This window comes from Pelobates fuscus, chromosome 13 (assembly GCF_036172605.1).
Source record: "Pelobates fuscus isolate aPelFus1 chromosome 13, aPelFus1.pri, whole genome shotgun sequence".
Taxonomy (NCBI): Eukaryota; Metazoa; Chordata; class Amphibia; order Anura; family Pelobatidae; genus Pelobates; species Pelobates fuscus.
The window spans coordinates 14,814,524-14,886,612 of NC_086329.1; positions in this window are offsets into that span (position 1 = coordinate 14,814,524).

The window sequence follows — 72,089 nt, forward strand, 5'->3', positions numbered from 1 at the left end:
TTGTATGGTAAAAGCTGGCGGGCTAAGAGTTCAGACAAGCCAGCTGTCAGATGCCGGGCAAGGGGGTGACTTTGACCAGGAGGAGGATGGCGGCTTTGAGTTTGTGTGCTGCTTGTACTCATGTGTTGATCCCATAGGTGTTTGTGATGTGCCATCATGTGCCTTCGCAAAACAGTTGTACCTAGGTGGGTGTTGGACTTCCCACGACTCAGTTTCTTTTGGCACAGGTTGCAAATGGCATCGCTGTTGTCAGAGGCAGACACACACAAAAAATGCCACACTGCTGAGCTCTGCAATGACGGCATTCTGGTGGTGGACACAGCATGCGTTGATTGGCGTGCTGTCTGGCTGACCCCGGGTGCAGATGCATGCTGTCTGACTGTGCCACTAGCTCCTTGCGACGACCTCCCCCTGCTTCCAACTCGTCTCCTCCTCCTCTCTGTCTCCCCATCTGAACTTTCCCCCTGTTCTTCTTCTCTTCTAGCGGGCACTCACGTGACATCCACGGACGCATCGTCATCATCAACCGCTTCACTTGTATCTGACAACTCAGCAAAGGAAGCAGCAGCGGGTACAACATCATCATCATCACACCGTACGTCCATGTGTGTAATGCTGCCTGACTGAGACATATCCCTGTTATCTACATCCTCTGGCAATAATGGTTGCGCATCACTCATTTCTTCCAACTGATGTGTAAATAACTCCTCTGACAGATCAAGTGAAGCGGCTGTGGTGCTAGTGTTGGTGGTGGCAGCAGGCGGGCGAGTGGTAACTTGAGAGGTGCCCGAAGCTAAGCTGGAGGAGGATGGTGCGTCAAGGTTCCAAGCGGAAGCTGTAGAAGATTGGGTGTCCTATGTTAGCCAGTCAACTATGTCCTCAGAACTTTTAGAGTTCAGGGTACGTGGCCTCTCAACAATGGCCATTATTCTAGGGCCAAAGGGAATCACAGCACCACGACCACGACGGCCCCTGCGGGGTGGCCTGCCTCTGCCTGTAATTTTTTTTCGATTAGTGGTACTATGCGTGCAAGCTACTGTGACAACAGATATGAGTGGCACTGTGCACTGGCAGAAGTTAGCAGAGTAGACGCTGTAGGCCTGACGCACACGCTTACAGGCAACTAACTGCTATTGAATCTATTACAGTCAAAAATGTTTTTATTTTTTTTAAATGTACACTACTGTTACACCAGATATGAGTTGCACTGGTGTGACACTGTGCCCTGGCAGGCCCTGAAACGCACACGTGTGAAGGAAACTGACTGCTATTATTTCACAGTCAAAAAAGTGTTTTTTTTTTTTTAAATGTACACTACTGTTACACCAGATATGAGTTGCACTGGTGTGACACTGTGCCCTGGCAGGCCCTAAAACGCACACGTGTGCAAGCTATTGTGAAACCAGATATGAGTGGTGGCACTGGGCAAGTGGCCACAGTATACGCTGTGAGCCTGACACACATGCTGGCAGACAGGCAACTGCAATTAGATTACACAGGGGAAAAAAAAAGCAGATTGATGTTCTAGCCCTAAAAAGGGCTTTTTGGGGTGCTGTCCTTACAGCAGAGATCAGATGAGTCTTTCAGGACTGTAGTGGACACTGAATACACTAGCCTAGCTATCGATTTCCCTATTAAATCAGCAGCAGCTACACTGTCCCTCCTCTCACTAAGAATGCAGCTTCCGGGGGACGGGGCCTAGCTCTCCTTCGCGTGAGCTCCCTCAATATTTCACTTTAAGCAGCTATCAACAAGCGAATTTCACCCCAGAAAGGGATGACCCAGCAATGTTGCTCCTACCTGACCGACCCAACATGCTTAATAGTGGTCAGCAACTCGACAGAGTCTTACTTACCTCCACGTGGCAAGTGTGGCCTGGTGCTCACCGGGCGGGAGAGGCGGCCGATCTCCCGATCCTGGGATGCCCAGGAGCAGCTACTTCCGGCAGGAGCTCCGTTACCCCCCCCCCCCCCCTCGGACCAGTGGGGGTTATCCCGGTCCAGTCCTTAGAGGCTGTCTGGAGCTAATGGACGCACAGAGCACAGCCGCCCAGGCTGACATACTCACCTGCGACTCTCCCAATATGGCGGCAGCCGCGTGTCCTCCTGGTACCAGCAAAGCATGGCAGGATATTGAGCCTAAGCTGGACAGACTCTTTAATCAATTTTGGAAGCAAATAACAAGCAGGAAGCCCCAACAAGCTCCACCACAGCCCCAACAAGCTCCACCACAGCTAAGCGAAGCAGTCCCCATTAAAATCCACCAACGCAAAAGGCGTCGAAGACGGGACCGGAGGCACAAACAGAAATGCAGACCCTGCCCCACGTCAAGCACTCACCTCCACCTTAAGCCACCACAATCCCGCACCGGATGTGCAGCACCACCGGGACAGATCCGACCACCCGCAAAAACAAGCTTCCACCACCTCAAGCCGCGAACCCGGCACTCAGCCAGAGACTTGCCTTTGTTGTTCCAGGTATCAGGGACTCTCAAGGTCTGCACCTGGCGCCCAGAAGGGATCGGATGAGCACAAGCAGTAAACAGCAGCCTGCCAAGCATGTCCCACTATAGCCGATCCTCCACACCATGCCTTTGATCACATGAACTGCTCTCTGCACATTAACTAATCGTAAAGTAGCAAGCGTTTAAACATGTCATTATTTCACTTCCTAAAGAGTTTATTGTCGTAGTTCCTTACATGCCTTTACCTTAACCGTTCATGTATTACGTTATTCACTAGTCTCATCTCATGGGGCGTCTCACAGTTGATTTATAACTAGTGGTGGAGCTGCTGATATAAATACACAGTTGATAACGTGCAAGCTACACCCTAAACATGACAGCCATCTTTCACAACAATGTACTGCTATATACTCATACCCTCAGTGCAACTAGCATGATATACGCACGTTCAGCCTAGCATGCTTAAATATAAGACACTTCTGTCTAAAAAAAAAAAAGAATGCAGCTTCCGAATGAATCTAAAATGGATGCTGTCCAGGAGGCGGGAGGGTCTGGGAGGGAGGGTCTGCTGCTGATTGGCTGGAATGTGTCTGCTGACTGTTAGGTACAGGGTCAAAGTATAATCGATGATGACGAATAGGGGGCGGACCGAACATCACATATGTTCGTCCGCCGTGGCGAACGCGAACAAGCTTTGTTCGCCAGGAACTATTCAGGACATCTCTACTGCTAATACCTCTCCCTATACAACCAAGCATTCTGCTAGCATTTCCTGCTGCTCTATTACATTGTCTGCCTACCTTTAAGTCATCTGAAGTAGTCGACCCTAATAATTGGCTATTGACTAAAAATTTAAATCAGTATGCAAGACAAATCCTAGCACATTTTTCGGATATTGCTAATGAATGCAATATAACAATAAACTTTAGCTAGCGTTAGCCTGTCCAGCCAGCACCTGTTTGTGTGCGGTAATGATTAATCACAATGCGTTTTGTTAACAAATAGTGCTAAAGAAAGACAATCTGTGATCTGTCAGTGACTTTCATATATGTCATCATTGTGGACACAAAATACCAGACTAAGAGGTTCTGCTAGTCGAAAAAGATCAAGTTGTCTTTAAGGCAAAACAGAAACTAGAAGCTATTACATGACATACATGTGGCAGGAGTGAAATCTGAACGGTTGATCTCAAGAAAACCACCTGTGTAGCATTTTGAAAACACCGAAAGATCTGCATAAAAAATGCCTCTTTCACAGGTGTCCTCACTATAAATAATTAATCGATCCGTTCAAACATGATCTCTAACCTGCTGTTACATTTGTTAAATAAACAAGTAAAATAAGTGGCCATGTGCTTTAATGATAGGGCACTTTAGTGCAAAGCTAAAAGACAGGTTGGAAAATCTGAGTAAGCAACGTCTGTATTATACAGGCTACACTATTTGCCTACAATAAAATATGACCAAAACACGGTCACAAATGTAACTTCGTGACGGTTTTAGTGTCATGGTGCCTGTTAGGTCTGTGTGTCATTCTCAGTGAGTCATTTGGGGTATTGTTTTGGATGTTCGAACTCCTCGCATCATTTCAAACTCATTCCTACTTGTGTTTGGCGGTGCAGGAATGACGCAGAGACGCAGCTCTCCTAGGCCTGTTTAAGCCTTCTCTGTATTCTCTACCTTGCACTATTCTGGTTTCCCTTGTGGTGATCCTAGAGTGTGTTCTTTTTTAGTAGTGGTTCCTAGTATTCTGACTTCAGCATCTTGACCATGATCCTTTTCATAATCCATCACCCTGGCTTCTTAAAAATCTATTCTTGTTACCTTCTGTGATCCCAGACCGTGGCTAGTTCTCAACTTTGCTTTGACCTGTTCCTCAGGTTACAATTTTTAATTCACAGTGTCAAGCATGGGGAAGTCTAAGTACACCTCTGTCCATTCCTATTTCCTACCTTTGCTAGCCGTGATCTAAGGAACATTAAGATATTTTCCAGCACTGGGGAATCTTTATAATGTTTCCACTGCTGTTAATATTATAAGCTGCATACATCTTTTATACTAGCTGCATCTGTTTTTTTCCGTTTGTCAAATCGCTCACCTCTTCAAGTACAGATCTGGAGCCTTCCTCACCTCCCATCTTCTGTAGTTCTGCAAGAGGAGAACCCAGTGAAGGAAAACCACCACCGCTTGCAATCCTGGTTAGTACTGCCATGCCATGCCATTCGTCTGATAAAGTGGCGGATATGGAAGGGCGCAAGGCCTACTTTGTTTAGGATCCTCATGGAGAAGTACCTATGCAAACTCCACCAGAAATTGCAAATGTATCTGCTCCACCAGGGTCCAGAGCAGTGACAACACCTGCCACAAAGCAGGATATTCAAAATTTACCAATAGATATACAGAAGTTGTTGCAGGCAGACATGGAATTAATAAAGGCAGACTAGCTGCAAACCACAGAGGAAGACATCATCGACCTCCACCAGGATATGTCCTCTGTCAAAGTATTCATACAACAATTACAATCTATACAGAAAACATTTACATTTAGAGTAGTCATGGTGGAGGAATGAAGTTGACCGAAGAACATAAAACTTAGAGGCATTCTGGATGACATTAACATGGAAGCGCTCCCACAGTACATGATGCGCCTCATAGCATCTATCCTTTTTCCCAATTTTGCCAGAAAATTTTCTCTAGATGGAGTATATCTCATCAGCAAGTCTCCAAATGCACCTACAACAGCCCCATTTAGACGTTACTCTGTTGTCAAACATTCCAAGACAAGCAACGTATTATGACAGCAGTACAAGGAAAGACACTGTGTGTCTTCGAAGACCGCATTCTTACCTTCTATCATGGCCTGCCAAGATCAACTATGCAGTGGAGAAGATCCTTGAGTGTCGTCACAAAGCAATTCAGAGAAGCTGGCATAGACTACCAATGGACAGCTCCACAGTCTTTGTCAGTGTCAAGGGATGGGACTATTCATGCAATCACATCTCCATAAGAGTGGCAAGCCTTTCTCGCAGCCCTGGGTCTGTTATTTGTGGAACTGTATTAGAGTAGTACCATTTGTTCCACACTCGAGAGAAGGCTCTAATTTAACAACCTGATCCGTGTCCAATGCATGTTTGTTTTTCTTTCATATATGTTATTTTTAAGTTTTATAGCTTTGTTATTCTTGAACTGTAACCACACTGGGAATTGTTCATACATTATCCCCCATAGCCAGTAACCTGTGTTTATTATACATTATCCTCCCATAACCAGTAACCTGTGTTTATTATACATTATCCTCCCATAGCCAGTAACCTGTGTTTATTATACATTATCCTCCCATGGTCAGTAACCTGTGTTTATTATACATTATCCCTCCCATAGCTAGTAACCTGTGTTTATTATACATTATACATGGTGTAACAGTAGTGTACATTTAAAAAAAAAAAATACAGGGGGCTTGTTGTCACCTTTCGGGGACCCTTGGTGTTGTACGTGGCTGGGTGGAGGAAGAGACCTTCAATGACATCAGTGAGGACAAGGAACGGGACATGGCTAGCTTGGTATCCAACCTTGTGCAAATGGGGAGTTTGCGGTTGTGCAAATGGACTGTTTGCAGTTGTTTGCGGTGCGTCAAATGGGGAGTTTGGTCTGTCACTGTGAAGCGGGCGTAACCCTTACACTACCTGATCGATACAACATCATACCTGATGTTTTAAAGCACGTTATTCCAAACAATTTAGGAATGTTAGGTGAAAATGGAAAATTTCATGTTCGCGACATCACTACCACCCATATAAAGAATTAAAAAAAAAATAGTAATAAAATATCTCACATCTATACAATTGTTTGGAGGATACACACAGCGTCAATAAGAACATTTAAAATCCAGTACAAGCTGCGAGCATGCGGTGATATGAAACCTGATCTCGAACAAGTCCTTTCAGTTTAAAAATAAATATAATATTTCGCAATGTGCCCTACATGTAGATAGAAAAATCTTAATGCAAACGCTGTGAGCAGGCCTAAGCAGGAAGCAACTAGAATGGACAGAGGATGCAAATTGACTTTTTTTTTTTTTTTGTGGAAGATAAAGATGAATGCAATTATATAATTGCCTTTGGTTGAAAAATAGGAGTTGGTGCAGGCTCCAGGGTTACTGAACATATCCAGTGGAAGGTATTTAGTTTCAGACGGCAAACGGTCTGCTTGTACTTGTAAAAGTCTAGCAGCTACAAGATTTCAATAAGTGTCGAGAGGCTGCCCTCTAATGGATACAAAAGTAATTCAGGTAATTTCTTATTTTTTCACGGTTATGTTTGATACAAACCGTGACTTGTTTTAGATATGTTTCTTTGTTTAGTTATTATCAGGAATTTTATCCAAAGGCATTTATTTGTCCTCGTGCCATGGTGAGGAGGGGGTTCCGTGTGCATTTAGAATATTTTTTTTAAAGAACCCGTATTGAATTAGGCATGTTACCTCTATTGGATCGATCCAGAAATGTCTGCTTTGCTTCCGATTTTTAAATAAAATGGTGTGAAAAAAGCTGAATGAGGTCTGTTTAAGCCAGCCCGTGTTCTCCATAAAGGGCCAAATACTGCAATCTAAACTAAATCAAACCAAATTTATATTGCATTTAAAAAGGTAAAATTCAGACACGTTGAACTGGTCCTTACAGTGTAGTTAATATGCGTTGATGCTATGTATTTCTTCTTGTCACGTGATTTTTTTTTAAGTTTTCAGCACTCGGAACAGAATGTGTAGAATGTCTTCAGAGAAAACCAAAAGAATTGTCTGAGGTGCTTCCTGGTTTGGTGAGAGCGCATAAATGGAGTATGTTTTGTATGGGGCATTTTTTGCATAATACATTAAAAATGGAGACTCACTGCTCTTTATTCAACACCCACTCAACTATTACATCTCCTCTTTTGCTAGGACATGGTGATATGGATACCCTGGAATGAAAGCTTTTCAGGATTCCAAATATAGGGATCTGATAGAGGCATTGGGAATTCGGTTCTCTCCATTATCTTTTTAGTAGGGATGTGCATGGGCAAAAAATTTGGTTCGGCATTCCGAAATTCGTCACTTCGGCAATTCGGTTTGGTACTTTGGAAATCCGGACATTCAAAAGCATCCGAATGTCCGAAATTCGTCCGAATTTTGATTCGGGAACCAACCGAATTGCACATATCTACTTTTTAGTTTTTGTAATATTATTCTTCTTTACCTCATCCTCCTCTCTAAGCTGGTACCTATCCATTTCCACATTTTAAATTAATGTGTGAACTGCTTGTTTCTGATTAGGTCGCATACAACACTCTAGAACTCTCAGTTACAGTTAGTTACCTCTGCAATGCCTACTTTATTTTTTTCATTTTCTGTAATAATTTTTTTGGGCTTCTGTGTTTTACCCAAATATATAAAAAAAACATTTTAAATAAAGAATGTAAAAAAAGAATAATTAAAAAAAATCTGTATTTACAAAATAAAATTTCAAAATATATAATTCAGAAGTCTGATAGATTAAAGAGACACCGTAGTCACCGGAACCACTACAGCTTAATGTAGTTGTTCTGGTGGCTACAGCCTGTCCCTGACGGCTGTGCAATGTAAATGCTGCCTTTTCAACGAAAAGGCAGTGTTTACATCGCTGTCTAGTAACACTTCTAGTGGCAATAACTTAGATGACCACAGTGTACAGCACCTAGGTTTAGTGGCTCCATGCAGATGTTCCCCATATAGATGCATTTATTTAATGCATCTCTATGAGAAGATGCCAGTTGGCACAGGGCAGTATTTTTCAGCGCTTGCACAATAGCCTCCAAATGCTTTCCTATAGGAAAGCATTAGATTGGCTGAGATCATCAAGATTGATGATCTCAGCCATGGAAATAGGGCCAGCGCAGCAAGAGAGAAAAGGTAAGTTTAAAACCTTATTTTTCCACTCTGAAGGGGACCGGGAATCAGAATAGGTAGTTCAAAACTATAGTGTTAGGGATACATGTTTGTTTCCTTTAATAATCCCCCTAACCTCATTGATGTCTATTCAGACATATGGAAAAGCTCTCTTTTGGGTTTATAGTTAGCACCAGGCAGGGCCGGACTGGCCCACCGGGATGCCGTCGGCACCTGGGGCCAGGCAGGCAGCTGGCTGACCTGCAGCCGCATGGGGGAGCTCTTTTGGCGGCCGTAGGGGGAGCTGGGTGTTCAGTCTCTGCTCCCCCGCCCCAGCGGGCAGCTTAATGAGACCAGGGCCGGAATATGACATCATATTCCGGCCCTGGTCTCTTTCTAGCGCGCGAGGGTGGGGAGCAGAGACAGCTCCCGCTGTGGCCGCCAAAAGAGCTCCCCCATGCGGCCGCCAGAAGAGCCAGCTCCCCCATGCGGCCAACATCAAACTGAGCTCCCCATGGGGCCGCCAGCACAAAGGTAAAAATGATGTGTGTCAGTGTGAGTGTATGTGTGTGTATCTGTGTCATGGTGTGTGTGTCTGTCTGTGTCATTGTGTCTGTGTCATTGTGTGTGTGTGTCTCTGTCATTGTGTGAGTCTGTCTGTGTCATGGTGTGTGTGTGTCTCTGTGTCATGGTGTGTGTGTGTGTGTGTCTCTTTGTGTCATGGTGTGTGTGTGTGTGTCTCTTTGTGTCATGGTGTGTGTGTATGTCTGTGTCATGGTGTGTGTGTGTCTGTCTGCCATGGTGTGTGTGTGTCTGTCTGTGTCATGCAATGTGTGTCTGTGTCATTGTGTGTGTGTGTCTAACATGTAATGTGTGTCTGTGTCATTGTGTGTGTGTCTGTCATGTAATGTGTGTCTGTCTGTGTCACGATCTCTCTGTGTCGTGGTGTGTGTGTGTCTGCATGTGTCATGTAATGTGAGTCTGTGTCACAGTGTGTGTGTCTTTGTGTCACGGTCTGTCTGTGTTATGGTGTGTGTGTGTCTGTCATGGTATGTGTGTGTCTCTGTCATGGTGTGTGTCTGTCTGTGTCATGGTGTGTCTGTCTGTGTCACGGTGTGTGTGTGTTTCTGTCTGTGTCATGGTGTGTGTCTGTCATGCTATGTGTGTGTGTGTGTGTGTATGTGTGTTTTTACTCACCTTTTTTTTCCCCCACGTCGTGCTGGTCTCCCTTCGACTGGCCCTGCCTCTATGGCTGAGATCATCAAGCTTGATGATGTCAGCCAATCCGCACTGACACAGGAAGGACCAATATTTTATATTGGAAAAAAAAAAAATATATATATATATATATATATATAATCAATCATCTAGGGTGGCAAGACATAGCCTTACATATTACATGCGACAATATATGGCGCAATGACTTATGAGGCTGGCATAGATTTTTTTCCAGGGCTGCTTTGCAATCTCCAGTCCGGCCCTGGCACCAGGGCTGTCTTTAACAGTGATTGGACCCTAGGCAAGCATTTGATTGGGCCCCCGGGACCCAGACTGAGCCCCCCCACTACCTCCCTCCACTCACTCACAAATGCATTGCGAAACTAAAGTAGAGAGGGTCTTGTTGCAAAAAAATTTTATGGGCCATCCAATCGCAAGCAAGGCCAGATCCCCATCTGTCGTGCAACTCCATCAATGCTTTGACTTGACAGCTTGGGCTCTACCATTTTCCCATGCTTGTAGGGTTGTATTTAGCACTGAGCAATGTTTTGTATTTTGTATGTTTGTGTGGATGTAGGGTTGTGTTTGTATGTGGTGTTGGCATTTGAATGCAAGCATGCATTTATGTGTTTATACACCAGGGTGTTTATATATAAGTTTGGTGTTTAACAGAGGTGTGTTTGCATGTAGTGTTAACGTTTCCATGCAGGAGTGTTTTGGATGCAGGAGTTTACTTATCTGTAGTTTTGGCGTTTTGAATGCTGAGATGTATGCACATATACACATATACTGCCACACACACAGAGATAAACATGCACACACACTGACACACAGATGCAAACACTGACATACAGATGCATGCACTGACACACATGCAGATACACTGATATACAACCTGACACACATGCAGATACACACACATGAACATGCACAGTGACACATGCAGATACACAGATATACACCGACTACATAGAAAAACACAGACATGCACACTGATACACAGATATGCATACAGATACACAGATATGCACATGGATACACACTGACAAACATACTGACGCACACTGGCAGACATACTGACACACACACAGGCATACTGACTTACACACAGGCATACTGACTTACACACAGACATACTAACACACACACTGACAGACATACTGACACACACAGACATACATACTGACAAATTCACACACACACACACACACACATATACTGACAAACACAGACAGACATACTGACACACAGACACACTGACAGACATACTGACACACACTTAAATATAAAAATTTACACTTTTAAATCCACCCTCCAGATTCCTACCTTTTGGGCACAGGAGGCTGAGGTAGATGTGAATGAGAGGCTCTGGCACTCCAGCTTCCTCCTGACGGCCTTCCTCCCACGCAGCTTCACTCTTTCTGGGAGTAGATTACTCAAGGCTGTTACTGCACTGTGCCAACCGGGCCCCTGCTGAGAAATGACCATTGGAAGGTCCTAAGTGTATGGGCCACCCGATGTGCCCCCGGTGCAGCGGCAGTACTGGCTGGCCCATAGAGCAGATAATTATTTTTTTTCCGGCCAGCGGGCCCACAGGTCAGCTGCTTTGGGCCCAGTGCAGCTGCCCTGTTTGGCCCGTGTTAAAGACGGCCCTGGGTAGTACAAAGCTAGGCTGCCTGTCTTACAATAAGAAAATTCAGAGAGAAGCAGACACTGCTATATAAAATAATGTAGACAGAAAGTTTCATATGAACCTGTTAAATGAGGAGTAACATTTAACAACTGTTAACATCTCATTGGCCAGAAGATAATATGGTTCATGAGAGCTTGAAAGACACATGAACTCATCAAGATGATGGCACGAAAAGGTAGCAGATTTATTCGGAGAGTCAGAACATAAACTCAACATTTCAACCTCCAATGAGGCAAATCGGAAAATCGGAAAATCTGGATTTGGTTCTGTAATTACCTTGTTCGATTCGGCTCACCGGATATGAAGTCTTATGGCTACGGCCTGCTCTTATTCTGATAATTATAGATAACTCATCTCTAATCAGACATATCTGTAACGGAAAATATCATCACCAGTGACCCGCAATGGCTACATTTGAATTTTAATAGACTAAGGGGAACGAGGAGGAACATAAGAAAGTTAATACAATTAATAAGGTTAACTGCTGGGGACATAAATTCCAAGAATGCATTGTTACATTGCTTCACAGCTGTCAAACTTTCATGCTGTCTGTAAAATTAGAATTGCCAGTGTGACCTATGAATTAAAAAATACATGAAAAAAAAAAACACAAGAAAAGTTGGCCAAGAAAAAACCCCAAACACATAAAATGCAATTTTGATTGAACTTTTTTTCTCAAGGTTTGGAACGAATTGTCACTTGTATCTTCTTCTAACCTCTAGCTCAAGAGGATTGCAAACTTGTATAACCTCTGGGTAACTTCCTTTCTCATTTAATCGTTTTGGCAGAACAAATGTACGTATGCATGTATGTATTCCTTAAACAAATTGAGCAAAAGTGTGCCTTTTAGAAGAATAAATGTTCCCCCAGGCAGATAAATATTCAACAAGTAGAACATCTATCTTACAAAGTCTATTGTGTGCAAAAAACTTTAGATTTCATATTTTCATAACTTTGCAATTAAACATAGAGCCAAGAATCAAAGTGAACAGAATTTATGATGAAAATGCCAATAGTGTCAGAATTTGGCTCTGTGCGCTAAAGTTAGTCGAGATTTCTCTCTTTCAGTAACTCCCTTACATTAGTTCTATTTACTTCTCATCTCTTGACAAATCGTAAATAAAGTAGATCATTATAGTGCATTATTAACCGATATATTCAAGTTTATACCAAAGAAAAGAAAATGTTACTTGCGCTTTCTCCTTAATCCCTATGTATATTTAGACAAATGGAGGTCATTTAGTTGCTCCAATGGCCATTGGAGGGATGCCCGCCTGCCAACGTCAAGGCAGACCCCCCTAAGCGGGTCCTAACACTGACCCTTCAGCCTGCTTCCTTGAGCTTCTGGCAAAGATATCTCTAATGAGACAGAAAGGGGTATTTTTTATATACACCCCTTTACTTATTAACCCTTAATAGGGAACACATGGGATGGGTAGCAGCATTGTAACCAGGCTGTGTGATACAAAGTAAATACAAATACAAAAAGAGAAGTCCTGCGCTTAAGCAGCAAGGACTACAACACACATCAGCCCCAATATATAGTAAAAACCAAAGAAAAGAAAATGTTACTTGCGCTTTCTCCTTAATCCCTATGTATATTTAGACAAATGGAGGTCATTTAGTTGCTCCAATGGCCATTGGAGGGATGCCCGCCTGCCAACGTCAGGGGTAAGTAAAGGGGTGTATATAAAAAATACCCCTTTCTGTCTCATTAGAGATATCTTTGCCAGAAGCTCAAGGAAGCAGGCTGAAGGGTCAGTGTTAGGACCCGCTTAGGGGGGTCTGCCTTGACGTTGGCAGGCGGGCATCCCTCCAATGGCCATTGGAGCAACTAAATGACCTCCATTTGTCTAAATATACATAGGGATTAAGGAGAAAGCGCAAGTAACATTTTCTTTTCTTTGGTTTTTACTATATATTGGGGCTGATGTGTGTTGTAGTCCTTGCTGCTTAAGCGCAGGACTTCTCTTTTTGTATTTATATTCAAGTTTATGTTTAATTGTATTGCGTGCGACAATGTTTATGAAAGTGGAGACATAATAATATAATAGCTAAAGAAATGCAAACGTATCAGGAATGATTTTTCTTTTTTTACTTGAACTACTATAACTAGGAACTGATATTACGTTTCATCTGATTATATATGTTACCGATTGTATATTGATTTATCAATGTTTTTTGTTACATGTGTATTAACCCCTTCAGGACCGCTGACGGTTCAGGACCGTCAGCGGTAAAACGTGCGTTTGGACCGCTGACGGTCCTGAACCGTCATAACGGTTTTGGGCTACTTACCCGATCGCCGTCGGTCCCACGGCGGCGATCAGCTCTCCTCCCGGTCCAGGGGGACTGCCTGTCTGCCCGGGCAGTCCCCCCTCGGCAGATCAGGACCCCACGGCCATGTGATCACTCGATCACATGACCGCAATAGGGGTCTTTGTATCTGCCTGCAGGGGGACTGTCTGTGCTGACAGGCAGTCTCCCTGCAAGTGTAAAATCATAAAATAAAGTAAAAAAAAAAAAACAATCAGTGTAAAAAAAATTATAATATGTGTATATATATATGATATATATACATGTATTATATCTATATATACCTATATATAATATATGTATATATATCATATATATAATGTCACACTAAGTGTATTTTTATATTTATATATACGTATATTAATATAAAAATACACTTATATTTAAATTACACACGAATATATACAATATATATAATAACTATATATATGGTATATATATATTATTATAAAATACAAATAATATGTTAATAAAAATAAATAACAAAAAATAAAAATAATTTTTAATAATTAAAAAAAATTATATATATATATTCAATTTTATTCTAACAGTATTTTGATATTGATATATATATATTTATATCAAAATACACTTAGAATGTAATGATATATATATCTATGTATAAATAATAAATAAAAATAATACGAAATATACATATGTCCACATACAAAATTACATAAATAATTTCATAAATATACACGTAGACGTCAAATATATAAATATGTATATATATTAAAATTCTACGTGCATATTTATGTAATATTTTTACCTAATTAAGTAATTTTAATGATTGCAATTTGAGGGACCTGCCTGCCAACCCAGGCCAAAAGTCCAGATAATTTAATTTGCTAGCACTGTGCTTAACCCTGTAACTTTCTATGACACCCTAAATCCTGTACATGGGGGTACTGTTTTACTCGGGAGACTTCGCTGAACACAAATATTAGTGTTTCAAAACAGTAAAACATATCACAGCGATGATATTGTCAGTGAAAGTGAAGTTTTTTGCATTTTTCACACACAAACAGCTCTTTCACTGAGGATATTATTGCTGTGATATATTTTACTGTTCTGATACACTAATATTTGTGTTCAGCGAAGTCTCCTGAGTATAACAGTACCCCACATGTAGAGGTTTTATAGTGTTTGTGAAAGTTACAGGGTCAAATATAAGGCTTGATTTTACTTTTTTTTTTTATTGAAATTTGTCAGATTGGTTAGGTTGCCTTTGACAGCGTATGGTAGCCAAGGAATGAGAATTAGCCCCATGATGGCATACCATTTACAAAAGAAGACAACCCAAGGTATTGCAAATGGGGTATGTTCAGCCTTTTTTAGTAGCCACTTAGTCACAAACACCGGCCAAAGTTAGCGGTTTTTGCATTTTTAACACACAAACAAATATAAATGCTAACTTTGGCCAGTGTTTGTGACTAGGTGGCTACTAAAAAAGACTGGACATACCCCATTTTAAATACCCTGGGTTGTCTACTTTAAAAAATATGTACATACGGTGTTACAATGTCACTATTGATACATTTAAAATATATATATATTGAAACAGCAATTTCCTACTTGTATTTATAGGCCTATAACTTGCAAAAAAAAGCAATAAAGCATGTAAACACTGGGTGTTTTTAAACTCGGGACAAAATTTTGAATCTATTTAGCAGTTTTTTTCATTAGCTTTTGTAGATAAGTAAAAGATTTTTCAAGTAAAAGTCCAAAAACATGTTTTTTTTTTTATTTTTCACCATATTTCATTATTTTTTTTAAATACAATATATGACATAATATAAATACTGGTATGTAAAGAAAGCCCTTCTTGTCTTGAAAAAAACAATATATAACTTGTATGGGAACCGTAAATGAGAGAGCGGAAAATTACAGCTAAACACAAACACCACAAAAGTGTTAAAACTGCTCTGGTCCTTAACGTACAAACATCGCAAAAACAGGCCGGTCCTGAAGGGGTTAAAAGCTTTGTTGTTTTAAATAAAAATGTTAAAAAAAATAAAAAGAAATCTCAGTGTATATTTCCTAGTTAAACACATTGGATACAATTTGGACCAGCTCTGTTGTAGTTTGTTTTTACATTGTGTATGTTATGATTCTACCAAGGTTACCATAATACGAAGGGATTTGTAAAGATTAGACACCATTATAGACAGGTGTGGATGCAATAGACCGTACATCATGTAAAATGTTACTATAGTATGTGCTACAATCTCTCACTGACCGTAAAAAAAGCAAATACAATCCAATATGGAAGTAATGACACAAAAGAACATTTGAAACTTTGGTGCCATGTCAGAAACAAAAAATGAGATTGTCCCAGCATTCTGCAAGAATGTTAGACTAAACCTGAGTCCTGAGAACTTAAGGAAAGGTAGACTACATACTTGAAGTGGCTCTGTGACCAAAAATATTATCTAATCTGTTTTTCCTTATGTATAGCAGTAAAGTTGACAAAATGTGACAATGGGAGGAGCTTAAAGCAAGGTGCTGTTTTAGTTACGCATCAGATTTACAGATAATTCATCCGTAAAATCAATTCCAAAGGAAGGCAAACACGGCACATCATTGGCTGAGGAGAACAAAATGGCTGCTCCCAGACATTGAGATTCAGCACAAGGAATTAAAATACCATAATTATAAATATAGACAAGTGGCAAAGGGGGAGTATAATTATAAGGGGATATGAGGACAGGATGGCAAAAGGAAAAAAAAATATGACAGATATATTTAAAGTGGTGATGTAAGCACTATAGCCACTACAGTCTATTATAATGTTTATAGCGCCAGGAGTTCTCCAGCACTGTCTCCGGCACACACGGCCATATTGCCAAAGCAAAAGTTTACGCTCCTGGCCACTGTAGTGATTATGGTGTTAAGGCTGGCCTTTTCGTGCCTGAATTGTCCCCAGACGGGCATTAGTTTATCATATAACATGTGGGAACTGTTATTTATTATACAGATCACTTTTTCACTTTTGTATTACTATTTGGTATCTCAAGTACATTTCAAAATTTCCCTTTACATGTGTTAGCTGAGAGCTCCAAGCCAATGAGTGCTTCTCTGCACCACTAGGCTATCTCAGTGCAGGGAGCGTCCAGGCTGAAGAGATCTTTCGCTTCCAATATATATATTGTGGCAGGATGGTCAGGCTCTTCAAAATAAACTTCAAATGCAACAGTCAGGATAAAATAGTACTGCAGTTTATTGTGCTCTCCCACAAAATAAAACAAAAAGAAAATAAATCCTACTCCAACTTGGAGACTTACTAAACAACAGTGATACTAACTATCCAACCGGCCAGCTAATCTGGTTCCCAGTTTTAAACAAAATGAAATACAGCACTTTAAGCAGGTTTCACACAGTACCTTTGTCTCAGAGTCTCAGCCTTAACTGCCTCCTCTCTCCCAGCTGTTAGACTCCCTGATATCTTCAGAGGCTAACCTTTTAAAACCCTAGTGCTGGTTAATTACATTCACCTGGTTGATAACATTCATGGGGTGACTCCCCCCAATTAACCCCATCATGCTGGGAATAGAGAGCGCTCCAATCTATTATTAACATAGAAAGTCTCTCTGACCTTGCCACAATATATATAAAATGTATCAGATTTGTTTTATATAGAGATTTCTATTCTACCTTGGTTATTACCTGACCTCCCTGTCTTCGTGGTACTCTGATTTTAGGCCCACAGTCTGAGCTCACTGCTGTGTGGGAGGCTGCGTACACAGAGCACATTCCAATATGTCATGCTATCAGGATACAACACCTTATTCCTTTATAATAGGTTTGGTTTTCCGAGAAACACATTCACTATTCTGATTTATTAGAGATAGGAAGATAATAAGAAAGACTGACAGACCGATGTTTAGTTGTTATTTCCCTCTTAAGTGGGGGCTGACAGTTTATAAATGTATAATAAGAGGCGTTATCATTTCTATTCAGAATTCAACTCCTACATATAACGCTGTAAGGATTGAAGGTGATTTCTATTCCATCCACACGATGAACAAATATCTAGTTTTTGTCAATATATATATGTATAACCCATACACAAAAGCATAACTAGAAACCATGGGGCCCTGGTGCGAAAATTGCCCTGGGGCCCCCCATACATCTACCTCTTACCCCACATGTCCCTTGCCCCCTCCACACATGCAGACAAACAGATACACATGCAGACACATACATACAGACACACACACACACACAAGTAGACCCATACAGACACACACACACACACACACACAAGTAGACCCATACATAGACACATGTAGAGACACACACACACACACTCATATACACACACTCAGACATATACACATGTACACTCACAGACACACACACTAACTCACAGGCACATACACACACACATACACTTACAGACACACATACTCACAGACACACACTCACAGGCACACAAACATACACTCACACACACACTCATAGACACAGACACACACATACACTTGCAGACACACACATACACACACACATAGATTATTAATATTAAATGTCCACCCAGCCTCCCTACCTGGAGAGCTGGTGTGGATCTGTCCCTGGGGTCTAGTGGGGCTTCAGTGCGGTGGGCGGCAGAGTTCCTGTCAGACGCGGTGAGGGAGCTGTGTTCTCTCTGATCTGCTCCCTCGCGGACTGTCTACTGATTCCGGGAGCCGGAATATGACATCATATTCTGGCTCCCTGCATCAGCAAACAGCGCGCGAGGGAGCAGAGCAGAGAGAACACAGCTCCCTCGCCGCGTCTGACAGGAACTCTGCCGCCCGATGGGGGGGTCCATTAGGTGGCCTGGGGGCTACCTCTTGGGCCCCCCTATGACAGGGGGAACACGGTGGGGGCGGCATCTAGGCGGCCCATGGTTGCAGGGGTTGTGGCAGCGGCCTGGCCTCCTGCAGTGAGGGACCCGTGGTAGGTATGCCCATACACCATAAAAAAGGACAGACTTTGAAAGATAAATAAATATTCTTAGAACAGTGTATTGAAGTGGTCATGGTGCCTGGAGTCTATATGTGCAGTGTTTTTTACTATGAAATGGCACCCACCCAGAGTAAGTATTCAAACCGTTTATGACGTTTTTGAAAACTTACCTGGTTCCCCAAGATGCCCTTGCAGCCTGTGGCTTTTCTTGCAGTAAAAATGGGATGTCTCCTTCGAGCTAAGCACTGTCCATTAAAGGGCCACACTCATTGGCTCAGAGCACTCAGCTGACCCTCTCAGCCAGAGAGAATGGCCCAGCTTGGCTCAGTTGAGCTGATTGGATTTTTCAACAAAAGGGATTCGTAACCAAAGGCAGAGCAGCGGACTCTTGGCTGGACCCTGGTAAGTTTTCAAATCTTCAATAGTTTGACTACTTACTCTGGGAGGGAGTCCGGTTACTCCTGGCACAATAACCATTACAGCAGGCTGTAGTAGCAATGTTTCTTGCAGTGTCCTTTGAAAAAAACGAGAGAAAAAAACCCGCAATAGAGTACCAGAACCGTTTCTCTACCGCTGCATAGCTAGAATTATTATCCATCCTTCTTTGGGGACACTTTCAGATTTGTGACTTGATTTCTGTAGGAAGTCAGACACTACAATTTAAAAAAAACAAAACAAAACAAAACAAACATTGGACATCACTGACCTATGCCAAGCTCCCTATCACAGAAGTGGACCTGGCTGGAGGAAACAAATTAATTGTGTACTGTTGAAAACACGATCAGGAGTCCAGAATATTCAAGATTTCGATCGTAATTTATCAAATATTATTCCTGGAAACATAAATTTGAAAGCAAATAGATCACAGCTTTCTTCCATCTTTCCCAATAAGGTTAACAAAATGTTTACAACTTTAGTTACACTTCCACTACACACTGTAACAGCATACTTACATCATAAATTCAGCTGATGTTAACGGTGGGGAAAAAAGATCATTGTAAATACAAATGAAACACAAGGAAAGTTGTTCGTTCCCATTCATTCCCTGTTTGTGTATTTTGCCTTTTATGGGGATGTATTAGCATTCTAAGCATTGCTCCATTACAATCAGAACAACTTTTTCACAACTGCTTTCATGTTACAACAGTATTTACTGCAGTTGAAAGTGAATGTAACAGAGGACAAACCTTCGCAGTGGACTAGACAATTTAAACCGTTGTTGAGATTACATCTTGCACGCGCGTCCACGGTCAATTTGCAACTATAATCTCTCCACTCTTTCTTGGACAACTTACACGGACCATTTCGCCGATAAGACAAGTGAATTCTTACCTGGCAACTGATTTTGAATTGTCCTTGTATGTAGTTTAATAAGAACGCAAAAAGACAAAACAAAACTTCGAAGCCTTTGCAACAAAAAGACCTTTGAAGCAAGTTAAGTCAACAAATAGGATTTCTAGGAATGATTTCCTATGGTAGAATCCTTATGAATATGTATTTAAACAAGATATTCAATGAGCTCAGAAAGGCGTGAAACCTTATAATTGTTAATGATTTGTTATGAAGGATTTATAACTGTGCAACGTATCAGAACAAGTACCATAACTGAGTTATTGAACTGAGGATGCATCATTTCAAATGTTTGTTCGTTAGGAATATTGTGCTAGACTCTTTAAAATGCCAGTGCTGCGTTACCATAGTAGCTATGATACGGCTATGTTATGGGAATAAATATTTTCATTTGTACTAGCTGTTTTCATGCAACTTTGGAAAGAACTGTGTTTGAGATTTCTTTGTGAATAATCCATTTCGGCGGCAGCTAAATCAATGTGTGTTTTCTTGTTTGTTTAGGTGAGTGCTTTTTCACTCACTCGCTTGCTCTTGAAACCACCTGCCTAATATCATGTAGATGTAAAATATCATGTAGAGCAGCTCTGATGTGTCAATACATGGACTCCACAAGACCTCTGCTCGTGTCCTGTGGTATCAGGCACCAAAACCTTAGCTGCAGAACCTTGAAGTCCTGCAAGTCTTGAGGTGGGGCCTCCATGGAACGGATTTGTTGTTCCAGCACATCCCACAGATGCTCAATTACATTGAGTTCTAGGTAATTTAGAGGCCAAGGAAACATCTTGATTTCTTTGTCATGTCCCTCAAACCATAAAAATGTTGCAGTGTCGCAGGGTGCATTATGCTGCTAAAAAAGGCCACAACCATCAGGGAACACCATTGTCACGAAGGGGTGTATGTGGTGTGTAAATCTCTAGGTAGGTGGTTCATGTCAACAATCATCCATGTGAATGCCAGGACCCATGGTTTCCCAGCAACACATTGCCCAGAGCATAAGACTGTCTCTGCCGTCCTGCCTTCTTCCCATAGTGTATCTTGCTGCCATCTCTTCCCCCAGGTAAATGCGCATGACCTCTTTGAAGGCACCTTTGTCGGTGGATATTCTGGGCACTTGCCTCTGTTCTCATGTACATCAATGACCCTGATGCTGTTTCACGGATTGTTCTACCTTGCCGCACCTTTGATAGGTACTAACCACGGTATACTGGGAACACCCTACAAAACTTGCCATTTTGGAGAAGCTCTGATCCAGTCATCTAGCCACCAGTATTTGGCTCTTGTCACTCAGGTCTTTTTGCTTGCCCATTTTTCCTGCATCCAACACATGAAATTCAAGAACTGACTGTAAATCTGCTGCCTAATAAATCCCACCCCTTGACAGGTGCCATTGTAACGATATCATTAATGGTATTCACTTTGCCTGTCAGTGGTTTTAATATAGTGATTCATCAGTGGAGGTCCCAGTAGTGCTTGAAATTCTGATTTTAATTATTTATATAGCCCCAACACATTCTGCAGTGCTCTACAATAGGTAAAAGAAGACAAACAATTCATTCTAACACAACATGTTTGACATACGGGAATGGTAGGTGAATAGGACCCTGCCCAAACGAGTATAATGGGAGTTACAGTCCCAGATAGCATCTATTTCAGCTGTCTCCATTAATTCTGCTTAGGGAGGAGATTGTGGCTCTGAACAGCGCAAAGGCAAACTGTGAATTATTGTAATTATTCACTATAAGAGATAATTGCACGGATGATTTAATAGTCCATGCACTACAGGATTTAAAAATGTGAACATTGAAATACTAGGCAGATTGTGAGCTGTTTGTGTGTCTCTATATGTGTATGTGTGTCTGTTTGTGTGTATGTGTGTCTGTTTGTGTTTATTTATATGCGTATCTGTTTGTGTGTATTTGTGTCTGTTTGTGTGTATTTATATGTGTATGTGTATATATATAATATTTGATGGGATCATTCCAACAAGGTGAAGGTTAGGAACAAGTTACACTGAACAGAACTGTCCGTGGCATGTGAGGTTGGAGGGGGGGCATTGATATTAGTAAATACTATACATAGATTTCCAGGATATTTCCTATTGGTTATTTAAAGCCTGCCCTTGAACATGTAAAGAAAAGGCAAATGTGTTTGAACCATCATGAAATCATTGTAACTTGTAATGTCAGTTCAATGAGATGACATCACCTTCCTGTCTTTATAGAAAGCCAGATCCACCTGGGTTTCTTTAAATCCTACTGTTGCCGCTGACTTCCTTCCACTCACCAGAAGGGCCTTAGTCATAATGATTTACAAGTATGCATTCCCCGGAGCAATATTGAAACAGTGAGCGGCTACCCAAACCGGGTGAGCCATTTTTGGTCATTCCAGCTGCTCGTCCAGGTGCTCACAAAGCCATGGGTAGAAATGTTAAATTCCTCAGGATTCTGGAAAAGAAGACTCTAAACCAGGGGTGCCCAAAAGGTAGATCCCCATATGTTGTAGAACTACAACTCCCATGATGCTTTGAATGGCTTTAGAATGACAAAGCATCGTGGAAGCTGTAGTTTTAAAACACCTGAAGGTCTACCTTTTGAGCATCCCTGCTCTAAACTGCCACACAGGTCCGCAATCTGTTTAAGATTCCACACTAGCTTCATCCAAGCTTGGTTCACCATCCTTGTCTCCCCTCTAGTGCTGTGTTCCATTTTTGTCCTTTTCCATTTTTCTCCAGTTGTATAGGTCCCTTGTATAATGTGTTCTCTGCTCACCTATACAGATGCCAACCTTGGGATACTCTGTGCCTTTGCCGTAGGAAGATACTAAAAACGCTATTTGGGCTGAAACCAGCACGTAAATAGATGTATGAAGCGCTGGGTTGATTTAATTGTCCATCATGTTTTTTTATGTATTCACATTTTAGGGCTGATTATGAGACCTGATGGTTAGGTGCAGCATTGGGATAGGGACCCAGCTTAGGCATCCTGACATCTGGGGCCCTTATTCAATTTTCAGCTGTAACCCCTACTGGTAGGCGCTGTTGTAAAAGCCCTCCAGATGCCCGCAGTGTCTGTCTGAGGACAAAGGTAGTTAAAATCTCAGCAGTTGGAGAACCATATACCCAAATCTTAATTTTATCTTCTGTTATTTTAAAAGATCAGCTCGGTATGAGATCAGTAAGTGCTCTGTGTCCCTTTTGGAAGCTATTTGGGTGACAGTAAAGAAGCGACATGCTTATCAATTTTTCTCACCCTAAGACCAAATACAGCACAGAGTACAGCCAGCGTGGAGCCACGTTACCTAGCAACATTAATACACATGATAAAATTAACCCAAACAGTTTTATGCTTAACCCATTGCGTGCAAATCTAAAATCTATACAGTTTGTATTTAATGCCAGAGTAGGCAGTTAAACCCATCCTATAGTTATTCAACTGCAACTCACATCACCCTCAGCCAAAAGCAAATGAATGGCGACAGTCGCAGGTCCCTGATTCCATGAATGATTTGTATTTAAAAATGTTACAGACTAACTTGCAAAGGGTATTTGTTGAACATGCTTAAACTAGAATCGAAAAATGAGGCAGCACAATAAGTATATTTCCTTGCATTGTTTGAGAAAGAATTTTCACATGTATCAAACAATGACCAGAATTGCCCATGGAAAAGAATCCCCATTCAATATTATCCTGGGTTTTCAGATCTTGGCAAGGTTTCATGGATTTCTCTGATCAAATCTATGCACTCTCTTTTTAAAGACACAGTGCATTGTTCCTCCCAGATCAGGGATAGGCAATAGAAACACGGCTTGATAAAACAACATGGCACCAAAGAACATTGAACAGGACTGGTTACATGTTGTGTTCTTATTCAACATATTTAACTGTGCAATTATTTAACCATTACTACAGCTTATTTAAGGTTTAACTTGGTAAGGTTTTTTAGAGGTGGTAAGAACATTTTTGTCCCAACCAATTTATATAAGGTGCTGGTTATGAGCAGATTAACCCATTGTGCCGAAGAAATATTACTGACTTCTTATAAAACTATCCAGGGGTAAAGTGGGCTGAAAAAATGAATATCTGATCTGTGTTTCAACTAAAATTATTTGTAAACCAGATCTGGTTCCTCCATTGAGTGGTAAACAGTTTTCTATCAGTTGAACAATAAATAAGGGTCCCTTGGCTTCACACAGACCTTCCTGATTAGGCAGAGATTACACAATTCCTTCTAGCCATACCAGTTCACTCCACCAATGGTAGATGTGAGAGACTGAAAGCTTTCTCATTAGTCCAACCAGGAGATGGGCTTGGGTCTCTTGTTCAACATCAAAACATTAAAAATGGTCTAACACTTAAACTAATGGAGAGTAAAAAAACAGGTTGCAAGAGTATTCTGAGAACGGACAGCAACTGAAATAGCCTGCCCTTCGGTGGGTCCCCACTCAGAACTCAAGCTGGTTTTAGCTCATCTTGTGCCATTACAGAGAGAACATCTCTGAAGCATATCAGACTGGTTCCACCCATACGGGCAGTCTAGATCCGAAATGCCAGCAAGTTCCCTCTGCACCAGAGACACAGCAACCCCAGACAATCGTTTCAGCCTTAAAGTAAGGAAAGCACCAGGGGACTACAGAAACATAACTACTTAAAGGGACACTCCAGGTACCTACACCACTTCTGCCCATTGGAGTGGTCTGGGTGCCAACTCCCACTACCCTTAACCCTGCAACTGTAAATATTGCAGTTTTCGTGTGCTATATATCGCTGGACGTCCTCACGTTATGTGCGGACCTCCAGCGTCGCTGAAATCTCCATAGGAAAGCATTGAAAGCATTTTTCAATGCGCATTAGGTTTCTCCCTGCCGCCGGCCGCGCATGTGCAATAGGTCTACCCCGTCGGATGACGTCGGCGGGGGAGGAGCGTGGGCGGACCCTGAACAAGCGCCATTTTAACCCCTTCATCAACTTGGGATGGGGGGTGGGAGGGAGAGGGGACCTGCAGTGCCAGGAAAACGGTTTGCTTTCCTGGCACTGGAGAGTGCCTTTAAGTTACTGTGCCTACAGTGTCCCTTTAGGTTAAATATGCCCTGGAGAAAAAAGCATTTGAGAAAATTGTACATTAATTTAAAGGGGCACTACAGATCTTAAAGTGAAGTGCTCTATGTGTAAAGAGTTTGTCCTCTTTTCTTATTTTACAAAAAGTGCAGATTGCAATAGAAATCGTCACTTTTATAAACTAACCTTGTTACAACGCCCTAACTTCCAATCAGATAACCTGTCCTCTTATTTCCTGGTTGTAAAAGTCAGTGGAGTTAAATTCCAGTGGAAACAATTGCTTGGAGAACCTGCCTTGCAAATACTTCTCATTGAGCTGCATTGGGAGGTCTGTGATTGGACAAACACAGAAAGTCTGGGCGGGGTTAGAAGGGGAGGGCTTCCAAAGGCTTCAGACAAAAAGAAGTCGCTAAAAACACACATCTTTAGGAAAGCTTATGATCTTCCCGGGGGTACACTTCTCTCATTGCAATTACCCTCCTCCATGCCCTCGCCTTCATAGCCCAACTCACTCTCTTGACACTGTTCGTTTCTTCCACACACCACTTTGACTAGCTTATTTTGACACAGGCATTTTATCCATCAGTCTGTACCCCCTCTGACATGCTGTTATTTCTCTTCTAGCTCTTTAATAATTCTTCCTCATAGATGTTAAGCTCTTTAAGCAGGAACTTCTTCACCTCTTGTTACATCATTTTTATATGTCAATTACTGGTAAACGATCCTAATTCTTTAATTGTACAGCACTGCAGAACAAGTCGGTGCTTTATAAATGCTAATAATAATACTAACCTCTTTCACTGCCAGATCAATATTTGTTCTTTCATAAATAACTGAAATAGTTAAAGTAACGACCAGTATCAGTAACACAGACCTTAAAACTCATGCCTAAGATGTATAGTACTTAAAGGCAAACTGAAATCGTGATCACGCTTTGGACTCACCCCTTGATCACAATGCTGGTGAATGTATTTAAACTGACTCATATACCTGCTCTTCAAGTCCAGACAGTGAACAGAAAACTGATCCCTTCCCACAGCATAATGTGGAGCTTTCCAGGTGAACTGACCATGAGAAGTGTAGAATTATTAACCTGGATGGCTTTCTATCTCTGGTCTCACATAAGGATTGCAATGGAACTACGTAGAAACAGTCAGGGTTTTTATTTAACCTATTGAATCCCAACGTGCTTAGGTAGAGCAACAATTTTGACTGGCTCTGTAAGATTTGGGAAGCGGAGGCATCAAATTCAGTCAAGAACAGTCATCAAAAACAAGCATTCAAAATGATGTTTCATCAGAAACAAATACCTCACATGTATTGAACATGAATAGAATGTGCGCAATGCTCACTGCAAGAATTGTGGGTTTAAAGACTGATACATACTGGCATGTCTGGTAGACTGACTCTTATGTAAATACTTTTATCTATGGCTGGGCTTGACGAATTTGCTTGGAATCTAGGAGCCAGCTAAAAAGTTAGGAGCCAACATCAAAAGTTCAATTCTTAACCCCTTAAGACCGGAGGGCGTACAATTACGCCCTATTTTAAGCGGCTCTGAACGCCGCCGGGCATAATTGTACGCCCTCCGGTCTTTTCTTACTTACCCGGTCGCCGGCGATATCACGCGATCGCAGATGGGGGGACTCCCAGGGAGCCCCCCGCAGCACATCCGTCCTCTTCTGACCCCCCCCGCCCCCCCCCCGCCACCCCCCTGCGCAATGTGAGAGTGAGGTCCTTGCGAGGACCTCACAATCACATGGCCGGGATAGCTGGCTCAGGCATTGCCAGCAGGGGGACTAACTTTAATGACAGTTAGTCCCCCTGCTGGCTGGAAATAAAATAAAATTAATTAATCAGTGTAAAAAAAATATATATACTTAGATTATATATATATATTATTATGATCTAAGTATATATATACACATATACACACACACACATACACTGTCTAGGTGTATTTTACTATTAATATATATATAATTATATATATATATATATATATATATATTAATATCAAATTACACGTAGACTGATACTGATTAAATATATATATCATTTTTGTTATATATATATTTATATATAATATAAAAAAATATGTAAATACGTAAAAGAAAATTAAAAATAAATAATAAAAAAATATATAGATGTTTTATTTCGTTCTAACTGTATTGTGATATTAATATATATATATTTATATCAAAATACACGTAGAACAAAATAATATATATATCTATATACATAAATATATACGTATATATCACTATATATACCTATATATAAATAAAAATATTAAAAAAAATTATATATATATATATATATATATATATACATATATATACACATATGTATATATTTACATATATTAATTCTACACATATATTTATGTAATATTTTTACATAATTAGGTATCCTAATTAATTACAATTAGCGGGACCTGCCTGACAACCCATGCCGAAAGTATAGGGAATTTAATTTGCTAGCACTATATTTAACCCTATAACTTTCCAAGACACCATAAAACCTGTACATGGGGGTACTGTTTTACTTGGGAGACTTCGCTGAACACAAATATTAGTGTTTCAAAACAGTAAAATATATTACAACGATGATATCGCCAGTAAAAGTGAAGTTGTTTGCATTTTTCACGCACAAACAGCACTTACACGGACGATATTATTGCTGTGATACTTTTTACTGTTTTGAAACACAAATATTTGTGTTCAGCGAAGTCTCCCGAGTACAACAGTACCCCTCATGTGCAGGTTTTATGGTGTTTTCAAAAGTTACAGCATCAAATATAAGGCTTGTGTTTCATTTTTTTTACATTAAAATTTGCCAGATTGCTTACGTTGCCTTTGTGACCCTATGGTAGCCCAAGAATGAAAATGACCCCTATGATGGCATACCATTTGCAATAGTAGACAACCCAAGGTATTGCAAATGGGGTATGTCCAGTCTTTTTTAGTAGCCACTTAGTCACAAACACTGGCCAAAATTGGCGTTTTTTGCATTTTTCACACAAACAAATACTAACGCTAACTTTGGCCAGTGTTTGTGACCAAATGGCTACTAAAAAAGACTGGACATTTGCAAAACCTTGGGTTGTCTTCTATTGCAAATGGTATGCCATTATGGGTGCAAATTTATTTCCTGGGCTACTATACAGTCTCAAAGGCAACGTAACCAATCTGGCGAATTTCAATTTCAAATGTAACGTGCTATATTTGACCCTGTAACTTACCAAAACACCATAAAACCTGTACATAGGGGGTACTGTTTTACACGTGAGACTTTGCTGAATACAAATATGTGTATTTTATTGCAGTAAAAGCAAACAGTATTATGACATTGACAGTTAAAATGTCATGTAGAACTAAAAAAATTAACATTTCGTATTTTCTCCCACTTTTTTCATATTAAATTATGTTTCATAGCTAAATATTTGATATTAAATGAAAGCCCTGTTTCCCCTGAATAAAATGATATATAATAAGGGGGGGGTGCATTTAATATGAAAGAGGTGAATTACTGTTGGACAGACATATAGCGCAAATGCCAGGTTTTGTTTACGTTTTGTTCTGTTCACAACGTGTACATTTGGCTCAGTCTTTAAGGGGTTAAAGAGACACAATAGTCACCAGAACCACTAAAGTTTAATGTAGCTGTTCTGGTGTTTATATTCTGTCCCTGCATGCTTTTCAATGTAAACGCTGTCTTTTCAGAAAAAAGGCAGTCATTACAGCTGCCTTGTAACATCTCTAGTGACCCTCACACAGTCATGCATGAGGAAGCATTGGATTGGCTGAGATCATCAATCTTGACCAGTGCTCCTCAACCCTCTCCTCGAGGCACACCTAACAGTCCAGGATTTAGGGATTACTGGTGTGTGTCTAAGGTGTTTAGAAAAAGGGGAAAAAACACCTTAGAGTCTGGGAGAGCTGGATGCTTTCCCTGGGGTCCAGTGGAGCTGCTGCCATCTCACTGCTCTGCTGTTTAGTGAGTCAGAGGCGGGAGTGAAGTCATATTCCAGTTTTTTGGCATCCCTGGAGGGCACGCGAGTGAGCAGAGCTGATCACCCTTGCCACCGCCGCAATCAGCCACCCACCTCCTTCATCTGTACATGAGCCGCCTGGCCGTCTCCCCCAGCTCTCTGTCAAACAGCCGTCCACATTCCGGTCTGAACTCGACGGCTGAACAGGCCCACAAATCTCAGGCGCCTGGGATTTTTCGAGGCCTGCTTTATGGTACTGGCTATCACAGACCCTTTTCATCAGGAGTCCTAAATATTTTTTTTTTATCTCAGATGATGGATGTTCAAAGTAAAGAGGCAAAACTCTGAAGCTTTCTGCTACATGTTAAAGGGACACTACAAGCACTATAACAATGCTCATTTCATTGTTAACACCGTCCTTGTCTTCTTCATAACAGTTGCGTATATCTACAGCAACTTAAAGAATAAATCTCAGCCATCAACCTCTCTATTATCACTCTCACATCCACGAAATAATCTTTCCTTCCTCCTTATACTATAAAAAAATTTGAATGGCATGCACATTCTGCATGGGGGCATTTTGTTCAAGTTACTACCTCCTGTCTGATATCTGTTTATTGCAGTTCCACTCATCCGATGTAAATACTGGGTGTTTTTAAAGGGACCCACTACATTCCACCATGGATATGCTGACAGATGAATGCGTAGGGGAAACACGGACCATTCTATAGAACAATATGCGTTTATTTTATTATACAAGAAGGTGCACAGTTTATTGAGTCTCGTTTGTTAAATTACCTACATGTTTTAGACATGATTTGCTTCCATAATGTTGAGGATATTAATAGCAAATTAATAACTTCATTAACAATCAGCACAGTTATAATTGGGTGATATAGCCATCAGCTCTACAAATTTGGCTTATACAAATAGAACAAGGAGGCCCTTTTATCCCCTACCGCATAGATTAATAAGTTATACTTGTAATATTGTAATTAATATTGCCAGCACAGGAAGAAGCCTTAGGGTTTAGATTTAAACAGACATCAGGGACAAATCACAATGCCAACAAAGCCAACTTAAAACGTGGTTATACTAAACTACCAAGTTATTAAAAATATAGCATTTTTTTTTTTATATATGAATAGATGGATTTAGGGCAAAACAGAATGTTTGTGTATAGCCGTGCAAAATGTAATTTAGATTATATATAATACAATTAGATTTATATATATTGAGTTTACAAGGAAAAGATTGATTGGTTGATCAATGTATTTAAAGTTGAGTTTAAAGGTGAGTTTTTAAAGGGTTTCGTATATATGCATACACCTTTGTTGTATATATGTATATTTGTGTCAAAATCCAATATAAATAAATAACAGCAATCATTAAAATAACCATAATCAAAAAGTACTGCTTTAACTTGTTAAAGATGTATACTCCCTGCAAAAAAAAATTAGGAATTAATTTTTACTTTCGGTGAGAATTTTTCCACAAAATGAAAATGGAAGAAAATAACGTTAAAATTAATCAGAGCTTTTGTAAAACTTTTTAGAGCAGCTATGTTAACCCACCCCCTCCCCAGAAAATGAATATTTCTTATGAGTAAGTATTTATGAAATACTAATATTGACGGAGTTGGGATTTCCTTGAATTTCACAGTCAGTTCACAGTCAGGGACTTCTTTGTCTTAGCATATAAGGAAAAGACTGAGCTACCACCGTCGTGTTTTATCATTTCCGCTAGCCGTCAATAGTGACAGCTGAGGTGGAAGAGGCATGGTCTATGGAGGATCCTGCGGTGTCATGGTATCCTCCATAGACCTCCGTGTTGCAGTCTCGCTCATGCGTGTGAGTACAACACCGAAATAAACTCCTGGCACCCAAAGTAGGAAGACCTTGATGGTGGCCGAATGGGACAGGTTTATGTAAGCAAAATTCACCTTTACCTGCACCACATGGACCCCAAACACCTAGCGGAGCAGTCACCGTTGAGGGTCTTTGCGAAATATGCAAAACCCCCAGACAATGACAGAGTCGCTTTAATGAATTTTCAGTAGAAATTGACATGCCATTGATGAAATTGTGTTACATTATGAATCCAAAAAGAACTCCCTCCAGGGTTAGAATAGCACAAAGCACAGAACTCGTAATCCCTAACAATAGCTTCCATTAGAGTGATATTGCTTAGTGTTTGGAGAATGGAGTGCTGGATATAGCAAATCTTTTTTTTTTTTTTCCGGATTCTCCCATCAATACACATGCAATCTGACCAAATTTACCTTAGGGGTAATGTTACCCTTTTTTCCATTAGACTGTAAGCTTGTTGGAGCAAGTCTCTCACTACCTCTTGTTCTTGTATGCCAAACTTGCTATTTGAATGTATTCGTTTATGTTTTTGTGTTTGCGAATCCATTGTAGAGAGCTGTGAAAAATTGGTGCCTTATAAAAAAATATATATATACTAATCTTCCTGATGTCTACCCTACCAAAACCCATTTTGGGATATTAATTTGGGAGATATATTATTGAGATTTGGTGAATATACCTAAAAGAAAATGAATGCAGGCAGCTCCAATTAATTTTGGGCAGGAGACAAACATGTGAAGGATTAGCAGAGTGTTTGTGTGAATTAATGTGTTCACACAGCAAAGATAAAAGAGTAACAGGCATGCTGTTAATGTTTGCATTTGAAAAAGATAATAATTCACTAGAATACAGAGAGAAGGTTGGAGGTGAATTCAAAGAACGATGGATATACCCAAATGATGAGACAACATTGTATAAACATTAAGAGACTGAACATTAGTTGACTGTTCTGGCAAATCCAACAGAGCGTGAGGCGTGTTGAAAAAGTATGACATATATTGTGTGCGGATATATTATATAAAATAAGTCACTTCTGTTACACTTGTAATAGTAAAATTAAAATAGGTCAATATGTTAATTAACAAGTAAAAATCATATTATGAATAAGCAGATTTACAATTGTGACCAGAAGATTATGATCTCAGCTAGCCAATAGCGAACACGGAGGCAGCTGTTTAATTATAACTGACGATCCTTGTGTCTGTGGAGCACTCTATCTTGGCTAATCCAGAATGATCAAGCTACTATAATAGTTATATAACTGGTCAAAATCTCTTAAGCTGTGATATAATACCCAGAGTCTAGACTTGCGAAGTTATAATAATAATAAAAATAATATTTACAGTCTAGATGAGTCAGGCACTGATATTATTATTAACGCCAACAGGTTAGCTTTATAAAATAATAAACATATCGATGGGCTAATATTTTCAAGCTGTGATAATAATATCCATACATTGTAACACTGTGCGACATTCTGGTATCATGTCTGACGCTGGATGTAGGCGAAGTTCTGCATCCTTCTATGATGCAGGAGTGACGCTGACCAATCATACGTGGGTTTGTGTCTATATATGGCTGTTCATCTATTTCCTCAATTCCCTGTCGTGGTTTCTTTGTGATATCCGAGACTGTATCTTTTCTGTTTGAGTGTTTGGAATATTGACCTGGTTTGTTCTAGTTTTAGCTCTTTATTCCAGACCTTGACTTGTTTCTGGTTATGCTTTATTTATATTATTTTCCTACTCCTACTACTGTGCCAAGCCTGGCCACATCTAAGGACTGGTAACACGCTCTACCCTAGTTTCTCTCGCTGGCTTATCTAACTTTGGGTGTTGGGCCACTGTTAACTTTGACATTATGAACCTTCCAAGGGAATGCACTTCACAAGCGGTAACATAACACAAAGTGTATCTGTCATCGTTCATACAACTTTTAGTTTAATGAAAGTTAATTTGATTTGGCGAGCCCTCCTATAGTTAGTTATCCTGCTTTGAATAACATGTGGGGGTATTGCAATTCCCATCTCACCCTATTAAGGTCCATAATCAATATTAGAGCCAGGCTCATCTTCTTGTCCTTTTGTATCCCCTGTACTTCAGAATTTACAAAGGCTTCCCATAGAATTTAGGTTCAATTTAAAAACTTTACTTGCAAATCACCTAATAACATTGCCCCTATCTATCCATTATCACTATTAAATGTCCCATGCAGGCCAAAAGACACGCGTCTCTCCTCTGCGCACACTTGCACCTCCGACTCTTCAATACTTCTCTAGGACTTCACTGTCCCTATGGAACTTCCTTCAACTCTGCATTTGACTCTCCCCCAGTCTCACTCCTTCAAGAAATCACTGAAAATGCACTTCTTCAGTAAGGCAAATCAATTAAACTTAACATCTTTCCTTCCATTGTCTTCCGCATATCGCCCTAATCCCCTTCACTTCCTCCCCTCATACTGTGTCATCTAACATTTAAGATCTCACTTTATTGATTGTAAACTTACCTAGCATGGTTCACTATATATGAAATGCATATTAACTTACCTCTGTGTATAATTATAACCCACCACCCTAAGAATGCAAAGCGCTTTAGACGTGTGTTATCTAGTACGACTACCCCGTAGCACTAAGCTTTATGTGATACTATTTGTATATGATTGCAGTCATTCGGTACTAATCATTATCATAAAACCTTGCTGAGATAATTGAGCAATAGAAATATATAGAAAAAAAAGGTTATTGGACTGAGAGAAAATGCTGGGGGCAAGGGAGAGGACATGCATACAGCAAATAGCGGGTTACAAATGTGAACCTCAAGGGGTGGAGGGTGAATGCTTGGGGTAGGTAGGGAAACGTTTTTGGACAAAAAGGAATAGAAATTTGGAGGGTTTATAGCATGGAAGATATGTGGGTAGGCTGGACATAAAAACGGGTCAAAGGTAGAAGTAAAACAATATATATAATAATGAATATCTAGTGGTAGAATTATTGGGATACAACCATCCACCTATTGTACATATTTATTCTATTGTACGGATTATACCTAATTTATTTGGAAATACCTAGGAAAAGACATTGTATATTTGTAATTTTTTGCATCACTAAATAAAAAAAAAATGTCAGGCCATAATATTTCATTGAAAACATTAAGTAGATAATTATGGTTAATGTGTAAGCAGAGCTACAATTGCCAAAGACAGAGGCAGGCACTGAAACTAATACCAAGGTTTAGATTAATCATGCAGTACATCTCCGCAGTAACCATGTCTCTCCAATTCATACTTTAGTCCACGGATACTGATTTAACAGTCTATATCAAAAAGCAACTAGATAAATCCAGTGTTCACATAAAATCGGAAACTGTCTTAGCATGGCAATTTTCAAACTCCTTTTCAAATGTGGGCAATTGACTGCAAACATTAGCAGCCAAGATATCTACAAACAACATTTCCAATGATACCTTGCCAACGTTTAGAGATATCTAATTCACAAATAGTGAAGGCTTACTGAAGCCTACAGTGTAGGATTACTTTTGGCAATAGCTTACCAGAAATTGTATGTGTGGTCTCACAGTAGCTTGCACGCATAGTACCACTAATCCAAAAAAAAATGACAGGCAGAGGCAGGCCACCCCGCAGGGGCCGTCGTGGTCATGGTGCTTTTTGGTTCCTGGTTCTAATAAAATTGCCTTTGCGTTGGAATTCATTGGAGTGCCTGGATTATTTTCTACATTTGAAATTCCATGTTTGGTCCTTCCTGGTACTGGGACTTATCCATTAGAGCACCCTGAATTCCATGACGAAGGGTTGAGTGCACTTCCACTATCTATATATGGCTTATGATGTACTCACAGACCTACTCCGTGAGTTTAATAACGATTAATGATAAACTTCTCAAGATCTTGATTTGTTTGTAGAAAATGCCCAATCTGAATGTGCCATGTCCGTACCACTCCTCACTTAACACAAACCTATCACATGCAGGGTTTTTTGAGAGTTATTTTCATAAATGCCAAAGTGGTGTTTGCCATTCTTGTGTACGGTCTTGACACATACTCTAAATTCATTCTATGCCAAGCACTCATTGCTCAGTGTTTCATTAATCTTGAATATCTTCTCCAAGCCTACTCCCTCTTACCTGTTTATTGATTCTAGATTTCCTGTTACCTGTTGGCTTATTTATTGTGTATAATTGTGAGCAACCTGTATTGACCATCAACTACCCTGGCTTCAGATTTTGGATTATCCCTGTCCATACTGCATAATAATTAGGTCCCTGTGCAATTGCTCAATCATTGAAATCCGTATCCACCTTCAGTTTCCAGCAGATAAGTGTTCCATGTACGAGTGACTGCTCCCTGCTATTGGACTCCAGGTATCTACTACATGGTACGTGAAGATTATTACACAGTATCGACCTCAGACATGTTCAGTCTGCTCATAGAAGGCATTTGTGACATCACCAATTAACTTTTCATTTTGACCTCTGAGCTTGGAACCCTAGAAGAGACGCATGCACACTGGCTTCTCTCCCTGAGCTCTAATTGGTTCACATAGCAGTGGAGTAGATTTGGCAGAACCTTAAAGTGGAGTTAGGTGGGACAGCCCAGCTAAACTAAGGAGAAGAGGAAATATGCCGCAATGCTAAGGTAGCATTCCCTGAGTGGAATTAATACCATGGGATTTGATGAAGCAGATCTTTTGATTACTACAGAAAAGGAACATAAGAACAAACGACAAATCAAATATTTATCTCTACTATAATAATTATCCACAAAATATGTTAATATATTGTCTTAATATACAGGGTCTTGCATCGTAATTTGGCATTAGGAAAATACACAGATTAATGATATTTTGTAGCATTTTTTGTTTATACTTCATGAATGGAGAGCATTGTTACAAGTGAAGAAGAAGAGCACCGACATGCCAAATCAACATGCCAACACGCAAATAATTGTCACAAGACTACCTGCAAAGTTGAGTGGAGAAATGTACATTTTTAAATGTTCGTCACCAAAAATAGGAGATGCTTATCCTACAATATACTTTGGATGCTATTCTTGTTTGAGCATGGCAGGCCGCTGGATTTTAGGAGTATTTTATGGAAATACACATCAAATGTGAACAGCTATAATTTTGTTTTACTTTTCCCAATTTGGTAAAAAAAAAAAAAAAAAAAAAGATATCCCTGCCAGGTTACTGTAATACTTGGAAGAATTAGTTGTGTAATTTGCAGCAGGTAGTGACTGCCACCTGGTGGTAAAAAATAGAGATAGCTATTGCAATAACTGACTATAATAAACCTCTACAATGCAAAGTTACAAATGATAAAGAAGCAGAGTCAATGTTTCTGATTCAGCCTGGCACAAACATGATCTATATTGCACCCATAATAAGGCTGAACATGACTTCAGGTTTGATTTCAAGATTTCCTTATAACATGACATATCTACTTTGTAAAGGCTGTGACATACAACGCCATTCAGGATCAGGACACTACTCACCAATATATATATGCCTTATACCTTCATCCCAAATATAGGACACTACTATAAGAAGCATTAGTTGCCGATCGACTTGGAGTGTCCCTTTAAATTCCACAGTTTATTTAAAAAAAAAAAAAACCGTAGTATCTTGAATTTAATTCATTGTTTTTTGCATGCATTTATGTACATGGTTAGTGAACACTTGCTTAAAAGAAAGCATGACTAAATAAGTGAAGAATATACTGTGAGAGCTCATCTCAAAAATTAGATAAAAGTAAATGTTATCAAATCACTTAATTCAAGACTCCCAAAATACAGAAATAAACTACATAAAATCGTTATATTAAAAGTGTGTGCCGATGACAGGAGATAATTTCTAACTGTGAAATGACAGCAGCAAAAAATGCTTTTTTTGCTACAAATAGTATCAAAATACTCGGTAGCAAGCTCCCCTTACAAGTCCATGATTTAGGGATAACCATGTTGTGTCTAAAGTGTTTTTTTCTTTTCTTTCTAAAAACATCTTAGACACAACTGGGTAATCCTTAAAGTGGCACTGTCATGCCGAATCCCGTTTTTTTTTTTTTTAACCCCCCTCCCGCCTCCACTACACCCAATTGACCCCCTTAGTCACCCCCAAATGTCCCTAAGCCCCCCATATTACCTATTTTTAAATCTTTATTTTCTCCCCCCCCAGGCCCCCACTCCTGGGTGGCGGGTGGGGGCCATAATGATAATGAGAGGGGGGAACCTACTCTGTGTCATTTTACACAGCGTGGGAAAGTTCTTTGGAATTTTAAACCCACCAATCAGAGTGTTCTTAGCCTAATTGCAAGGCGGGGCAAGGCTTTAAAAGCCTTCCCCCGCTCTGCGGAGCTCAGTCTGCGCGGAGCCCTCCATGGGTGAAGATGGATTATTTTTTTGCGCTCGGGTTTTTTCTTTTTCGGCAGGTTTTTTTTTGGGCGCTCAGGTTTTTTATTTTATTTTAAGTTCGACGGGTATGATGTTTTTTTATTTGGCCTTTTTTTGGGGCTGAAAAATGAAGATTTTAGAAAACAAAAAGATGTTGAATGGTAAGTTTAATTTTACTTTACAGGTTAGTTCTTTTATTCCCCCCTCACTATTTTTTAGGGTGAGGGGGTAGGTAGGGGCCTTTTTATTTGGGTGGGGGGGTGGGTGACTAGGGGCTTGGGGATGGGGGGGATTTGACTTAGTGCCCCCAACGCCGCCCAGGGGTGGGAGCCTGGTGGGGTGGGAGGACAGTAGGTCCCCCCCCCTCATTATCATTATGGCCCCCACCCGCCACCCAGGGGTGGGGGCCGGAGAGGAGGAGACAGTAGGTCCCCCCTCATTATCATTATAGCCCCCACCCGCCGCCCAGGGGTGGGGGCCGGGGGGGGAGGGCAGCAGGTCCCGTCCTCCCTCATTATCATTATGGCCCCCACCTGCCGCCCAGGGGTGGGGGCCGGGTGGGGGGAGGACAGTAGGCCCCCCCCTCAATATCATTATGGCCCCCACCCGCCGCCCATGGTATCTGCGGATATGTTGAATGTACCTGTTTTATGCAATGGCTGCAGTTATATATTTTTATGTGTTTTATTGTCTTTTGCTGCCATGTGTTCAATGGAGTTTTGCCTCTGGCCTTGGAGATAATTGGATTACTTCCCAATTATCTCCAGGATAGAAGACTCTGTGGAACTGGTTTTGGGCAGAAAAGCCATGCTTCATTTGGTCACAAAGGACTATGATCTATCTTTTGAACCACTGGACCAATTTGTATGATTTTGACGTATGTTTGTATTTGGAGTATGCTGATTTAAATGTTTTATGTGAATGTGATGCATATTTTTAAAGTTATGAATAATGTGGGAAAACTGTATTTCTCTGCCTGTTATAATTACATTACCCATTGTGTAAGGTAATTGTATCACAGGCAGAGGGAAGGATTTTGTGTGGGAGTGTCTGAGTGTATTCTACGTGTTTATTGGTTGTTTTCCAAAACCCTGTGGGTGGTACTAATGTGTAAGAATGTGTATATAAGAACAATAAACCCACAGCTCTGTCTGTTCCTGCTTGACCCCCAAAATGGAGCCTTGTCTCGTTCTTGGGGGGGATTTACTGTATGCTGTTCCAGTTTGACTGCTAGGAGTGTAAACCTATTTGTATGGTTTTTCCTATTCGGCTGTTTACAGTATTCATATGGTTCTGGTTCAGCTGTTTACGGCATTCATATGCTTCTCCGGTTCGGTGTATTGGTGTCTACAGTAGCAGTGCCTGTGTCTCTGGAAGGGAAGATCTACTAAACGGTGGTTTAACCCTTTTATGCCTGGGAGTGCCGTTACAGGGGCCAATAGGTTTTTTTTTTTTTTACAGTGAGCAGCCACAGGCCACCAATTTAGGTCTTTCAGACTTTTATTAGATAGCTCCCTGATACCGTGGGGATTAGGGAATTATCTACTAAGCGGCTGCAAGATGCAGCCGCGGCACAAATTGAATCGGAGTTTCATTCATTCGAATGAAATTCCGACACGAACAAAGTGCCGAATTGCGTTCTAAAACAAACGAACATACTGTTCTCATTGAGTTAGAACGCAATTTGGTAGTTTCGGCTAAAATGATAGGAAGCATCGTGGGAACAGGGAGGAAAGGTAAGAATTATGGGAAAATTGCTCTGACCAGCGGAAATGAAGCACAATTTGCTCCTCCGCTGGTCAAAGCTGGTCAAGCGGAGGAAACCTCCATAAGGCAAAGAGTCCCTACTTTGCCTTATGATTTTAAAGAAAACTAAAGAAGACAGGAAGAAAAGAAGAACAGATCCTGAGAGAGGGGGAGAAGAGATTGAGGAAAGGTACATTCGGCATGACAGTGCCGCTTTAAATCCTGGACTGGTAGGATACTTGACGACTGGGTTGGAAAGCACTGCCTTATGCTAATAAAAACGCAAGGGGATATTCTACTAAATGGTGCAAAAGAAAAAGTGCATATACAATGATATTTTCAAGCAAATTATACTATATAGACAAGGATCGGCACAGTATATAATTGAGGTCCATCAGTAAAATAAATCTGTGTGTAAAAAGTACCAAACATCTAAAATAATGCCATAAATATAACACACAGTGTCAATGGAACCAGATTTAAGGTACCTGACAGTGGGGGCCCCACTACAGATCCTGAGGATGATGAGAGTTATAACAATGCTTGTGAAGTGATGCTGTAGTGGACCAAATCTCAATCCGCCCAGAGAGCTCGACCCTCACTGGCGGTAGTTAGCACCGAAGTCAAGCGTGGATAACTTGTGTATACACATGAGTAAACGGTGCAGATGCCACATGCCAGTATTCAAGGTGGAATAAATGATTAGATAAAAATAATGTCTCTTAGTGCGTATCAACACCGAAAAAGATGCCTCTTCTGGGGTAAAGGACAAACTTCAATGTCAATAGCCCGAACATCTGCTACCCGACAAAAGGAGACTAGACAAAGAAAAAAATGTAAGTTTCTCCGAAAGTTGGCGTAAGGATGCAAAGGGTTGTCCGGCCAGTCCCGTAAGAATCGCAGGACCACGTCGACATCCCAGAGCCGAGAATATTTCAGAGCTGGAGGACGTGAAAGACGGATACCTCTGAGGATCTTGACCCACTGTTGGGCCCTGAGCCGAAATGTGAGCCACCGAAATCGCTGACTGTGTAACATTGATGGACTGATACGAACGACCCCAAGAGAATAAATGAGACAGGAAATTTAAAAATAGAAACTATAATCCAAGTACTTATACTCCCACAACACCAATCTGTTCAAACTATACTATGTGTACATGTAAGGTCCACAATCCGTTTTAAAGCTCATATGCCCATAGATAAGTATTTAGAAATAATTATCCAATATCAACAGGCACAATATTTGTAAAGGGTCACACGAGCACCATAAGTACAACCTTATCAGGGCCGCCATCAGGGGGTGACAACCATAACGGTTGTCATGGGCCCGGTGGCCCTGGGGGGCCCGGACTGCTCTGGCAGTCCTGGGCCCCACTTTCTTTCCCTGCACACATAGATTGTGAATATCGCGATCTATGTGTGCAGCCGCGGGCCCCGGGCTCCCTGTTACCACAGAGGGGGCCCAGGCAGCACACAGCTTCTCCTCTTCTCTCTTCTAATAACTCTCGCGAGACCCGCGGAGCGGTGCCATGGCAACCGGGTCTCGAAAGAGTTATTAGAAGAGAGAAGAGAGGAGAAGCTGTGTGCTGCTTGGGTCCCCTCTGCGGTAACAGGGAGCCGGGGGCCCCCCCACTGGACCACCAGGGATGGAATCTCCCCCCTCCCTGGACACAGGTAAGCAGGGAGGGGGAATAACATTTACATTTAGTTTACACATTGCACATTTACACACTGCATACACTAACACAACACACACACACACACTGCATACACTAACACACACACTGCATACACTAACACAACACACACTGCATACACTAACCCAACACACACACTGCATACACTAACACACACACTGCATACACTAACACAACACACACTGCATACACTAACACACTGCATACACTAACACAGCACACACAAACAGTGCATACACTAACACACACACTGCATACACTAACACAACACACACACACTGCATACACTAACACACACACACTGCATACACTAACACAACACACACACACACTGCATACACTAACACAACACACACACACTGCATACACTAACACACACACTGCATACACTAATACAACACACACACACACTACATACACTAACATAACACACACTGCATACACTAACACAACACACACTCTGCATACACTAACACACACACACACTGCATACATTAACACAACACACACACACACTGCATACACTAACACACACCCTGCATACACTAACACACACACTGCATAGACTAATACAAACACACACACTGCATACACTAATACAATACACACACTGCATACACTAATACAACATACACTCTGCATACACTACACTAACACACTCACAGAATCCACTATACTGACACACACTCTGCATTCGCTACACATTAACACACTCTGCATTCACTACACTAGCCCACACTCTGCATCTGCTACACTAACACACACTCTGCATCCGCTGCACTAACACACACTCTGCATCCGCTACACACTAACACACTCTCTGCATTCTCTACACATTAACACTCTGCATCCGCTACACACTAAACACTCTGCATCCGCTACACACTGACACACACTCTGCATCCGCTACACACTAACACACTCTCTGCATTCCCTACACATTAACACACACTCTGCATTCACTACACATTAACACACACTCTGCATTCACTACAAATATACACACACTCTGCATTCACTGCACTAACACACACACACACTACATTCATTACACTAACACACACTCTGCATTCACTACACACTAACACACACTCTGCATTCATTACACACTAACACACACTCTGCATTCACTACACTATGCACACACTCTGGATTCATTATACTGACACACACTCTGCATTAACTACACTAAAATACACTGTGCATTAACTGTACACACAGCATCCACTACACAAACATCCTGTATTCACAGTACACACACTACATCCACCACAAATTGAAACACTCTGCATTCACTATACACAGACACCGTGTCTTATACACACACTACATCCACTGCATCCACTAAACACATTTCATCTAGTACATACAAACACTACATCCACTACACAAACACACACTACATCACTGTACACGCACTACATCCACTACTCAAATACACTCTGCGTTCACTATACACACTGCATCCGCTACACAAACACACACTCTGCATTCACTGCACAAACAGTATCTAATACACACAAACACTACATCCATTACACACATTCTAATTCACTTCCACTATACACACCACATTCAGTCCTGCATCATTGTGAGCGGACTAGGTAGGGCGTGGGCGGGCCTGGGAGGGAGGGGGTGGGGGGGGGGCAGACCTTGTGCTTTGTCAGGGGCCCCAAAATTTCTGATGGCGGCCCTGAACCTTATTATCACCCCCAAAACAATCAGACATACTAATTTGATAAATATAAAAATAAAACAATAACATCCTTGGGGGACAACAGACCCATTAATACCACTCAAAAGCTCTCACATTATTACTAAGTGCAGGTTTGGTCCAGCTTTTGTCAAAGCCGTTAGCCTAGGGCAGGTATAGGCAACCTTCAGCTCTGCACATGTTTTGGACAACACCGCCCATGATGCTTTGCCAGCATTATGGCTGTAAGAGCATTATGGTAAATGTTGTGCACAGCATCTGGAGTGCCGAAGGTTGCCTACCCCGGGCCTAGGGTTACACAAACATTTTCCAAACTATACTGTGAATATCTGAATGATATATTTAATATGTACAAGGACAATACAATAAATTGTGTGTTTTTTAAAACAGGTTGTGTTTGTTGATTACAATAACGTAGATGAACATTAAACCAGATTTTAAGACAAATGTATACATAGATGCAGTCATTACTTAAGGGGTCATATCTTTTTCATATACTTTATTTTTTTTTTCTTCCCAATGTACCTTAAGAAAAAGAAAAAAAGTTTACTAATTTGTTATAATGTATGTGAGTATCTGATTTTTTTCTCAATGTTCACATTGATTTGTAACAAAACATTAACAAACTATTTCCATCATAGACTAAAAGATGAACCATTTTACATCTAAATCAGACGTGAGTGGTTTAATCACAGGAAATGAATCCTGCACTGTCTCATCTGTGGTAATGTAGAAATGAAAACTATGAGCACTTCCTGTCTACGGCCTCATTTAGTCTGATTATTAGATGGTAGTAGGAACCATCATCAAAGGTTTTTCAAGCCCTAGGAGAAGCTTCTTACGTATGTCACCACCAAGTTTTACTGGCAGCCTTCATTAGCCAGCCCGGAATGAGAATATTACATGAAAGGATTGACTGTGTATCAAAATAAATGTGGAAATTAAGAATCTATTTTAAGCTGGTATGTCACTTTTGAGCTTTACATAAAGATTCACAGGGCTATTCAATAAAATGAGAATTCAAAGTGACAAACATAAAGCAGAGCTAAATTTTTCCAATAGTGGAATTGGAATGTGTCTCCAACTCGGGTACAATAACAGCTTGGCTACCTAAGCCCAAGTATTGTAATTCAATTTTCGATTTGCTACAGTTCTAAATGTTATTAGTATCAGTTGTTCACAGTTCAGGCCCTGGGGAGTCAGCACAGCTAAACGGACAAGGGAACATGTATGAGTATGGGGATGGTGCTAGTGATTGACTATATGTGTTTAGGGGAGTGACTATGGGTTTGTAGTGGGGCAGGGATCATCTTACCTCAGTGCCTTTTGGGATTCTGGCCAGCAAACAACTTCCCTCCCACCCACCCTAATTTTCTGTTTTTTGTTCCGTCACAGCTAGCGGGGTGCGTGTCCTTGCCAACAGGGTTGGGGAGCAGATGGAATGTCAGGAGATGGACATGGTGGGTCTCAACCTCCCCTGCTCTGTAAGGTAAACTTTTAAGTTACCGAATAGGAGGTGCCCACCGAGCAAAAAGCCGGCTGGTGGTAGAGCATTTAAGATGATGGGAATTTTTGGTTTGGACGAGGGGGGAGGCGAGACACCAGTGGGTAAAGTCTTTGGTGCATAGGCACCTGGTTAAGTTTTATTTAAGTTTTATTTAAGTTGGAGTCTGTAGGGCAATAAGTGTAATTTATATGTTAATTATGGTATGTATATATATATATTTATGTGTTTATTTATATTTGAATTAAAGAAAAAGAATAAAGTCCGGATGAGTCCTACAGTTGTAAGTGTAATAAATGCTCTGGCCTGTTTCATCCAATATTCATTGTTTGTCATTATTGGGGGTAGAATTGGGGTAGTCTCCTTTCTCTTAGTCGCACCACATCCCCCGCTACGTACATACATGGCTAAATGTTGCACTTGCTGTTTACATTGCTTTGTGTTACCCGGAAAGCTGGTGAAGCTCAGCAGTGTAACTTGAGCAACTGATATTGTAGGGGTAAGAGCAGGACCAGATTAACATAGAGGCTGATGGAGGTGAAGCTGCAGGTCCATGCCCATGGAATAGGACCATTCATAAGAAAGAAAAAAAAAACTTTTTTTTTTTTTTTACTACTCTTTACATGCTCTTGCGTTGTGCAGAGGGAATTAAGTATGTAAACTTAAAAGGGGATGTATGTGGTCTCTCTAACACTAAGGCATGTACCCTTTCTTCTACACTCACTACATACACCTTACCTCTGTCCCAGACTGTATATTGGACAACTAAGTGCTGAGGGACAGTCCCCAGAAAGCGTTAAGCGAGCGCAATATTAGGTACATGCATAGTACTCCCTTAGTTAACCAGCCTGCATGGTTGGCGGGCAGCCTGACATGACTTTGTGCCAAACAATTACATATACAAAGTACAAGGACAGCTCCCAAAGAGAAAACACACAGATATGATTATAAGCGAAGATAAAATAACACCTGATACAAAATATGCCAATCTGGTAAAACAGATCTAAATGAAAACAAAAACTGTATATAGTGTAATACAATAGAGACTAAGGGGAAGCAGGGGAGGGGGAAGTGAGAGCACGTCCGGATTTCACCCCTTTTGGGGTGACAAGCCTACATACTTCTACGTCTTGTGAGTGTGCTCACTTCCCCCTCCCTTACCCTTCCCTTCCTTAGTATTTATTGTATTACACTATATACAGTTTTTGTTTTTATTTAGAGCTGTATCAGGTTGTTGTATCAGGTGGTATTTTATCTTCGCTTATAATCATATCTGTGTGGTTCATCTTTGGGAGCTTGTCTTTATACTTTGTATATGTGGTGGTACTTACCTTATCCGGGGGCCGGTCGGGGTCCTCAGCTCGAGCTGTGCGCGGCTCGAGCACTCCTGCCTCCACACGAGCCGCGTGTGGCTTGATCTCCTCTTCTGAATGGGCCGCTTGCACTGACCGCAGTGAGCGGTCACACGGCCCGCCTGGCACTTGCAGCCCGGCTCACGTCACGAGCGCGCTATTAAAGGGGCAGTGGGAGCCACAAGTGGATTCAGGCCCCCATTGGCCCACGTTATTTCTGGCACCCCCACACACGCACATTTTGGGAGCGTAGGCATGACGTTAGTTAAAAGATGTTTAAATGCCCCTAGCCCTACCCACTTTGCCCTATCATGGTTTCTGTTTCAGTACCCTTGATCTATTGTGTTTATTCTGGTATTGACCTTGGCTTTGTTTCTGACTCTGAGTTTATCTTGAACTCTTTCCTGTCTTGTTTGCTCGTCTGAATTTTTACCGTGTCCTGACACAGGCTAGTTTTCGTTTTTGCTGTCTCTCCATTACCCTGACCTCGGATCGTCTCTGATTATGCTTTATCTCTGTCTGTCAGGATCGGGACAGGGATCCAACACGCAGAGTACAAACAGGTACAGGATACGTATACCGGACCTTAGAATGGCCGGACTAACGTACGGAGAGTATAGAGAATGGTCAGAGACAAGCCGAGGTCGAGGGAACGAGAGGACAGGTAAGCGAGGAACAAGCCGGGTCAAGGATAACAGAGGTAAACAGAGTAAGTCAAACAAGCCGGGTCGGAACCAAAGGGATAACAGAAAATACCAGAGCACTGTGTGACTAGACAGGCTAGAACCACGACAGGGCAATGAGCAAATGGGAGAAGCAAGTTTAAATACCCTGGCTCAGAGGGATAGACACGCCTCCGACGAGATCTGATTAGTCTCTAAAGGGTTGAGTGACAGGTCGTTCCGGGCTGGCGTCATGACGTCGGTTTCCGGAACGTCCTGCTACAAAAGGAAGTAACTCCTTCGCGGCCGGCGTTTACGTGACCGGGTGGACCGCGAGGAACAGAGGACACAGCCCGTCCGGACGGATAGACGTCTAGATCTCTACCTCTCTCGGAGGTAGAGACTTCAGGTACCCTGACAGTACCCCCCCTCTCAGATACGCCCACCGGGCGGAAGGAACCGGGACGAGATGGGAAGCGGGAGTGAAACGCCCTGCGGAGACGAGGAGCATGAACATCCTCTTGAGGTACCCAACTCCTCTCCTCAGGACCATATCCCTTCCAATCGACCAGATATTGTACTTTCCCCCGGGAGATTCGAGAATCGATAATAGAGTTAACCTCAAACTCCTCCTGACCCTCCACCTGAACAGAGCGAGGAGAGGGCGTTGTGGAGGAAAATCTGTTGCAGACTAGTGGTTTCAGCAATGAAACATGAAATGAGTTAGGGATGCGTAAGGCAGTTGGAAGAGCTAGACGATATGCAACTGGGTTAATTCGAGTCAGCACCCTGTAAGGTCCAATATAACGAGGAGCGAACTTCATGGAAGGTACTTTTAAACGGATGTTTCTTGTACTCAACCATACTCTATCACCTGGAACAAACACCGGAGCCGCCCTTCTACGTTTATCGGCGTGTTTCTTAACCAGCATAGAATTGTGCAGAAGAATTTGTCGAGTCTGATCCCACAACTTCCTCAAATTGGCAACATGAACATCAACCGACGGTATCCCTTGGGAAGGGGAAGCCGAGGGAAGAATAGATGGATGAAAGCCATAATTCATGAAGAAGGGGCTTGAATGAGTAGAATCACAAACGAGATTGTTGTGTGCAAACTCCGCCCAAGGAATCAAACCAACCCAATCGTCCTGGTGTTCAGAAACAAAACAACGTAAATATTGTTCAATCTTTTGGTTGGTGCATTCAGCAGCTCCGTTAGACTGAGGATGATAGGCAGAAGAGAAATTCAATTTGATACCCAGTTGAGAGCAGAAGGACCTCCAAAAGCGGGAAACAAATTGGGAACCTCTGTCAGATACAATTTGGGAGGGTATCCCATGTAAACGAAAAATCTCCCTTGCGAATATCTCTGCCAATTCGGGTGAAGACGGGAGTTTAGGCAGAGGAACGAAGTGAGCCATCTTGGTGAATCTGTCAACCACGGTGAGGATGACAGTCTGTTTTTTAGAGATAGGCAAATCGACAATGAAGTCCATAGCTAAACAGGACCATGGCTTCTCTGGAACCTCTAAGGGATGCAGAAATCCACATGGAAGCGTATGAGGTTGCTTAGTCTTAGTACAGACCTCACAAGTATCGATGAAATCTTTTAATATCCTTACGCAAAGCAGGCCACCAGAAATCTTTGGAGATTAAAGCATACGTCTTGCGAATGCCAGGATGCCCAGCTACCTTGCTGTTGTGGAAACACCGTAACACTTCCAGTTGGAGAGCAGGAGGAACGAAGTGTCTATCCCCAGGAGTCTGTTTAGGAGCTAGATGTTGTAACTTATCTCGGTAAGCACTGGAGAATGAATCCTGAGATTCGTGTTAGCGATGATATTACATTTAGGGACTATCGAGGAAAGAACTGGCTCAGCTATAGTGGTCGGTTCATATTGGCGAGATAAAGCATCGGCTTTGGAGTTCTTAGAACCAGGTCTATAAGTAAGCACATAATTGAAGTGAGTCAGGAATAAGGACCAACGAGCTTGCCTGGCGGATAGGCGCTTAGCCTCCCCAATATAGGACAAGTTCTTGTGGTCCGTTAAAATAGTAACAGGATGTAAGGTCCCCTCTAATAAATGTCTCCACTCCTTAAGAGCCATAATGACCGCTAACAGTTCCCTGTCACCGATGTCATATCTGCTTTCAGGACCAGATAGTTTCTTAGAGAAAAACCCACAAGGATGTAACGGTTTGTCCACCCCTAACCTTTGTGACAGAACAGCCCCTACTCCCGTCTCAGAGGCATCGACCTCGAGTAGGAACGGCAGAGTCGTATCAGGATGAACCAAAATTGGAGCAGAAGCAAAAAGTTCCTTGAGCGTCTTGAAAGCAACAAGAGCCTCAGTAGACCAGGTCTTAGTATCAGCCCCTTGTTTGGTCATATTGGTAATAGGCGCAATAATAGAAGAGTATCCCTTAATAAAGCGCCTATAATAATTAGAGAAACCAATAAACCTCTGAATAGCCTTGAGACCCTTAGGCAATGGCCAATCTAAAATAGATTGGAGTTTGTCAGGATCCATCTTAAAGCCTTCCCCAGAAATCACGTACCCAAGAAAGTCTATCTGAGACTGGTCAAAACTGCATTTCTCCAATTTACAGTATAGGCCATGTCGCAGAAGTTTGTGCAGTACCTTTCTGACTTGTCTGTGGTGGGTCTCAATCTCCCTAGAGTGTATAAGTATGTCATCCAGGTATACAATGACACAATCATGTTGAAACTCCCTAAGAACTTCATTGATCAAATCCTGAAATACTGCCGGAGCATTACAAAGACCAAATGGCATAACCGTGTATTCATAGTGACCATAACGGGTATTGAACGCTGTCATCCACTCGTGTCCATGCTGGATTCTCACCAAGTTATACGCCTCTCTGAGATCTAACTTGGTGAAAATTTTAGAGCCCTTTAAACGATCAAACAGCTCGGTAATCAAAGGAATGGGATAGGCATTTCTGATGGTTATCTTATTCAAACCTCGGTAATCAATACAAGGTCTCAAAGTACCATCCTTCTTTTTAACGAAAAAAAAACCAGCCCCGGCGGGGGAAGAGGATCTCCTAATGAATCCCTTTTCTAGATTCTCACGAATATATTCCTCTAGAACTGAGTTCTCTTGAGTGGATAGAGGATATACATTGCCCCTCGGAGGCATAGTACCAGGTAGAAGCTTAATTTTACCACATGACAGGAGGCTTCATATTTGCATATCTTTCTTTACTGAAAACTCCAGCAGCATAGAAACAGTAACAACCAATCAGAGAAAAGATATGGTGCCCATAAAAGGCCCTGTCTATGACATCACTTCCTCTTTCTTTGCTGCTGCTCCAGCCATCAACAGGTCAGAGTATTTTTTACCTGATGCTTCATATTGGTTATTCCTTGTTATTCTGTATTCTGTACCGTTTTATTTTGATCTAACATTCTTAATACCCTGTCTACCTGTACCCGTTTTTCCCCCTCTCTGTCTCTAACTGTCCCTGTATTTTGCCTTATATCTCTACCACACTTTCCAGGCGATCCGCGGGCGGCGCGGCTGCCCGTGCCTCGCTCGCCGCGCGGACCTGCCTGCTATTATACAGGGGCTGGTGGGGACGGGTGGAGGGTAGCCGGGGTTATTGTTATTACTGTGTTTGCTTTGTGATTGCCGCGTTCTGCGTCTCGCTAGCGGCCGCGAGTGGGAACCCCTTCCCCACGCGGCCGGCGGCCATCTTGGATCTCGCGGTTATCGCGAGATCCGCGGCGACCGTCTCTCTTCCATCACGGCGACTCGGTATTCACCCGACCGCCGCCACGGTACCGGGGATTGCCCTCAGGGTGACTCCCCGCTCTCTCCCCTAGCCACTTTCGTTCTGGTGCAGGGGAGAGTTACATTTCTGCATCCTACCCCAAAGGGTGAAAAAGTTTTTCATTTTTTCATTTTTTACGTTTTCCTGTATATCTGCCTCAGTGAGGCAAGTGGAGTGAATGCATATAATATACATTTGTAGTTGAAGGCTTACTATTATACAAGCTATCAGTGTCCCTGCTGATATGATACAAGCAATTTAAAGTGACATATGCTTATATTTCCTCCCCTCAGGGGAATTTGGTGGTATCACTTTACCCATCCAGGGTATATTATATGGTTTCCCTATACAGGGTCATACCTCATTACTGCACCCAAGGGTGAAATTTATGTGGGTGTCCTCTGGGTATTTTTTCATGACCAACAAGGTCATTTTACTGGCAATAAAAGCAGGATATATATAAGGACCTTTTCTCACATATTTGTAAATAACATTCATTATCTACGTTTAAATTTAACCTATTAGTTTAATAAGTGTCCTATTTTACCTATGTACCAGTTTCTAAGGTACAAATTTAAGTTTGTGGTAGGCATTACTCTCCATCCTGCACAATTGAGTTTCTTTGGTATGGAGGCTGTACTATATATGATATACATACCTTAACTGCCATACTGCCTCGCTGGTCACTCAGTGGTTAAAGGCTTGCACTGGGAGTTTTCCTCCATGAGTTCAACTCCCCTGTGCAGCAAGAGTTCAGCAAGAGTTCAGTCTGCTGTGGAATTACACACTGGCTATAGCAATGGTAGTCAACCTTTTGAGGCAACGTTTTTTCCCCTCAGGGGATCAAAGACTGCAATACCCTTCAAAGGGAATATTATACTGATTACCCGGCACAGGGTTATATTACATTACTGTACCCAAGGGTGCAAAAAATTTATGTGGGTGTCCTCTGGGTATTTTTTCATGGCACACCACCTGGGGTGACCCCCCAGATATGCATGCAAGGGTGCTGACGGCCCATTTCAATTGATGTGGGTGTCCTCTGATTGCCACGGCACACCACCCGGGGTGAACCCCGATGATATGCACAAGGGCCTGTATTTTTCAAGAGATAAACACATACAGCCCTGATTTCACTTACTACGTGCATATACAGCCCTCTCACTGCCTGTCAGTTTACTTTAAAGCAACAGTACCATGCAGGATACGGTTTGACGGCAGGACCACTAAGGAAACTGAGTGTACTGCGTAGTACCCTTCACAGGGCTACGTATATGTATATTTACGGTGCCTAGGGTACATATTGAACGTGGGTGTCCTCTGGGTTGTTTTTTACATGACACACCACCTGGGGTGACCCCCAGATATGCATGCAATACTTGCAAGGTGCCAATAATTATGATGTGGGTGTCCTCTGGGTACTTTTTCATGGCACGCCACCTGGGTTGACCCCCCAGATATGCATGCGAGGTCACTGACAGACCATTACCTTTGATGTAAGTGTCCTCTGGGTTACCATGGCACACCACCTGGGATGAATCCACCCGAACAGACGTGGGTCCTGCGGTTACAGACCTTATGGAGACAGGCCCCACGCGCCTCTATAATCAACCGGTATAATTTAATACCGTACATACAGCTCTGGCGTACATTTGTGGTGGACCCGGCTAACCTGACTTAACACCACTACCAGTCAGTCGCGCCTGCACAGCGGCTCTCAGTAGCCAGATTACACTAATAGAGGTGACCCCTCTACACTTGGCACAGGTATTCATACACTCAAACAAACTAAACAGGCAAGTCAAACCATTTTACCCGGGTGATCCCCAGTTCTAACAGGAGTCTAGCACCCCTACGTGCTGATCCTCAAACACTACTCCCACTGACTACCACTGTCTCCAAACAGGACAGGAATGAGTCATGGTGGACACTCTCAACCTTCCCAAGATTTCTAAGCAATGACAAACGCCGCTGTAGCGGCCTCAGTGGAGAAGGTTCTGTTATGGGCTCTGCCCCACATCGCTTGATGGACACTTCCTCGAAGTACGTTAGGGAAACCTGACTCTGTGACAGCGGCCGAGGCAGAGATAGCAATAGCGGCACTAAACCAGAGTGACCGAAGACGGACCGTTCCTGGAGGAACGCTATTGGCCGCGCAACCCTCTGGGGATGGAAGTATGCGCACGCCTCAGGGCTAAATACCCCAGACCACTGCTACCAGACAAGTGGTAGTTGCGCCCGAGCTCAATGGATGACGTACTATGCGCCGACAGACACAATTCTGTTCTGGTGCGCATCAACAACACATTATGGGACTTAGGAAAGACAAGAATTCGCCCCAAAAGCACAAGGCCTACTATTTGAAGTAGTGTTCATGGCAGGACTCAAGGAGCACGTAAATCTATTCAAGTCTCCCCTACGGGGAAAGATGTTTTTGGGAGGACTGGTCGGTAGCGGAACCGAGCCGCCAGCCGCTTCTGGGCGACAGGTTCCAGATCGTATACACAGTCCTCGGATATTTTCTTACTCGCTTCTCTACTAGTGAGTCGACCTACATAGATGACTGTTTCCAATTCTCCAGACACTACAAGGCTATCTCACAGAATTTTTTATCACAGCCGTTCAGGTCGCCCTTTCGCCTCCATTACGCATGCTGGCAGAACTGGAACGCCTCGTGGATAGAGAAATCCGCACCCCTTTTCAAGAAGGGCGCAATCCAATATGCACCGGAGGGGAAGGCTTCCTCAGATGTTTTCCTGGTCAAGCAGAAGCCAGGAGGCTACATCAATGGAACTCCCACGTGGTATACAAACACTTCAAGATGGAGGAAATTCATCTTCTACAAGACCGCCTAAGCGATAACGACTGGTTTACACATTTGGTAGTACACAAACTAAGATCGCTTATCCATCCGAGTTGGGCCAATTCCTCGGTTTCGACATCGGCTTGGAGAACCACGTTCCGCGTCGGTCTAGGGCAAAGATCGCCTCTATGAGGATAGAGGTCAGACACACTCTAAGGTTGGATACGATTCCTCTCAGGATACTAGCCGGATTGCGGGATTCCTCTCCTCCTCTGCCCCTCCATACAAGCGATATTCCCTGGCCCACTACACTACAGGGCCATGCAACAGCTGTTGGCGAGATACGTACGCACCGGCCACTCTTACGACCACTGGATCTCACGGTCAGCAGAAAGGAGGACGGAATTTCGATGGTGATTACTTCACATACAAACTTGAATTGGCTGAACAATCCTTGACTCTTCCTCCGGATGCGACGCGGTGGATGTGTCCCAGCCGTTCTCCACAATAGCAAGGGTGCTTCGATACACACGTACCCACAAGATATCGCTCCTGCTCATGACACCCCTCGGACAAATCAACCGCGGTTGCCGGATCGCCTGGAGATGTCTCGCGAAGACCCTCTACTACTCCCTGACTTTCCTCTACTTCTGATGGGCCCGCGAGGGGAAGCTCACTCCCTTGTCAGGGAAGGACAACTGGCACTAGTGGCCTGGACGGTTTCAGGGGCTCCTGGTCAGTCCACGACCTATTGCATCAACTAAGTCCTTCTATGGGACTCGTAGGCTCCCGGCACCAGGAAATGCTATTTCCTGCCTGGTCGGCCTGGTGTGACTGGTGGGTGGAAAGGGATTCCGACCCCTTTACCGCACCTGTCACGCTGATCCTTACCATCTGTCACACCTGGTCTCGTGGGTCGGTCATGTCGATCCCTCAACGCGATCTGACCCACCATATCGGCGGCGCACGTTCCGGTACAGGGCAGGCCAGTAGTTCAATATTCACTGGTTTTGTCGACTACTACGGTGTGCCGAATTATCGAGACCCCTGGCACCCAAGTACTCACACCGCTGACAGGTGGATGTGGTGCTTAGATCCCTTAGGGAATGGCCGGACAATCCTGGTTTGTCACTGAAACAACTTTCAGCCAAACTAGCCCTCTTATTATGCCTCGACTCATTTAGATGTGTGGCGGACGTTAGGGCTTGCGATATGGATGGCTTCTCTCTCACACCAGACGGGGTTGCCTTTACCATGTCGAGACGAACTAAGTCCGATTCGTCTTCAGTGTCAGACACCACACTATGCGTGGTCAGAATGCTAATAAGTATGCCAATATCAATACCCCCCTTCGAACTCATTCGACGGGTCACCTCCTGACGTCGTACGTGAACCCTCATGGACCGGTGACTACCGCAACACTGGCCAGATGGGTCCGCTGGCTATTGTCTTTCGTGGGCGTCGAACCTTGTTTCGGAGCCCACTCGGTCAGGGGAGCGGCGGTCTCACAAGCAAATTTCGGGCCGACGCTCCCCTAGCCGGCACTATACGCTGCGCGGTCAGGGCGCGAGAAAGTACGTTTGGAACTTTCTATTTCGACAACATCTCATGCTTCCTTCACATTGGTCAATTCAAAGCTTTAAAAATGCAAATATGAAGCCTCCTGTCATGTGGTAAAATTGAAGATTATATTAGCTTTAGTGTACTAATAATCTTAATTTTAGTAATGACAGGAGGCGAATATTTCCCACCCTATAGGATCCCTCCCATGTTTCCTCGTGTGGACCAGAATATGCCCTTATGTTCAGGAAGGCAAGTACGTTATGGTTTGTATGTTTGCTAATTAGACCTGTATCTTGAGGGTCTTGTATAGGTTGAATATTAGACACGAACCTTGAATTATGTTGTGTTTATAGCTTCTTAAATATCATTGCTTTAGTATTAATATATATTGATATGTTTCACACTCTAATGTTCGTTGGTATGTCAGATGCTTAATGCTTATTGTATGCGGACAAGTTATCACGCCAGAAACCTTTCACCTTTTTCTTTTTCTTGCAGCGTGAACGTCCTCTCATCGAGACAAAGATTCACCTTCCATACCTCTGCATCGCGGAACTACTGGAGTTGGATATTCTAATATGTTGTTTAACTGTTGACGTAATATCATTATGTCTCTTGTTGTTACTTATTGTTTCGCTTCAAAGAAAGAGGAAGTGATGTCATAGACAGGGCCTTTTATGGGCACCATATCTTTTCTCTGATTGGTTGTTACTGTTTCTATGCTGCTGGAGTTTTCAGTAAAGAAAGATATGCAAATATTCGCCTCCTGTCATTACTAAAATTAAGATTATTAGTACACTAAAGCTAATATAATCTTCAATTTTACAATCAAATGACCTGTGTGGAGGTAAGGTATCGGCATTCTTCTTGTCGAATACTGCTTTTAAGTCCTGGTAGATGAACGGTATCTGTCCCTCTGTAGACTGAGTGGAACTACCCGGTGTGTTTATTACAGCCAATGGGGAAACCCTGCGTAAACACTTCTCCTGGCAACCCTGACCCCATGAGAGTATCTCCCCTAACTCCCAATCGATAATAGGGTTATGTCTTTTTAACCATGGGTACCCCAGGACTATGGGGACCGAAGGGGACGAAATGAGCATAAGTGATAAGTTCTCCTCGTGTAAGATACCAACAGTTAAGTTAACGGGTATAGTCTCACGGGAGATAACAGGCTCAAGTAAAGGTCTACCATCTATGGCCTCAACGGCCAAGGGTGTATCCCTTAACTGGGATGGGACAGTGTGTTTAGTAGCAAAGGCTTGGCCGATAAAATTCTCAGCAGCTCCGGAATCTATCAAAGCCATAGTCTTTAGTACTCCCTTCTCCCAAGTTAAAGAAACTGGTAGCAGAAGCCTGTGATCTTTATAATTATGAGTAGAGGACAAAATAGAAACACCCAAGGCCTGTCCTCTAGAGAAACTTAGGTGCGAGCGTTTCCCGAACGATTAGGACAATTCAGGCGTAAGTGACCTCTGACTCCACAATACATGCATAATCCCTCTCTTCTCCTGTACTGTCTCTCTTCTTCTGAGAGGCGAGTATTGCCTATCTGCATAGGTTCAGGAAACAGTGAGGTAGTGGAATCAGGACTTTGAAATGCGGGAGCTAATTTAAAGAAAGGTCTAAGGTTCCTCTCTCGAGTGTTTTGTCTCTCTCTTAAACGCTCATCAATACGAGAAATGAACGAAATTAAATCCTCCAAATTTTCAGGGAGTTCTCTAGTAGCAACCTCATCAAGGATTACGTCTGATAGCCCGTTCAAAAATACATCTATATAAGCCTGCTCATTCCACTTAACTTCTGACGCCAGAGACCTGAACTCTAGTGCATAATCCACGAGAGTTCGGTTCTCCTGTCTCAGGCGCAACAGTAATCTGGCTGCATTGACCTTTCTACCAGGGGGGTCAAAAGTTCTTCTAAAGGCAGCTACAAAGGCATTATAATTATATACTAACGGGTTATCGTTCTCCCATAGTGGGTTGGCCCATCTCAGAGCTTTCTCAATGAGTAAGGTGATAATAAATCCAACCTTTGCCCTATCAGTAGGATAGGAACGAGGTTGCAATTCAAAGTGGATACTAATCTGGTTTAAAAAACCACTACACTTTTCAGGTGAACCACCATAACGTACTGGTGGGGTAATGCGGGAGAAGGCACCTACAGTGGCTACCTCTAGGCCAGAACTTACAGGAGAGATAGACGTAGTATTTGTCTCCTCTGGTGGATTATTGGCACGAGATAATAACGCCTGTAGCGCTAGTGCCATTTGGTCCATTCTGTGTTCCATGGCTTCGAACCTAGGATCAGAGGAACCAAGCTGACTGTTTGTACTTGCAGGATCCATTGGCCCTGTCGTAATGTCAGGATCGGGACAGGGATCCAACACGCAGAGTACAAACAGGTACAGGATACGTATACCGGACCTTAGAATGGCCGGACTAACGTACGGAGAGTATAGAGAATGGTCAGAGACAAGCCGAGGTCGAGGGAATGAGAGGACAGGTAAGCGAGGAACAAGCCGGGTCAAGGATAACAGAGGTAAACAGAGTAAGTCAAACAAGCCGGGTCGGAACCAAAGGGATAACAGAAAATACCAGAGCACTGTGTGACTAGACAGGCTAGAACCACGACAGGGCAATGAGCAAATGGGAGAAGCAAGTTTAAATACCCTGGCTCAGAGGGATAGACACGCCTCCGACGAGATCTGATTAGTCTCTAAAGGGTTGAGTGACAGGTCGTTCCGGGCTGGCGTCATGACGTCGGTTTCCGGAACGTCCTGCTACAAAAGGAAGTGACTCCCTCGCGGCCGGCGTTTAAGTGACCGGGTGGACCGCGAGGAACAGAGGACACAGCCCGTCCGGACGGATAGACGTCTAGATCTCTACCTCTCTCGGAGGTAGAGACTTCAGGTACCCTGACACTGTCTGACTTTTAGTCCAGCCATTCTAAGGCCCAGTAATACGTTATACACTAGTTTTGTCCCTTGCTATCCTAAACTCTGCATGTTGGGGTATTACACCGTGACAGTATATGTGTTTGCTTGTTAAACTTTTTGTAGTGTGTTGAGGTTCACCATACAAGCTCCATTTTCATTTGCACTACCTCTATAGTGAACAATTTCTTGTTCTTACTTTATGAATTCGTGCCAGACTGACCTGCCAAACTTTCAGGCAGACCCATCGCTTTTCTGGACATGTCCGGCAGTGCCGGGTTATATGATTCGCTTCAGTGGCTCACACTTTTACCCGCCCACTGAAGTCCTTCTTCACTGGACACTGCTGCTAGGGGCTATGGATAGGCTTGAGAAATGAAAGCAAGAGATTAGCATAGGGTATGTGTTTTCCAATAGCTGCATTCTTTGAGTTTCCCTCCAGCACCACCTTCACCAAATACATGACACTTAGGTAGGTATGACTGTCGATTAAATTATGTAATTAGGCCCAACATAATTGTCAGCCAATGGGCTATAGGCACCCAGATCACTTCATCTAATTTAGAGAAACTGCAATGTTTACATTTCAGGACTAAGGCAGTCTCTTACAGTTCCAGGAGTTTACTGGAGTTAAGGTCCCCTATATGACGCTAAATCAGATAGCCACTAGAGGCACTTCCTGGTAGCTAGCCGGCACTGGGCGTTCTCACGCTCCGCATGAGGATATCCAGTGTCACTGAAATCCCCATAGAAAAGCATTAAAGGAGCACTATTGAGGCAGCAACACAAACATGTATTCAGGACTCTATAGTGTTTAAACCATCATCTAGCCCCCTCACTCCCTCTTGTCTCCCTAAATATAGTACAATCTGACTTGTATTTAAGTCTGTAGCTGCTTGTTCTGTCCTTGTCTGGCCTGTGACCTGCCCTGTCTGCTGACATCATCAGCTCCTGTCTGCTGACATTGTCTGAGCTAATTAGAATACTTCCCCATAGGATTGGCTGAGCTTGTCAAGGAAGCAGATCAGGAGCAGAGCCAGCACAAGTCAAACACAGCTCTGGCCAATCAGCATCTCCTCATAGAGATTAATTGAATCAATGCATCTCTAAGAGGAAGATTCAGTGTCTGCATGCAGAGGGTGGAGACAGTGAATGGCAGTGCTGCTTACTCTGCACCACTGCCCAAGGAAGCATTTTTAGCCGCCATCTGAGGAGTGGCCAGTGGAGTTATCACTAGGCTGTAATGTAAACACTGCAAAAAGCCTGAAGGTAATGATTCTACTCACCAGAACAAATGCAATAAGCTGTAGTTGTTCTGGTGACTATAGTGTCCCTTTAAGTATTATTGGGAGGGACTAATGCACATGTAGCGGTCGCCGCACATACCCATTAAGTCCCCCCTTGCGGATGATATCGGAAAAGGCGGAGCACCGAGGGACATCGGAATCAGGTGAGTAAATAAAGGGTTTGCGATATATAGACTGGAATAGTAGGTGATATGTATATAATACAATTATGAAACCTAAATCTGCTTGATTAAATGAATGAACATGGTGGAATCCGATATATTGGTAGGTTTGAAAGCAGGTGTTAATCTCTTTTCCAGAGCAAAAAAAAATGGGTCGCAAGAGTATACTGAGAACAGGCAGCAGCTGAAATAGCCTGCCCTTCGGTGGGTCCCCGCTCAGATCTCAAGCTGTTTTTTGCTCATCTTGTGCCATTACAGAGAGAACATCTCTGAAACATATCAGACTGGTCCCACACATACGGGCAGTCCAGATCCGAAACGCCAGCAAGTTCTCTCTGCACGAGAGATACAGCAACCCCAGACGATCGTATCAGCCTTGTTAGGCATCATCAGTGAGGCATAGCTGATATCTCCCTAGGCACCGTGAGCAAGGGGTCCACGTCTGGATTATCCCTTTAAACTTGTGGAGAGCAAAAAAAAAATGGGTCGCAAGAGTATACTGAGAACGGGCAGCAGCTGAAACAGCCTGCCCTTCGGTGGGTCCCCGCTCAGATCTCAAGCTGATCTCCTGTCTGACGCTGCACGCTCCAAAGCAGCTTCCTTATATGTGTGATGCACCCGGTCATGTGATCCGGCACACAGTGATGACCTTAGAGAACACAAGGGAGGGAAGAAACTCCTCCCACGTGTTGTGGTTAATACTAATTGGAGGTTAGCCAATCAGACAAACCCTGTGTGTATATACTATGTATATGAAAAAGAAGGTGCACACAATAACAGCAAGGTGAAAACAAGCTATTACACTTAAGTGAAGGAATCCCTTAACCTTCACAACACAGAACATGCGAATAAACCAAAATATAAGTGGAGCTCTAGTTTACCTTTACAGACAGTAGTATTGTATGAGTTGACAAGGTGCTATTACAATAATCTGCAAATAATAAACAAGCAAATCTTAGTGCAGATGGTTGTTACAGAAATAAGTGAAAAATAAATTGTAGATGGGTAACTCACAAAAGTAGAGCCAATAACACACTTGGCTCTAATGGTAAGCGCCTCAGGATCTTCTAAGGGAGATCCAACACCCTCTTTTTGTCTCCTCCTCATCTCCTCCACCTTGAACCAATTTGGTAGGAATGGAAAGGGAAACTCCAAAGAAGGTATAAACAAAATTTATTGGATTAAAAGTAATCAATATAAAGTAAAAGATTAAAAATCAATTGATAAAATAGCATAACATAGATCCAAAACGCGTTTCGCCAGTAGCTAGCTTCCTCAGTTGGTGTAGTGATCGCTACGTCCTCTTGTTCTTTTATATGCTCCTAATTATGAAATTGCCGGCATCTGCCGAACCGGAAGTTCACTGTGTGGAACGCATACCAGGCTTGTTGGAACGCACGTATGTACGTGCGTGCGTAAATCATGTGATCCAACTGCTCGACTTCCTTGTTCTTCGTGGAACGCAACACATTCCTTGTTCTTCGTGGAACGCAACATCATTAATAATGTATAATTTCCAATATAATAGTGCGTATTATACATGAATAATATACCCCTACAATCATGAAAAGAGTTTAAGACAAAAATGGATAAAAATCTGGAAGGGTAGAGAGAAGATTATATAGTACATAAAAAAAAAATAAAAACATTTTTTTCAAAAAAGTTTAAATGAAAAAAAAAAGGGAGAAAAGGTTCTACAAGTGAGGGGGGATATTTATGACAAGAAATGACACAATTCAAAGTCCAAATTTAGTCCATGGGGGACCATAGTATTAAAATTAAAAATAAAAGTCATTTCTTCTATACCAATTTTCCTGTGTGTATATAAGCTAACCCCTTCCTTGCCTCAGTGCCCTGTTGTGGTCTTTGGTTTACCATTGAGCGTTGCACTTGTAATTTTGGGTTTCCTGGTTACTGATATTTAGTTTTGTCTCTTGTTATTCCGTCTCTGTTTCCCTTGACCTCGGCTTGTGTTTTGACTATCCCTTTTTGCATAACCCGACCATTCTATGGATCGGTATTGCAATTCTCTCTACTCTGTCCTGTCTGCGTGTTAAGGTTTCCTAGTGAACGTTACAGAAAGTTCAGAGAATTTGGCTTGCAAGCCCTATATTTAACCCTGTAACTTTCCAGGACTCATTAAAACCTGTACATGGTGGGTACTGTTTAACTCGGGAGACTTCGCTACACACAAATATTAATGATTACAAACAGTAAAACATATCACAACGATGATATTGTCAGTAAAAATTAAATTTTTTGCATATTTCACACACAAACGGTACTTTTCCTGACAATATAATTGTTCTGATACGTTTTACTATTTTGAAACACTAATATTTGTGTTCGGTGAAGTCTCCCGAGTATAATAGTACCCCCCATGTACAAGTGTTATGGTGTTTTCAAAAGTTACTGAGTCAAATATAAGGCTTGAATTTCCTTTTTTTTTTATATTGAAATTTGCCAGACTGGTTATGATGCCTTTGAGACCATATGGTAGCCCAGGAATGAGAACTACCCCCATGATGGCATACCATTTGCAAAAGTAGACAACCCAAGGTATTACAAATGGGGTATGTCCAGTCTTTTCTAGTAGTCACTTAGTCACAAACACTGGCCAAAATTATCGTTCAATTTAGTTTTTTGCATTTTTCACACACAACAAAATATGAACACTAACTTTGGCCAATGTTTGTGACTAAGTGGCTACTAGAAAAGACTGGACATACCCTATTTGTAATACCTTGGGTTGTCTACTTTTGCAAATGGTATGCCATCATGGGGATAATTTTCATTCCTGTGCTACCATTTGGTCTCAAAGGCAACATAACCAATCTGGAAAATTTCAATGTGTATAAACTGAAAAATGTAATGTGCTATATTTGACCCTGTAACTTTCCAAAACAGCATAGGAACTATCAGTCAAAGTGCAAACTCTGACCAGTAGTTAAAAAGGGGTTACAGGGGTAGTATAGGGCTTAACCCTGAATATGACTATCAAAACAGAGGGAGTGAGAAGAGTTCCCCGTAGAAACGGGGTCCTTAATCTCACTACCGCTACCCCCAGTCTTAGTATCAAAGCAGTAAGAACAAAGAAAATAACAAAAACTTTAATAGAACAAATTTAAGAAAAAACTATAATATCAAAAAACACACCACCTATTAAATCACCCCACTCCGTGAGGGTTAAAAACAAGATAATAAGATGCGACTGTAGATGTAAACTGGCGGACCAGTGTGGCTGGGTACCTATTGGAATACAAGTAGCAACAGCAATCACAAAAGATACTAGTGTATCAAGTTACTAGGCAAAATATAAATTGTGAAGATACATAGTTGCTAATCTAGCTTCCCTTGGAACCTCAGCCTACCTATCACTGATTAATGCCAGGAAACAGCACCAAAGCCGGGGGATTCCCCCAATTGCAGTGTTCCTAGGAACAGCTGAAATCTAGTTATCTCTATATAATAACTTCCGATAGTCCTAAGGTGTACTTAACTTTAGTCCAATTTCAAAATACCTGGTATAACCAGTGCACCAAAAGGAAGTAAATCGAAAGGAAAGTAAGATCAAACAGTATATACAGAGAAAACAAAGTAATGAAAGGGGCTGAGTCTAAACAGAGTAAGCAAAAAATACAGTTACCATTGCTGCTCCTAACTCAGAGTAATCCCTCTAGTCTGTACCTAGGGCTGTGAGGTTTTCCCTCAAGCTGTCAAAGCAGTCAGCATCAAAAGTGTATCTGTGTGTCCAGTCATATGGAACAAACTGCCCAACGCGCGTTTCGGCGGTCTCACCGCCTTTCTCAAGGGCAAATAGTACATAGTGAGCCTCCCTTTACCTTGTTTATATACCCAACCATCTACTAATCTAGTAGAAGGTGGGGTTTCAAATTGCCCGCCAGCCGAATCCAATGATTACCGCTGGTGGTGTTGTGCGCATGTCCCTTTCACCGGCGCATGCGCGGGAACTTCTCCCCCTTCATGGGAATAGAACCTCCACCCGCGCATGCGTCAAAACTCAGTCTTCGGGCCAGGCAGAATGCCCGCTCGTGGACATGCGTATGTCGGTTACTAGATATCGGCGCATGCGCACAGACTATGTATATGTCAGTCTGTTCGCACATGCGCCAGGACTCAGGATTGGGTGATACGCTCGTGGCGGTACGCCGTCAAGTATTGGCGCATGCGTGAGGACTTAGTGCTTATAAGTATGTACTCTTGCGCATGCGTCTGGACTTAGTCACCGGACTTAGTGCTTATAAGTATGTACTCTTGCGCATGCGTCTGGACTTAGTCACCAAGCCAGGCGGTCCACCTGGCGAGGATGATAAAAGTAATAGATGATAAATCAGCTGCCAACCAAAGTAGCCCCTAACGATTTCAGCAAAGTCTGAAATCTAAGAGAGCCCGGAGAATATTACCTTAAGCAGTATTAAGGGCCCCAGAGTATAGGCATATATTACCCACATCAGGATAACGTGTCTGCTAATGGGCATCTTTGGTTAGTCTCTGTCGTGGTACGATAGGGGTTTACACATCTCAACCCATATCCCCGAATTTATTTAGAGAGGGGGAGGGCGGATGTCAATAAGGTGGCTTGTAAGTCCGAGTATCATATAGTTCGGTATCTAGTGGGGGCAAACATTTAAGAGAGGCATAATTCGTAATAAGTGACATATTATGTATCAATAGGAGAAAATAAAATTAAAGATCCATTCAAATGTTATGAACTAAGTTGATTATACATAATGAAAGAGTGGTTAATGAAACAAGAAAGGCATGGTTCAAAAAATAAATAAATAAATAAACAAAAAAGCTAACTATATAGTCCATATCAAAACAATACAAATATAAATCATAAAAATGATTATAGACAAGTCAGATGAATGGGGCAAAAGAGAAGCCCTCATTTAGACCTCTTGGTTGGAGTGTCTTTAGCTGATAGATCCATTTGGATTCTCTCTGTCTTAGGATTCTATCGAAATCACCGCGTCTTTGGTTCCTTTTCACCAATTCAAGGCCGCAGAATCTGAGGTTATTAGAGTCACCGTGATGGTGTTCCTTTAAATGTCTAGATATTGGTGTATCTAAACGGTTCCTCGGAGACCTTATATGCTCCATAATTCTCGCTTTGAAGGCCCTGAAGGTCTTGCCTACATATTTCTGTCCACAGGCGCAGGATAAAAGATATACTAGTCCCTTGGTGTTACAATTAAAGAAATCTTTTATCTTTACGGAGTTTTCACCTGTGCTATCGGTTACGGTCTTTGAGCCTTTGGAGATGTATCGGCAAGCGACACGTCTACCGCAGCTGTATGAGCCACAGGGTGGGGTACCTAGCCAGGTGGCTCTTGGTTGTGTTGGGGTAGAGAAGTGACTTGGTACCAACAAGTCTCGGATGTTACGTCCCCGTCTAGCCGTAATATCAATGTGAGGGCCAAGGACCTGTTTGAGGTGGATGTCATTCAGCAGTAAAGGCCAAAATCTGTCCAGTGACTTCCTAACCTCGGGCCAGCCAGCATCATATGTCGCGATCATGCGTATTTTGTCAGTTTCCCTATCAACCTTGTCAGGTTGGTCACTCAGGAGTGCACTCCTCTGGGTCCCTAATGCCCTTTTATACGCCATCTTTAAGCAGCGGTTCGGATAGCCCTTAGCCTTAAAGTGGGCTCTAAGTTGTTGTGCTTTGAGTTTAAAATCTAAAATATCGCTGCAATTCCTGCGGAGGCGGAGATATTGACCCGTAGGGATACCAGCCTTCAATGGTCTTGGATGATGACTACTCCAATGGAGAAGCGAGTTTGTAGCAGTTGGTTTTTTGTACAGTGTGGATTGAATGGTGATGGTCACGTCTAAAAAGTTAATAGAGCGTCCCCCAAATTCAAATGTGAAGCGGAGGTTCTCTTCATTGTGATTAAGAAGAGTGACCAGGTCAGAGAATTCCTGAGGGGTGCCCTGCCAGACAATTAGAACGTCGTCAATGTAGCGACCCCACCATAGTATCTTGGGTAAGTACTCTGTCAAATTTTCCAAGGTGGATATCCAGTGTTCCCACCAGCCCAGGTGGAGGTTCGCGTACGATGGAGCACACGCTGTGCCCATAGCAGTACCCCTCACCTGGTGGTAGAACTTGGAATTAAACAAAAAATAGTTGTGTGACAGAATAAAGCCCAATAGACGTAAAACAAAAGTGGTATGGGGATCATCCCTAGGTGGTCTCTCATTAAGGTAGAATCCTACATGTTCAATCCCCCTCACGTGGGGAATGGAAGAATAGAGGGATTCAACATCCAGGCTACAAAGACTCGCTGTAGAAGGAAATTTGAGCTCTGATAGTTTATTTAGGGCTTGTTTCGTATCCCTAATATACGAAGGGAGGGCCTCGACAAAAGGTCTCAAGATCTTATCTACATACAGACTGCCTGTTCTGTGTGAGATTATCCACCCCCGAAACGATTGGACGTCCGGGGGGGTTCTCCCTGTTTTTGTGAACTTTAGGCAGGCAGTAGAAGGTTGCTATCTTAGGGTGGCGATTAAGGACGAAGTCATACTCGTCCTTAGATAGCAACCCCCTACTGCGGCCGTCATCCAGAATTTCTTTGTATTTCTGGAGATAATCATTTGTCGGGTCAAACTTAATCACTTTATAGGTCTCAGAGTCACCCAAAACGTGTTCCACCATTTCAACATATTTATTTACATCCATTATCACGACATTACCCCCCTTATCCGCTGGTTTAACAATGATATCACTATCACTTTGGAGTGCCTTCAAGGCCCGCTGTTCCTTTTTTTGGAGGTTGTCACTTGATCGGATGGAAAGAGTTTTAAAATCAATTTTTTCGATCTCATTCCTAGCTGCTTCAAGAAAAAGTTCAATATTTCTGAAGCCAGCAAAGCTTGGTGTATATCTACTCTTAGGTTTAAGATCGGTGTATTTATGGGTGGTACTTGGGTCGTTCTCGTCCAAAAGAGACAAGAGAGTAGTCAGGCACTGGTAGTCTCTGGTCGTTAAACCAAGATCTCTAGCCTTTTTCTCATTCTGGATTGAATGGAATTTATGTAAAGCCAGTTTACGGATAAAAAGGTGGAGATCCTTGATCCAACTAAATCTGTCAAATGATGGAGTCGGTACAAATGATAGTCCCCTTCCGAGGACCCTAAGCTGGTCTTCGTTCAATGTATGGGATGACAGATTTATGACCTGTGACTCGGGTCCTGAAATTTGAGTGATATCTAGTACCTTTTCCTTTTCCAAAACACCATAAAACCTGTACATTGGGGGTACTGTTTTACTCGGGAGACATCGCTGAATACGACAATGCGTACTTTATTGCAGTAACAGCTAACAGTATTGTGACATTCACAGTTAAAATGTCATGCAGAACTAAAAAAAACAAAACATTTCTTAATTTCTCATTTTTTTAAATATTTTATTCATATTAAATTATGTTTAACATATAAATATTTGATGTGACATGAAAGCCCTGTTTCTCATGAACAAAATGATATATGATAAGTGTGGGTGCACATAATATGAAAGAGGTGAATTACGCCGGAACAGACATGTAGCGCAAATTCAAAGTTTTGTTTACGTTTTGTTTTGATCACAACTTGTACAACTGGCTCAGTCCTTAAGGGGTTAAACCAAACATGATTGCCCGCTAAGCATCTTAACTGATTGTTCTATTATCAGGAAGGTTATACTCCCCTTTTCTACCCTTTTTCCTTCCCCTTTTGTTTGGAGAGAGAGAGTCCTATTGGTCCTTCATAGTCAAAATCGTGCTCAAATTTAAATTAAATGTGAACTCGATTATTGCAAGCTTATATTCAGACTTAGTAAAAGTATTCATGCAAGCCTTCTTGCTCTGTTCAAAAATCTGTGAAGTCATATGAAAGGAAAATTACATACTTAAATGACCACATTACATAGACTCCATCCCCCTGTTTCCCTTGCTTCACTGTAGGCATCCTGTTTCCCTTTCCTGTAGCCCTTAAGACTTTATCGTTGGTAAATCAAATACCAATGTGCACTATTATTTTTACGTTTATCGCTGTTTCGCAACTGTTTTCCTGTTTCACTGATTACAGCCATGCCAAAAAAACATTCTGATGGAACTTAAGAACCATATGGGTCTTAAATCGGAAAAGGTCACTCAAAACACCTTGCAAACAGGTTCCACACTATATTATTTCCAAACATATAGAATCTGAAGCTCACTAGTTTACACATTTTAGAAATTAGAACAAAATAAAAATATATCACTTTTTTTTTTTTTTGCGTAAAATGGAAAAGTACATAAACATTATTCAGGTTTAAATTGTGTACAATAAACTGAATAGTCCTTTAACAACATGCTCAAATTCAGACTGCAGTTGGGATTTTTGGATGTCTCCTGTGATTGGTCACTCTTTAAAACCTCTGGAACAAGTGGAAGTATAGATAGTTAGCTTCTTTGTTAACGTAATTGATATAACAGACAAAACTGGACACCAGCATATCTGATGAATCAACTTATTAAAGAGGATACCAAGAGGATAATATAGAGAAATGAGAATAAAAAAGCAGAAGAATAATTGGAGGAGCTATGTAAATACGTTGTCCTAAATGACAATATGGTATCAATAACCAAGCTATAATGTTTTCTGACTGTCTTCCAATATCACGCATTAGTTTACAACAAAATTGGTGCCTTTGCAAGGGTTTTCAATAATTTAGCAAATTTCAGTTTAGTGGAGAAGTCTCCACCTCCCGCATATTAACCCCAATAGGCTTTTTTAATTTTATTTTTTTCACTTAATGTGGTATATGGCTAAGAAGTGCTGGCCAGCCGCCACATGGCTATCCCTAGCAGTTCCAAAGGTTTTTAACTTTTTAGCTAACTATGCAGAATTTTGCCTTTTCTTATATACATTGAAATTGTGTTTTTATATCATTTTCTAAGAAAATTCAAATCAACATGGAAGTGTGATTTAATCTTTAGTCTTTATTTACTTTGTACTATTTATCTAATTTCACTGAATATGTCTGCTTTCATAATCCTACGCTTGGTTTTGTTTGATAACAGGGTTTTTTTTTTTTTTTTTTTGTGAATTTCTCTTTATTCAGTATTTCCAATTTGTATAAGAGACTGTCGATGTGGACGCGCAGGTCCATAATTAATACGTTTCAATGAATACTTAGAAATCTAGCAGGCTCAAAGAGCAACAGTGGTGGCGTGCAAGTCACCAGGTAAAAACAAGAAACATTTCCCAGTCGCAGGTCCTACAACGAATATGTTCGGATAGGCCATTCCCCTTATTTGTTTAGTTGCTATAGCCGTTCTGGGTCACCCATTGTGGCAGGGGTGGGTCTTATCCTGCTTCCAAGTTATTAGCGTGTTGCTCCCTACTGGGTGGGGGAAGTCAGGGTGGTGGATAACAGGGTTTTTAACAACATCCAGAATCACGTGTTTGTTTTCAACACAATCACAATCTATAAAGATCTTCTCTTTTCACAACTGTAATGCTAATGAAGCTAGAATTAAAAATTAATTTGCAACTGGACTCTTAATTTTTGTCATAGTTATTAAACACAAAATATCATATTTGTAATGCTATATGGTGAGGTACACTGATCATCGACAACATTAAATGCCTGCCTAATATTAGGCATGTGCATGGAGAAAATATTCGGCTCGGATCGGCATTGCGAAATTCGGGACTTCGGCAATTCGGCACTTCGACACTTCGGCACTTCGACACTTCGGCACTTGACCACTTCGGAACTTCGCCACTTCGGATCTTAGACACTTCGGAACTTCGGCACTTCGGGACTTTTGTTGCAGCCGCTTGGTAGATAACTCCCTAATTCCCACGGTATTAGGGAGCTATCTACCAAAAGGCTGAAAGACCTAAATTGGTATTTCAGCCAAATTTACTAATACTAAGTAAAGATTACTTAGTATTAGTAAATTATGCCCCTACTCGCTATACCGCAAGTAGGGGCATGTCTATTAAACAGTAAAAATAAAATAAAAAAGGATCCCCCTCCCTGAGTGGGTGGGGACCCTAACGTAAAAAAGGGGGGAGGACCTATTGTCCTCCCCACCGGCCCCCACCCCTGAGCGGCGGGTGGGGGCCCTAAAGTAAAAAAAGGGGGGAGGACCTATTGTCCTCCCCACCAGCCCCCACCCCTGAGCGACCTAAATAAAAATTGGGGGGACCTAATGTCCTCCCCCCTGGCCCCCACCCCTGAGTGGTGGGTGGGGGCCCTTAACAAGAATAAGGGGGGGACCTAATGTCCTCCCCCCTGGCCCCCACCCCTGAGTGACGGGTGGGGGCTCTAAATACAAATGGGGGGATCTAATGTCCTCCCACTGGCCCCCACCCCTGAGCGGGGGGTGGGGGCCCTAAATACAATTAGGGGGGGACCTAATGTCCTCCCCCCTGGCCCCCACCCCTGAGCGGTGGGTGGGGGCCTAAACAAGAATAAGGGGGGGACCTATTGTCCTCCCCCCTGGCCCCCACCCCTGAGCGGTGGGTGGGGGCCCTAAATACAAACTGGGGGGACCTAATGTCCTCCCCCCTGGCCCCCACCCCTGAGCGGTGGGTGGGGGCACTAAATACAAACTGGGGGGGGGACCTATTGTCCTCCCCCCTGGCTCCTACCCCTGAGCTGCGGGTGGGGGCCCTAAATACAAATGGGGGGACCTAATGTCCTCCCCCCTGGCCCCCACCCCTGAGCGGTGGGTGGGGGCCCTAAATGAAAATTTACCCCCCAAACCCCTAGTCACCCCCTCCCCAAAAAAAGAAACTCCTACCTACCCCCCTCACCCTAAAAATAATGAGGGGGGACCATTTAACTAAGTATCTGTAAAAATAAACTTATATCCATAATAACCGACGCAATTAAAAAAAAAAAAAAAAAAATACATCTTCACCCTGCGAGGGCTCCGCGCAGACTGAGCTCTGCAGGGCTGGGGAAGGCTTATAAACCCTTGCCCCGCCCTGCAATTAGGCTCAGAGCACTCTGATTGGTGGGTTTGAAATCCACCAATCAGAGTGTTCTGTGTCATTTTACACAGCATGGGAAAGTTCTTTGGAATTTTCCCACTCTGTGTAATTTGACTCATAACTCTCTGATTGGTTACTTAATCCACCAATCAGAGAGTTATGAGTCAAATTACACAGTCACATCCCCCCCTTATTTTTGTTTAGGGCCCCCACCCACCGCTCAGGGGTGGGGGCCAGGGGGGATTACATTAGGTCCCCCCCCTTATTTTTGTTTAGGGCCCCCACCCACCGCTCAGGGGTGGGGGTCAGGGGGGAGGACATTAGGTCCCCCCCTTATTTTTGTTTAGGGCCCCCTCCCACCGCTCAGGGGTGGGGGCCAGGGGGGAGGACATTAGGTCCCCCCCTTATTTTTGTTTAGGGCCCCCTCCCACCACTCAGGGGTGGGGGTCAGGGGGAGGACATTAGGTCTCCCCCCAATTTGTGTTTAGGGCCCCCACCCACCGCTCAGGGGTGGGGGCCAGGGGGAGGACATTAAGTCCCCCCCCTTATTTTTGTTTAGGGCCCTCACCCACTGCTCAGGGGTGGGGGGCCAGTGGGGAGGACATTAGGTCCCCCCTCCCCAATTTTTATTTAGGGCCCCCTCCCACCGCTCAGGGGTGGGGGTCAGGGGGGAGGACATTAGGTCCCCCTCCAATTTGTGTTTAGAGCCCCCACCCACCGCTCAGGGGTGGGGGCCAGGGGGGAGGACATTAGGTCCCCCCCCTTATTTTTGTTTAGGGCCCCCTCCCACCGCTCAGGGGTGGGGGTCAGGGGGAAGGACATTAGGTCCCCCCGCCAATTTGTGTTTAGGGCCCCCACCCACCGCTCAGGGGTGGGGGCCAGGGGGGAGGACATTAGGTCCCCCCCCAATTTGTATTTAGGGCCCCCACCCACTGCTCAGGGGTGGGGGCCAGTGGGGAGGACATTAGGTCCCCCCTCCCCAATTTTTATTTAGGGCCCCCACCCACCGCTCAGGGGTGGGGGCCGGTGGGGAGGACAATAGGTCCTCCCCCCTTTTTTTACTTTAGGGCCCCCACCCGCCGCTCAGGGGTGGGGGCTGGTGGGGAGGACAATAGGTCCTTCCCTCCTCCCCTCTTTTTTAATGATAAATATATCATTTATAAATAAATATTTAGTGTCTGTCCTCTAGCTATCAATCATCTATATTTTTTCTGATCAATACTCTCTTTTTTTGGCACTACAGGCACAAGTTAGAATTTTAACACCTTTTGAATAAGTTCATCATTGCGTGTTTTGGTTAGTCCATAATTCGGTTATATTACGGCTTGGAATTCTGCCGAAAACATGATTGGCCAAAACTAGGGCAAACTGCAGGTCGGTCCAAAACCAATCTCCAAGTCTAACTACAATTCTTACCACTACAATGAAGTGATGAAGCAAAGAATATGTACCATTGTATGTAAGTTAGAATGGAGGATAGTTTCAGCATTTGTTCTGTTTATGTATGTTGATGGATTTGTGGCCACGTCAGATGATTCCGAGGTTTTGATTCTTTGCATGTGGTGTTTTTGTGTTGTGATGCGCTGTGAGTGTATACGTGCAGTAGTTAGTCTGGTGTTGCAACAGTGTGTGGTTTTAGTATATTAATTTTATTTGGTTTTTAAATTTGACAATTTTTATTGTTTTTCACGAAATGAAACAAATTAAATGGGATACAGAAAAGAAAGGGGACATTCAACATTGCCTTTTATCTCTCTGTACTGTCAAGATAAAGCAATGGACCATGTCTTTTACTGGTGTTCGTCTCTTTGGAGTAGTATATTAATTATATGTTGCATGTGTCCCCTGTAAACTGCGTGTACATGTGTGTTGTGTGTGATTGTGTGACTTGTTTTCAACCAATATGAGTTTAGGGAACTTCTTTGATTATTCGGGCACATGAGCATTGGGTCAGTAAGTGTGCATTGATCAGTGTGAAAAATATAAAACAGCTTCAGTTGTACTGAGATCAGGTGAATAGGTTTTAGTGTTAAGTGGGCCTTTTATAAAACATATGAGGCACATATTAGTCTAAAACAACATTTAACACACTCTCAGGCCTCGCTTTAACATTGTTGGATAAGATTTTTAAATGATTTAATATTTTTGGATAAACTAGATAAAAGCAATATTAAATCAAGGCCTCTGTTGGGATTTGTTCATTTAAGACAGTGCAGTCGTTTGGACTATTTTATTGCAATAAAGCTATATTCGCCAGCAATTATAGCATTATGGTATATAATAATAGCAGGCGCACATTGAACATGGCTGTAAAATTTCACAATATTTATAACTATGTGTGTGTAAACTGTGAAAAGTGAAAGGCAGCTACTTGGTAACACGTCTAACTTAAAGGAAATGAGATGAGGCAATCGGAAAACTCTATCCTTAACCAATACTTTAAACTTTCACAGTTGTCTCATGCCAACCGAGGTGCCGTTTCCTGCCATTTGTAAAAGTTTGTTTTTTTTCTTCTTGAAAAATATATCTAAATGAACCAAAATAAGTGTGTGAGTTTTTCCTACTTACATCAAATGTGAGATGTCTACTTCGATCAGATCTTTCAATTGGTACGGAATCGTCCCTTGATGACTTTGTCAGGAA